General features: G+C 48.2%; 3 protein-coding genes across 4 annotated transcripts in view; all 3 read left to right on the top strand.

Annotated features, from left to right (window-relative positions):
* Positions 1–15,675: 15,675 nt before the first annotated feature.
* LOC123347916 (DLA class II histocompatibility antigen, DR-1 beta chain-like) lies at positions 15,676–20,564 on the top strand. Its single transcript, XM_044985109.1, has 6 exons — positions 15,676–16,292; positions 16,438–16,713; positions 17,167–17,436; positions 17,528–17,815; positions 18,267–18,371; positions 18,946–20,564. Exons 1-6 carry the CDS (start codon positions 16,223–16,225, stop codon positions 19,071–19,073), a joined length of 1,137 nt encoding a protein of 378 aa, XP_044841044.1. The 5' UTR covers positions 15,676–16,222; the 3' UTR covers positions 19,074–20,564.
* A 9,344-nt stretch (positions 20,565–29,908) lies between these two features.
* On the top strand, positions 29,909–33,325 carry LOC123348640 (H-2 class II histocompatibility antigen, A-U beta chain-like). Its single transcript, XM_044986215.1, has 6 exons — positions 29,909–30,396; positions 30,544–30,819; positions 31,131–31,400; positions 31,494–31,781; positions 32,290–32,394; positions 32,731–33,325. The coding sequence occupies exons 1-6, from the start codon at positions 30,324–30,326 to the stop codon at positions 32,856–32,858; spliced, it is 1,140 nt and encodes a 379-aa protein (XP_044842150.1). The 5' UTR covers positions 29,909–30,323; the 3' UTR covers positions 32,859–33,325.
* A 30,893-nt stretch (positions 33,326–64,218) lies between these two features.
* The window catches only part of LOC123348639 (DLA class II histocompatibility antigen, DR-1 beta chain-like), a 17,486-nt gene continuing 10,665 nt past the window's right edge, over positions 64,219–71,039 (top strand). For both annotated transcript variants that reach the window (XM_044986214.1, XM_044986213.1), the window contains exon 1: positions 64,219–64,355. The gene's annotated coding sequence lies outside the window, so the exon portion shown is untranslated. The remainder of the gene's footprint in view (positions 64,356–71,039) is intronic.

The raw sequence follows: 71,039 nt of genomic DNA, 5'->3' as shown, positions 1-71,039 counted from the left end.
TACAAGTACAACATGCAGACTGGATGTCAGTGCATCACAGATGACTGTACGTGTAATCAAAGTTCTTCGTTCCCTGACATGTTGTCCATGAGAGTGGAGTACAGCGGGAACTGGCACAAGGGGATGAGGTGTCTATGATCCCTGCCAACACCCCATATTTATCCATGCTTTGGAGTGGGTGAACTAATGCAGTGAGATTCTTAATCAATAATTGATCAACAATTCATTTGAGCAGCTGGATCATCATTAGCAGCAGCATTTCTTTTTGCATCTTTGTCCTCCCTCTACTCCTTCAGCAGCTGTTCACACCACTGCCTTATTGCCCTTGCATTTCACTTTTAGACCTGCAGAATCTCACAGAGCATGTCCTTCTCTGTGCGCGTCCTCTTGGCTCTGACAGTGACCAGACAGTTGTGCAGGTGTTAGGGAGAATCTTGAGGACAGCCCCACTCTCAAGGTTAGTGATAAACACAGAACTGTTAGGTGGAGAGGAAGGGAGGCAGCCTTCCCTGACATAACTGTTGCAACTACTCAGATTTTCCCCACCCTGTACAGCATAACTATGTGGATTGCCTCCAAATTACTAAACCATAATGAGTGCTAGACCTTACATAGAGAGTAGATCAGGGTATCTTAACCCAGTGCCTTGGGGAGGAGGTGGGGTTCTTTCCGATATAGAAAAAGGATAGTATTTCATAAAGACAGCTGCACTTGTTTCAGGAAGTCATGCTCCTTGATGGTCTGAAAGTGGCAAAGAAAGAGCTGTTTAAGAGGCCTTGGTCTGCCCATGGCAGTATGCAGCCATGCTGCTTTCTGCAAGAATCCCCCTCAGAGGTCCTGGCAAAGGGGCATGGGGATGTGCCATATCACGGTGGGCTGAGCAAAGCGTATCTTCAACATAATGTTTGGGCAAGTCTTACATACTACTCACTGAAAATAAGTTCTGTGAAATTGTGCCCACAAACCAGAAAGCTTTGTGTGTAAAAATTAACAGGCTGCTCTGTCTGTACCTCAAAATACTGCAAGATACTAATGGATGGAGCGCCAACTGACGTGTGTTTACTTGCTTCTGTTCTCGGCCTCCGCTATTGAGGCCGAGAACAGTAAAATCAGTAAAATCAGTAAAAATCATGTTTTCAAGAGACGTTTTTAGGACACTGATTATAATGTGGGCACTGGATCTGGATTTGGGTCCAGCGCCTGATAGAAACTAGGTGAGGGGCAGATCAATTTGGGAGGGTTGAGAATGTAAAAACCCAAACCGGAGTGTCTATTACGGACGACTGACAAGGTGGGGAATGTGGAGTAATGGCTGACTGTTTGCAGCCATAGTCGGAGGGTATGTGGTGGATATATGGGAAACACCACCTCACTGTCTGGCAAGAACTGACAGTGTAAGCGCACACATATGCATTTGCCAAAAGTTAGGGCGTATCAGCAGACAATAGTTTATTTAAAGGGATATAAATCACTTTCGCCTACCATAATCTCCCGTTACCCAAGGAGGAAACATATTGGTGCATGTCATGGGTAGGTATGAAACAGCTCCTGGCTGTCACCTGCCTTGCTGTATCCCTCCTTATTGTCCCCTTCCTGGTCAGGGCCAGATACCTCTTGCTCATGCATTGCTCCAGGGAGGGATTTCTTTCTCCTCACCAGGACACACAGAGTATCCACAGAGTTAAAGGGAGGAGGTAAGGTCCAGAATAGAGCACCCAGCTCACTATGAGAGAGGTCATGCAGGTGGCTCCAAACTTTTTCTTTTCTTCACCTTCTGCTACCACTGCCTCAGCTCCTTTCCCTTTGTGTGGCAGGGAAACTCCTCTCTGAAGAGGCTGAGTTTTGCCACAGCCTTCAGCAAATTGCTGTAAATAGTCTTGTTCATTCAGGAGTGCTGTGGCTGTGCCTGCACATGGTCCTTCCCCCACAGTACAAGGAAACGGAGCACCCCTCTCTTGGAATAGACAGCAGCATAAGACAGTGCTAGGAATCTACAGTCAGTGAAAATGTAGCAGGGAACAGGAACAGATGTTGCTGTGAAGAAACATGCTGGCATAGAAAAGTGAAGTAAGAACAGCTGCCAGGTCGCTGCACCCTGGACAGTGAAGTTCAAGAGTGCTACGAGCAGGGGCGGCTCTAGGTATTATGCCGCCCCAAGCACGGCAGGCAGGCTGTCTTAGGCGGCTTGCCTACGGGAGGTCCCTGGTCCCGTGGATTCGGCGGCACGCCTACGGGAGGTCTGCCAAAGCCGTGGGACCAGCGGACCCTCCACAGGCAAGCTGCCGAAGGCACCCTGCCTGCCGCCCTCGCGGCGACCGGCAGAGCGCCCCCCGTGGCTTGCCGCCCCAGGCACACACTTGGCGTGCTGGTGCCTGGAGCCGCCCCTGGCTACCAGACAGTCCCTCTGGAAGGGACAGCAGCAGCAGACAATAGAGAGAAGCAGAAAAATCAGGAAGATGGACGGTGTTAAAGCATTTCTTCCCCTTCTCAAGAAAAATCCTTACAGGACTAGTAAATTCTCGTGAACAGTGCGATGTATAGTTAGCATGAACGGCTGCAGTGGTGTACACAACAGGGCAGCCCAGTGTTCCCTTTGAATAGTGGTGCTTCAAAACGCAGCATAGGATGACGTTTGGTAAATGCGTTTAATTCAGTTGAGAGCTAGATATGTGCACTGTTGGGCATGAATGAACTGAGTTACTAGGTGGGCTGTAGCTGTCATGGCAAATGTTGAGAAATCATGATAAGCGGAGAAAGTGAATGAGGAAGAGTTATTTTTTCCTTCACATAACACAAGAACCAGGGGTCACCCAATGAAATGAATAGGCAGCTGGTTTAAAACAAATGTAAGGAAATGCTTCTTCACACAGTGAACAGTCAATTTATGGAACTCATTGGCAAGGGGTGTTGAAGTCCAAAACTATAAAAGGCGTTCAAAAAAGAATTAGATATGGTCACGGAGGATGGGTCCATCAATGGCTATTCTCCAAGATGGTCATGTTACCAGATGTGCCCGTTTATTAGGGTCACTCTTCTGGGTGGGGGAGGAGGGTGCTGTAATTCTATTAATATGCTGCTTATGTCACTTGTGTGTTCAGATGGAGCTCTACTTTTCCCTTCTGCAAGGCCCCTCCCAATGGAGCTACCCTGCAGGACCCAGGTTCCCCAGGGCTGGGTTCCTCCAGCCCTAGAAGTAGATGAACGCACATACACACACACACACACACACACACCACCCCCCAAGTCTGAGTGGACTGGGTCAATCAGCACCCTCCAGCTGATCCCCTCATGTGTCTCTGTACTCAATGGGCTGGGTTGAGCAGCACTTTCAGCTGCCCCTCCCCCTTATGTGCCCCAAGTAGAACATGTCCTTATCCCACTTTCACGTTACAATTGTACTGGTAGTAACCCACTTCATGAGCGAAGCCCACAGTATTTTTGGGCGCTACAGGGATCTTTACCTTAGGTAAAGGAAGTGTTGCTGCAGAATTAATGGGGGAAGCTGAAAACACAAAGGAGTAAAATTCAGAGAGAGAGAGAAGCAACCAGCTGAACCATAAAAGTTATTTATTGAATAATAGTGATAACTGCACAAGGAGGGCTAAACAAACATAACAGTTACATTTTAAAGGTTAATACCTGTGGTAGAAAAGAAAACAGAGAGAGAGAGAGAGAGAGAAATCTCACCCACTCCATGAGGCTTGAACTGGTCGGGGTTCCCAGGTGATGGTGGTAGCTCTGGGTCCTGAGTGCTGGAGACAGGCAGAGCCCCCAGCATGATCAGTCAGGAGATGGTGTCCCAGTGGAACTGATGCAGAGTTGGGGTCTATACATCAGAACACTGACTTGGGCACAGGTAGGGGTTTTTGTAGAGAAAATACAATAGTTCAAGGGAGAACACTAGATTTCTTTGTGGGTAAACTGATGACTCAAGGGTTGTTTTTTTTAAGCTAGACAATAGGAGCTGGTCACTCTTGGCTATGGATGGTGTTTTCTTCCAGGGAGCTCACAATGCAACTAGGCTCCTTCAGTATTTTGGGATATCAGTTGAAGATTTATTACTAGAATTGGTCTGATAATTGCTAAGCTGAGTGCGTGCAGGCGTAGGTTCATTAGCATCTGAAGCAGGGATTCCCATGATGCACTGTGTCCCTGTTTTTCTGGTCTCAAAGTTTAGTGAGGTTCTCTGTTCCTCATTCGTTATGCTAATCCCTGTCCCATCTTTCATGCAGATGAGGCTAGAGGAATTGTCTCTGTTCTTCATTCTGTATGCAAATAGAGATGTCTTAATCTTGTCATCCTTGTTAGGAGGGGTCTAGGTGTGTCTCCCAATGCCCTTCATTGTTCTCTGCAAGCCTTTTCTCTGATTGGTTTTGGTTCAAACAGAGACTGGAGGGGGGTGTCTTTCATGAGTCAGACAGGCTAGATACTGTGCCCTGGTTCCCCAAAACACAGAGCTGGCTGGTATCAAGTCCTCCCGTTGATGGGGTACTTGCACTGAGTGAGTATCCCCATCACATCCTTAACGCCGTGGTACCGGGTCTGATCTTCCATCCATTGCAGCCGCTGCATCAGTCGTTGTATCCAACAAACCAGCAGAATCAGACCAATTGCTAGTATAATTTGGAAACCAATGATCACCAAATGGGGTGAAGCATGAGATTTAAAAGACCTGTTGCACTGGGGCTCCACCCAAGCAAAGTCTCCCACTAAGAGTGATGGCCTGTGTTTTTACCTTAATGGCAATGAGACCCATTCCCAGTGAAATGGGAGAAACCTCCTTGTAGAGCTCAGGATAGGCATTTAACTGTTGTACAGTCCATATAGGCACAGTTTACGTAATATCACACCCAACAATGATGGTATTATTATAGGAACCGCGATTAGCATAAGGCCCCATGGGTTGGACCCAATGCCCATTAATCAACACAATATTACATCTTGTCCTTACACACATACCTGCTTTGCCAACATAGACAATAACAGACCCTTCTGCGAGGATAACATTGAAGGAACAGTGAAAATATTCCCAGGTTACCCATTCATCCCAATCCTTATGGCTAGTTTCAATCAGGAGAGCACATGCAGGTGCAATGTGAGAGCTATTCATGCCCTTTAAGTGGATTTGACCCTCCTTCAGAGAAGTCTGAGGTGGAAGAACCAAATGTTCTTGTTGATTCAATTATAACACCTGGGGTCCTGAAACTGGGGCTCTTAAATGTCGGAAGGGAGCAAGGTTTGTGATCAGGGGGTTTGAATTTAAAGCTGTTCTTTGTTGTTGGCCCAATTCCACTCTGTACAAACCGGGCTCATGAAATCTCTCTGAAATGGCAATGTGCCTATAGAATTTACACCAAATTGCTGGCATGAGCTTGTCACAATGTGTGTCCTTTAATGGAACTGTCCAGTCTGAGGGACCTTGCTGAATCAAGTCATGTGCAGCTAAAGTCCAGTTTAGCAGTTTACGAGGAACCATGTGATATTCTTGCCTGCTGGTGTGATCAGAGACAGCTGCAGTTCCTCTCTGGGTAACGGAGGTGTCTGAGTTCCAATGACAATGATGACACGTAGGGGCATGGTTGTTCCCCAAACAGCAGAGGATACCAGGGCTTCCCTGCACCTTTCACCACCCAGGAGGCTGTCGCTGAGTGTGTGTGTCTCCTTCGAACCGGTAGTGACGCTGCAGGGCCAGGGGGTTGCTCCCATTCCCATAGAATCCATGCATGTGGCACAGCAATTTTGCTTCCTGGGCTCCAGCTGGCAAGCACCTCCAGAGGCTCAGAGGGGTCACAGGTACAGCATAGAGCCTGGACAGCATCAGACTCCAGACACTTACGAACAGCAGGGTGCTAGCACACCAGTGGGATGTCATGGCTCATGGATGGGACCTGTGAGGGGGCAGAGAAGAGAGAAAAACTTCCCACGCTCCCCCCATATATACTGGGAGAATCTGGGATCAATAATACAGAGTGAACATGAAGCGGTGACCTACGTGAGGGTGGCCATAATAAGTCAAGGACTTTTCTGGCCTTTTCCTGTCTTAACATCGGGGTAGGCACTGACCAGCCCACTTGATGCGTATTTTCCAATGGCCCAAAGCCGTTCCTTCTTGCTGGCCAAGATGGGTGGCCAGCAGGAGGGAGAAGACAGGGTCAGGTGGTTTATCCTTCCATTCTCTGAGCTGTGAAGAACGAAACCATTTTCGCCGGGGTTTCCCATTTTTTTCATTCAGGATTTCTCCCTGACACACACTGGGGCTGGCCCGATTCACCAAAGAGCAGCGGCCATCCCAGGTGCATGTAAAGAACTGCTTAGCAGTGACAGAGGCGGTGTGGGTTTTAATAGGGATGGCTTCCACCCTGGATCTTTCTCAAACAAAGTCAGTGGATTTATACACAGTTGAGGAACTGTGACAGCTAGAAACAGGGCCACCCAGAGGATTCAGGGAGCCTGGGGCAGGGCCGGGTCTTCGGCGGCAATTCAGCGGCAGGTCTCTCTCGGAGGGAAGGACCTGCCGCCAAATGCGGACGAAGAATGAAGTGGTGGCAGTAGAGCAGCCTAAGTACAGCCGATCGCGGCTTTTTTCTTTTTCTTTTCTTTTTTGGCCCCCTGCCGCTGGTGGTGCTTGTACTCACTGGCTGGTGCTCCGAGGCTTTGGCAGCACTTCAGCAGCAGGTCCTTCACTCGCTCCGAGTCTCCCGCGTCACTGAAGGACCCGCTGCCGAAGACCCGGAGCGAGTAAAGGTCCCACTGCCGAAAACCCAGAGCAGCTCGCGGGGCCCCGGAGCAAATTGCCCCACTTGCCCCCTCCCGCCCCTTCCGGGTGGCCTGGCTAGAAACTGAACCAAATTTCTCAGCACCTACACTCTTGCTTGCTACAGGCAATGATTCATTCTGAGCTAACTCAGTCAACTCACTTCCACACCCTTCAGTTGCAGCAAATTGCTTGCAAAAGCTACATGAGGTTTTATTCCCTCAGGAGCACCTTTAGGCAACAATTCATTTCCCCCAGAAATGTTGTCCTTTCCCTTTTCAGCTAGGGGTTGCTCTAGAGAAACATCTTCCTGAGCATCTTTCTGGGTTTCAGCTGAATCCAGAACAACTTCTGAGACAACGGACATCAGTATAAGCTGAGAGCATGGGTGGCAAGTGTGTAGAAATTTTGGTGGTGCCCAGAACCCGCCGCCCAACTCTGCCCCCCCAAACTCTGCCTCCCACCTGCCTAAGGCTTTGGGAGGTGGTTTGGGGGGAGGTCTGGGGTGCAGATCCTGGGCTGGGGATTAGGGTGCAGAAGGGGTGCAGGGTACAGGCTTTGGGATGGAGTTTGGGTGCTGGGTGCAGGCTCTGGGCTGGGACAGGGGGTGGGTGTGCAGGAGAGGGTGAGGGGTGCAGGCTTTGGGATGGAGTTTGGGGATAGGAGGGAGTGCAGGGGTGAGGGCTGTGGGGCTGAGGATGAGGGATTCATGATGCAGGAGGGGGCTCAGGGCTGGGGCTGAGGATTAGGGTGCAGGGGGATGAGGTCTCAGGGCTGGGTCTGAGGATTAGGGTGCGGGGGCCTGAGGGCTGGGGCTGAGGATTAGGGTGCGGAGGGATGAGGGCTCTGGCTGGGGCTGAGGATTAGGGTGTGTGTGTGTGTATATATATATATATATATATAGTTTCTTGTCTGGTGAAAAACATTTCCCTGGAACCTAACCGCACCCATTTATATTAATTCTTCTGGGAAAATTGGATTTGCTTAACAACGTTTCACTTCAAGTCATATTTTTCAGGAACATAACTACAATGTTAAGCGAGGAATTACTGTACTGCAATGTTGCACGGTAGTGAAACATGGGTGCTGACAGAGGAGCAGGAACTGTCTGGAGAGGGTGATGGAAAGAAGAATTCTGGGAATTTCAATCCACAACAAAGTCCCCAATGAAGAGATCAGACAGCAGAGTGGAGTGCTGGGCATTGTTGTTGAGAGCAGGCATAGTAGAATGCGATAGGCCTGGCATATAGTGAAGCTCACTGACAATCGATGGACTGCAGCTGCACTCGGCCAAACTCCAAAGAGATGGGAAGATGTTATCATGAAAAGACATGGCCGCACATGGAGAAGGAAGGCCATGATACGAGAAGAATGGAAGACGTGTTGTGATCGGCACAGACGAGACGACGGCTGAAGGACTGATCAATCAAGGTGAATATCTAGCAATAAATAGTCTCAAAAATGTGTTTTGGAAATTTAATGAAACATTGATATACGAAGGAATACTGCTAATGTAATGTGTGGTTTGGTACTTAACTGAATTTCTATTAAATTTTATTTCAAACAAGTTTCTACACAATTATTTACAGAACATTGTACAACAATCACCTATATTAACAACATGTTGAGAAATAAAAATGGATCTGTCCATTCATTCAATACAGCGTTACTGACATAGTTATCAGTAAATGTTTAACAACAAGACATGTACAAATGATTTAGTGTTCAAAGTATTATACAAATTATTTTGACAAAAAATAGTGAGCATATAGTTTTCATACATAGTCATGAAAACTATTCATCTTCCAAAGGTTATTTTGATCTGAACTAAGGTGACCATTTTTTTCAAATTTAAAACCAGGACATTTAAAATAGCTCAGCCAGCATGAGTAATAGTCGCTGTCGTAGAATATAAGTTGAAAAAATATTGCGGAGTATGCTTATCTTTTTTTTTCTTTAAGTGAAAGAATACAATAAAATGTACTTCTTTTATTTATATTATATATTATGAAAGTAATTTTGCGGAAAAAAAAATTGATATGGGTAGATTAGTACATAATTGTATACTTAGGATTTTGGGATCCAAGTAATAAAGAAACAAGTGTAGCAGTAAAACAAAATGGTTTTAATAAAAAATGGTACAAAAGTACTTAATCTACATTCCTAATTTTGCTTCTTATATTTTTGTGAAGAGTGGATTGATTTTAATAATAATTTGTTTTCCTGGATGTTTTTATAAAATTCCATGCAAGTTTGGTTAAAATTATATTTAGTAATTAGCAAACATTTCAAAGTTTCAACATGTACTTGAGTTTTATCACTGGTCCAGATATTGTTCGGCAGGTGCATTGGTTCCTGGTAAACAGAGACAATATTCTACCAATTTGCCAATATTTTTGTAGGAAACATCATTTTCACTGAAGGCTTTGAATATTTCCACCATCTGTTCGATAGTGGTACAGAATTTTGTCTCCAGTGAGTAATTTTTTCATCTGTAATGTAGCGCAGGACAAAGCAGGTTTCATCAAACAGTTCATCTTCTACTAAATTGATTTCAGAAAAATACTGAAGAATGTAATCACTGCAAACTTGAATGTTGTCATGGGTGAGTTTAGTGTTTAACAAAACCCAATTGAATTTTTCGGTATGCTTAATAGGTCCTTCCCATTCCTCTAGATATTGAATACATGTGTCATAAAATTCTACCACTTTTTCTTTGAAAATAGCAGGTTTTAATATGCCTTCTTCCTCAAGCTGCTTCAAATTTTGCCGCACCTGTAACGGCAAGAAAACGTTGGCTTTTCTGTCAGCTAATTTTGTTTTTAAGTCACTGTAAATATTGCTAGTTTCTATAATAGAAATCTCCTGTCCTATTTTCAAAATAGCATTGTGGAACATTGATGACACGTTATGCAAAAAGTAAAGCCAAGACTCTGTCTCTGAATTATCAAAATAATTTGTGATAATTGTGGGGCTCTTCTCGTTTGAGGCAAAATATGATTTTAAGGCAGGATATATTTGTAGGACGCGCTCAATCGCGGGTCGTAACGCCAACCATCATGTGTCACTGTATCCCAAGACTTTCTTATATTCGATGTCCACGAATTCACAAAATTCTTTCAATTCATTAACGCGCACTGTATATATATAAAAGTATGAATAAATCTTGGTGATGAAAGTTTGCACATCAATTGGTACACAGTCGGCTGCAGTTTGTATAGCATTGTTCAAAATATGAGCGGCACAACCAATTCCCACAAGCTCTCTTCCACCCAAATTTGATTTCAGCTTGGTAAAAATGTTATTTTTCCCACTTCTTCGCATTCCTCCAAAGTTAGTATTGGTGTTGTCAGCACAAAATCCAAGTACCTTGGTATCTAAACGATACTTTTTTAACACTTCCAAACTATAATCAGTAACTATGTCAGATGTTTCGCCTGGCAAATCTCTTACTTCCAAAATTTTGACGTGTATTCCAGACTGGTATGAAAAATATCTTCTTATTATGGGAATCAACTTTACTTCCTTGTGGTTTGATGCATCCGAATAAATAGAAATAAAATGTGCAGCATCTATAAATCCTCTTCCAATAACTGTTTCGCATAAGGCACCAGCACATCAGTAACTATTGCCTCGCATTTTGTTCTAGAACATGTAAACCTGGCATCAAAACATGTTTTAATCAGTTTGCAGGTACAATCCATTGATCGGAATGAGTGATTATGCATTACTGTGTGGTACGCCCATAAACCTTCAGCTGCAGCTAGTTTTCTTTCAGCATCTTCAAATTGTTTTTTCTTAAAAGATGATGTCACACTCGTACTTGCAATTGCTGCAGACACGGCCCATTTATGTTTGACTGTATGTGGTTTTCAATGTCGGTTTTTCCACTGTTTGCAATAGAAAATATACTTCTGCATTTTACACATTCCACCTCACTATTGTCATTATTAGTACTTGCTTTGATGAATGTATATTTCGATTTTAACTCGTCATTGAAGACGCACTTTCGTCGTTTTGGCGCCATGGGTGTCCAAAAATAAGCAATTATTACAAACTTCGTCAGATGTCGATCTTGGTCCGAGGGGGCGAAGTCACCGGTCCAGGATCGAGGGGGACGAAGATGCCGGTCCTGGTCCAAAGGGGCGAAGGCGTCGATCCTGGTCCAAGGGGGCGAAGTCATCGGGTCCTGGCGAAGCAGCGAGGTGTGCTGTGAAAACGGCGGAGCGAAAAGCTCGAGTAACTGAGCGAGCGCGGAGCTCTGAGGGCCAGTGTCACGGTCCGAAGATGCCAGATCACTGGTGCCTGTCCTGTGCTGCGGAGGGCCTTTTATAGTCCGAAGCTAACACCGAATTGGTCGATTTTGGCGGGCTCTGTGTGATGACGACATCATCGAGTTTCCATGGTCGGGCTGTATGTAATGTGCGGGAGTATTATCGAAGAGTCACTGTGGCCACAATATAGTGAGAGTGCGTGTGCTGAATGCTGAGTATTGCCGAGATCCAACGACGAGAACCGTCGTGTAAAATAAAACTAAAACTAGGATAAATTAATAAAATTGATTTAGGCTGGTTTATCAAGGATTGATTTGATGTATTCAATCTTTTGATAAATTAATAATTTTTGATTTTGTAGTCCTAAAATGTACTGGTTACATCTCAAGACTAACCAGACCAATGTCCAAAAAACCAGTACTGTACTGGTAAAACCAGTATGTATGGTCACTTTAATTATAAGTCACAAGCATAGTGATCACAGTTGGTTACCTAAGAAACAAAAATAAAAGTGCAGTCTAATTTTCATTTAAAGAGACTAAGAGAGATTTGACCCAAGCACCATAACAGATGGTACAAGCAAGTTGTCAGATGTCACATGTGCCCTTCATAAACTTATATCTAGATACAGCAAAAGCATTTGATAGGGTTGTGTGGCCTTATCGAATGGCTGTCCTAAAAAATTCAGATTAAGACCAATATTCCTGAATTGGGTTACAGTATTATACAACTCTCCCTGCACATCACTATCAACACAATTATTTAAATAATAAATAATAATAATAATAATTTCTCCCACATTTCAACTAGCGAGAGGGACACGACAAGGCTGTCCCCTGTCACTCCTCCATTTTAATCTCACTCTTGAACCACTGGCATTGTACATACCTCAGCTCTCAGCCACTGAAGGTATGACTATAAAGAGGAAAGAATACAAAATCAGTTTATATGCCAATAACATTTTTGTACTATTGAAGAATCCATCCTCATCAATCCTATCATTATTGAATGTAGTTGATATTTTTGGAAAGATCTCTCATTTTTGTATTAACTAGAACAAATCAAAAGCTATGGATATATACAAAAGACCAGATCCTTCTTAGTTTCAGCATTTTCTATTGCAAGTATGCAAGGAAATAACTTGCTGATGTGTTAAAAGTTGTCCTATATATTAAAAGACATTTCCAAAGATGTAGAGAGGTGGTATCTCCTCCTTTTATACTTACCGGGGAGAACAGAAACAGTCAACATGAATATCTGTCCAAGAATAATTTATCTCAGCCTTTTGCCTTTGAAGGTCTGTCCTTTGCACAAAAAATGGGCCTCTGATGGAATTGATATAAGACAGCCTTGCTTATCAAAGAAGACTGTTTAAAAATACTGGGCAACTGGAGGTATGGGGTGGCCAGATTTGTGTCTCTATTATCTAGCATTCCTAGTGCACCTTTGTCATAAATATAAAGGGAAGGGTAACAACCTTTCTGTATACAGTACTATAAAGTCCCTCCTGGCCAGACGCACAAAATCCTCTTACCTATAAAAGGTTAAGCACCTGACCCAAAGGACCAATAAGGGGACAAGATATTTTCAAATCTGGGGGTGGGGGTTGTCTGTCTGTTCGGTGTGCTTGCTGGACACAGATGAAGAAAGGAAGCAATCCAACCCCAGTAGAATTAGTAAGTACTAGTAAAGGAATGTGTTAGCTTACTTTTATTTTGGCTTGTGATTTTCTCTGTGCTGAGAGGAAGGTGTATTCCTGGTTTTCTTTTTGTAACTTTAAAGTTTTGCCCAGAGGGAAGTCCTCTGTGTTTGGAATCTGATTGCCCTGTGAGATTATCTTCCATTCTAATTTTACAGAGGTGCTTCTTTTACCCTTTTTCTTTCTAATAAAGTTCTATTTCTTTAAGAATCTGATTGTTTTTTTCGCGTCCTAAAAACCCCAAGTTTGGTCTGTGCTCATCTTCTTTATTCTCAAGCCTCCCCAGGAAAGGGGGTGTAGGGCTTGGGGTGATATTAGCAGGGAGTAGGAACTCCAAATGGTCCTTTCCCTGAGTTTTGTCTAATCACTTGGTGGTGGCAGCGTTACCTAATCCAAGGAACAAGGGAGAGTTTGTGCCTTGGGGAGTTTTTAACCTAAGCTGGTAGAAATAAGCTTAGGGGGGTCTTTCATGTGGGTCCCCAAGTCTGTACCCTAGAGTTCAGAGTTGGGAGGGAAAACTGACAACCTTATTGTAATATGATTCCCCTCCAGTAGCTCCATACACACACTGGCCAGGTTTGAGGTTGAAAAAGGCTTAGTTATGGCATTTGGTTCCCTCTCTTCTTTTATATATAGATCATAACCTAACCACTAGATGCTGCAGGGTGCAGGCCGCCTCTCTCCACGCAGATCAGCCTGTCATCAGGAATCCCCTTCTCATGGCCCACTCCTTCCTTTCCTGTCAGCGCCAAACCTCCATGCTGCACATCTTTGAAAGCACCACATTCATCTGCCTCTACATCAGCTAGTAAAATACAGATTTTTCACAAACGACCAATGCAAGGCTTGCCAACCACCTGTCCTCATTTTCCACCCACACCTCTTCCACAGCCACAACCCCTCTCCCTATACCTGTGCCCCCCATCCCCACCCTCCACACCCAACTGTAGCAGGAAGAGAGAGCCTGGCGCATGGGTCCTGGTGCAGGACCTGAGGCCTGAACCAAAGGCTGTGAACCAGAGTAGGCCTGGCCTTGGCAAAATAATATACTACAGTGTTTCTCAAACTGGGGTCTGTGGACCCCTGGGGTCCCCATGGGGACTCCAGGGGGTCTAGAGGTCCAGCTGAGAAACTCATCCCCCTCCCTCCAAGGCATGCCTCCAGCATGCTGGGGAAGAGGCTTACCTGTCCTGGCTCCCCGCCGCTCCCAGAAGCGACGGGCATGTCCCTACAGCCACTGGGACGCGAAGGCCAGGGGGTCTCTGCGCGCAGTCCCCACCCTGAGTGCTGATTCCACAGATCCCATTGGCTGGGAACTGTGGCCAATGGGAGCTGCAGGGGCGGTGCCTGTGGGCAGGGACAGGGGCAGCGTGCAGAGACTCCCTGGCCTGACCGCCTAGGAGCTGCTGCCAGAGGGATGTTCTGGTTGCTTTCAGGAGCCATCTGAGGTTTGCGCCATCCTCATCACTCCCTCTCTCCCGCACCCCAACCCGCTGCCCCAGCCCAGAGCCTGCACCCCTCACCCCTTCCTGCACCCAAACTCCCTCCCAGAGCCTGAACCCTGCACCCCCTCCTGCACCCCAACCTCCAGCCCCAGCCTGGTGAAAGTGAGTTAGGGTGGGGGAGCGCGAGCAATGGAGTGAGGGGGGATGGAGTGAGTGGGGAGTAGAGCCTCGTAGAAGGGGTGGGGCAGGGGCATGGCCCCAGGGAAGGGGGTGGGGCAAGGGCTGAGCAGGGGGACTTGGGGGTCCCCAAATTTTTAAAAATCAAAATAGGGGTCCTTGGGTTGCTAAAGTTTGAGAACCACTGATTTACTAGCTATTTATGTAAATACACTTTAGAAGGCTCGTACAAATACACCCCAATCTAGTACAAGATAAAATAGTTTGATGGAACAAGGAATAGGAATGTTTTGTCAAAGATATCAGGAATATGGGGAGGTAACAAGCAGATGTCATGCAACACATATGGTGGAACGTAAGTTGCTTGTCTCACACTGTAAATGTTGGGGTACCTCAACTTACCCCTTTGTGTGGCCTAGGGGACAGCAGAGACTCCTGCCAGTGACTGAGCCCCTCCTTGCCACTGGGCACCCATGTGTTAATGTACCTGTCACCACAGAGCCAGGGCACTCAGACTGTGCCTTGAAGGCAATAGTGCCGTCTTTGTCACCGAACTGTGCCTGTGGTCTTTCTTTATGAGCAACATTGAGGTCTGCTGAATTAGCAGGCTGCCTTATCTGCTTGTGTTAGGCATGACAACATTGTATTTCAAAAATAAGGAACTGTTCTGTTAGCACCCCGATCCCACCCCTCCTCCCGATATCATTATCATTATTAATACTAAGCCGTACTCATCTACATTTGCCAGGAGTGTTTCTTGCTGGTTTTTGCAGCACTGATGCTGGTCTTGGCTGCCAGGACCAGGCTCCCTACCCGTCTCACTCCTCCAGTCTGAAGCTGCAGCAGCCACCAACCAGAAGTTACATTCCACTGCTGGGGAAACTCATCCCCTTCCCTCCCAGGCATGCCTCCAGCATGCTGGGGAACAGGCTTACCTGTCCTGGCTCCCCACCGCTCCTGGAAGTGGTGGGCATGTCCCTGCGGCTCCTAGGATGGCCCCTGGGGCACAGACTCTGCGAGTGGGGAGGCTACACCCTGGGAAGACTGACCCCCCTGTCAGACAGATCCCCTTCCTGACCCAGGCCCTTCATTGTAGCTCCAGGGTGCACAGCCCCATCCACTCGCCCTGCCATACAGAACCTGTGCACAGAAAGCAGATGGGGCTGCACTCAGGGGCTTGAGCATGGCCCCATCTGCTTTTCTGGCACAGCACCGAAGGGCCAGGGTCCGGAGGGGAGTGGAAAGATGCACCCATGTGTAGTGGCTCTCTGCTGTTGAAATAGGGGATAAAAGGCATCCCATACTGATCGAGTATGGGACAGGCAATTTTCTATTTGAATAAGGGACGTCCCTTGTAATACGGGACTGTGCAGTGTTGATACCACTGGAGCTTCCGGGATAGAAGAACTGAGCAGCTGGCACAGCTCCAGCAGCCTGAATAGTGTGACATTCCAGCCTTCTACACTTAACAGCACCGCCCACAAGTCTTGTCTCTGGATAGTCCCTATTGATTTCAACAGCTGTGGGTTGGGTCACCTGATGACTCTTCTGCTGTGCTCACAGAAAACCTCCCCATAAAGTAAACACACGTTATAACCGAGACAACTGGAACAAGCAACAGGAGTTATGTAATCTTCACAGTCCTGTTGGGGAGCGAGGCTTCCTGTAACACAGCGAACAATGCGGGGGAGGGACGGTTGATTTGTCTCTGTTGAATTTTGCTCAGCTTGTGGGTCTGAGTTTCCCCTCCTGTGTTTCCTGCCAGAGCAGCAGAGAGCTCAGCACAGTAAGGAGTGTCCGTGCCCTCTCCAGCTCTCTGGGTCCTGGCCCCAGGCCTCAACCTGCAGTTCTCCGTCCTGTCCCCGCCAGGGTGATGGCACCTCAGGCCAAACCTGTCACAGTGCCCTTCTGGCTCATGTGTCTCTGCTCCATTGCCTGGGCTGGTAAGTGACCCTCTTCTGCCTATGCCTGGGATCCATTCCCCATCCCAGTCTCTTTCCCCTGGGGCTGGGTGCTGCAGGGGTCCCTTGGGATTGTGCCCCACATGTCTGGATCCAATTCCCATCGCAGTTGCTCTCCTTACTACAGGGGTTCACCGCCTCTCCTATCTCCAGCTCATCTCCCCGGAGGGGGCCCCTGGGCTGCCCAGGCGGCTGAGTGTGGAGAGAATGAACGACCTGGTGCTCTCAGCCTATGACAGCACCACTGGCAGGATGGCTCCCCGCAATGGCTACACCCCAGGGGACAAGAACAGTCACCAGTTCTGGACTGTGCGCAGTGCTCGGTGCCCGGTCTGGGACTCCTGGGTGGGGACCGAGTACCAGGCCCTGGTGCGTGAAGTGAACACCAGCTCCCCAAAAACAGGTGAGTCCTTGAACCTCAGTATTCCACTTGACTCAGAAAGGGGATGGGTGGGCGGCTCAAAGGAGGTGGAAGGGAGCTGGGAGAGGACACCAGAGGGGAGTGATTTCCCTGATACGTAGTGGTTGAAGGGGTGCTGGGAGCCAGGACTCTGGGGTTCTATCCCAGCTCTCCCAGAGGAGTAGTTAGAGCAGGGCAAGGTGGGAGCCAGGACTCCTGGGTTCTGTCCCAGCCCTGGGAGGGGAGTGCTCTGGTGGTCAGTCCAGACACAGATTCTGGCTGATGTATCTCTACCAACGGCCCATTAGGCCTTTCCTTTCTGTTATTCAAAAAGGGTGCCTGGCAGGATATGATCAAATCATACACCACAACATTTAATACATGCTACATTATTATTCTTTATCCTTCATTCTAAATTATATTAATAAAATCCTACTACTACAATTCTGCCCCCAGAGCCCTACTACATGCAGGTCCTGAAGACCTGTGAAGTGGACGATGCCACCGGTGCTGTCCGAGCTGTCACCAGATATTCCCTCAATGGGGAGGACATGCTGCTGTACCAGGCTGACCAGAATCGCTGGTTCTCGGTGCACCCAGCGGCCTGGCGAGTGGCGGAGCGCTGGAACCGCGAAGGGGAGACTTTTGGTGTGATGAAACTGTTCACACCCCAGCGATGCAGGTTCTGGATTGAAAGCTCTGTGCCATTCACTGCTCAGAAGACAGGTGACATCTCTGCTGATGCCCCTCAATTCCTGACCTGCAGCCCCTGCTATCCCATTCCTTGTGATTAATAACACTTTTCCCCTGCCCCCAGCCCAGCCCACAGTGCACGTGGCCTTCGTCCCACAGACCCCGGACCGGCAGCAGCGCCTCATCTGCCATGTGACAGGGTTCTATCCCCGTGACATCGAGGTGACCTGGGAGCGGGGGGGCCAAGTTGTCCTTGGAGAGCAGCTGACCAGCGGGATCCGACCAAATGGGGACCCCACCTTCCAGATCCAGGTGTCCATTGAGCTGGGGCAGGAGGGGGTCGACCCCACTGAGCATGTGTGTGTGGTGAGACACAGCAGCCTGGGGGGTGACCCCCTGAGGGTGACTTGGGGTGAGTACTGGGGGGGAAGAGTGGGGGAACAGTGGGAAGAGGCTTGGAATGGGGTGCCTCCTATTGAGGGGAGGGCATGGTGGAGGCGTGCGGGTGATGAGGGAGGTCGGTAATGCAGAGCTGGAGTTTTGTGGGGCACCAGGGGATGGTTAGTCAGAGAGAGGTCTTATGGGAGGTGGAGACATGTTTTGGGGGACTCAGAGGGGAGGGAAAACCAGAGAGAGAGTAAGGGGGGGGCTCACAGAGAGGCAAGGGAGGCAGTGAATGGGGTTTCTAGCTGCAGGACAGCCACATGGGGGATGGGTGGCTGAGCTGGGCAGACTGGCTGGGGAAGGGAGGTTGCTAGTTTAGGATTCTTGGGCATGGAGTGGGTGGGCAGGCCCCAGGGGAGGGGAAGGGGGGAAGGGCTTTTGGGGGGCCCATGGCTCAGTGTGTCTTGGGGCATTTCCAGATTCCCAGGCCGTGGGCCAAGTTCATATCCCATTGATCATTGCTGGCTGCATCCTCACTGTGCTGGGCACCGGGGCCCTGAGCTGGTACCTGAGAAGGAGGAAAGGTGAGTGATGCCCCCAGTGCCCCTCCTGAGCCCCCCTCCCCACCTTCTGCAGCAGAGCGACCCCTAGGACTGAGCTCCTACCCTGCAGCACTTGGTCTCCCAGTCAAGTACCAAGCCAGCCTGGCCCTGCTTACCGTGTGATCCCAGGGCTCTGTGCTGAGGCCTGGCTGGATATAAGGGTCATGGCTGTGGGAAGCCCCCCACCAATGTAATCCCCATTGCCCCCTGTCCATGGATGGGCTGGGTGGTCTAGTGAATAGCATCCCCGCCTCCTGGGAGGCATTTCTGACTCCTGTGCAGGAGGCTGCAGGGTTGGTCTGCTCCTCGCAACCTCCCCCTTCTGAGCGGGGCTGCTCCCTTTTCAATGCTGTCTCCAATTGGAACATGCTTGCAGGGTTGGAGGGGTGAGGCTAGCTGGGCATAGTATAGTCTTCTAACCACTTCCAACCCAGCGTGGGGTTTGTATACCAGATCATACCCCTACCCGCATACACCCTCGCTCCAGGGGGTAGGAGCGAGCCCCAGGCAGCCAGGTCTCCAGATGAGTAAATTCCTGGTTGGGCTTCCCTTGCAGGGGGCAATAAGGGGCTGTATCACCCGGCGCAGACACAGCCATGGACCATCGACTCTGCTCCAGCCACGGCTAAGCCAGCAGGAGGTGCCTCTTCCACGACATTTTCTCTCCTGGATGCCACTGAGTGACCAGATGTGAAGCTGGCTGTGCCAGAGCTATCAGCTGGAGCCACATGGACCATCTCTGGCAAAGAGGAGGCGCTGGAGGGGTCACGGATAAGGCCAATATCCCCGAGATTACAGAGTGGGATGGGATGTACCTCTGCTGAACCTCCATCCTGTGCTGTTCCCCACTCTCCAATCACCCCTGTGCTCCATAGATCCAAGGCCTCCTAAAACCACCTCCAGTTTCCATTCTTTCTCCTCAGCCAAGCTGCCCCTCGGTCATTCTACGTTTGCAAATTTTCCACACATTTTGATACATGACTCATCAGTACAAGTTTCACCTTCAGAACATTTTTTTATCAGATTCATGTCATATATATAACCCCTCCCCCCCAAGGAATATACCTAGATCCCTGAGGCTCTGTGTGCATTTAACTTAGGGATAATCACACTGTCCCTGGGAGGAAGGGAAGCTGAGGCAAGACTGAGTCTGCTGGACAACCAAGAGGCAGAGGAGAGACACAGTTTAGGATGACGGGCTACTGTTGACTTGCAGGAGGGTAGCAGGCAGCCTTCTCAGAGGAAGGGGCAGAGTCAAATGGTTGAGAAGTGAAAGTGCGGGAAGAAGGACAAGCCTGACTAATAGGGAGTGAGATGCCTGCCCCAGGAGCTCGGGGAGGGGGTCAGGGAAGCCATTTTGGAGAGTCTGGGTGTGTGGGGAGTGGGTTAGTCCAAGGCCTGCACGTAGGGTTTCCTCTGAGAACTGGCTTCTGGAGACCTGGATCGAGATTCCTCAGCTTGGTGCTTTCACTCTTCAAGTTACTTCCAGTTAGTAGAGCTTTGTTGGTAAAACTTCCCCCAACCAGACTGAATTCGCTCCAGTTACCTAGGTGAGATCTGTCACCACATGGCAAGCTCTGCTCTGGCTGCTAGTCCAGGGCTCCCACCAGCTGTGAGTCTGTCTGAGCGCTAAGGTAGGACACTAAAGTTTGGCTTTTTAGTATAGTTTTGTAACCTGCACCTTGAGCTTTGCACCCCTTTGAGGCCAGGGGAAATCCTGGGATCAGACGCAGCCTGACTCCTGCACAAAGGGGACACCTGCCAGTAGTGATCATTAGCCCCCTGAGGATCATCATCATCTCTGAACCTGAGGATCATTTTCAGCGTCGTGAGTGCGCCATGTTTTAGTTAGCTGGTCAGGGAAGTTGTGTAGGAGACTCCCTTCTTCCTGAACTGTTGCCCTGAAGCCAGAGGGTCAGGGTTTGGGGATTTTATTACCTGCTGCCTATTAAAACAATGGAGGGACTTATCATCTTATACAGGTGTGAGTTTTTTGGGCTCTACTGAACCCAGTCAGCCAAGTTGCTAACTGCGGCACAGAAGATACCATGGTCACAGGTCATCAAGGGCCCCTACAAAGTATGTGTAGCAACGAGACACTAATTTTATATTTGCTGTATCAGGTCATATGACTGGGAAAATTCAAGGGTATTATCAGCGTGGGCACTGGTGGTCCCGAGACTAGTGTTTTATCCTGTTATATTATGTTATGTTCTATCTCCTGTTTAATATAATGACTATATTGGATATATTGTATGTGTCTGTGTTATTTCTGGAGAGTCTCCAATTATCTGGTAAGTAAATGGGGGTTATCCTGTGGTTAGAATTTTCCTCCCAAGCTGCCCTGGTGACCCTGCCAGGAAGGAGCGAGGGGGGTGGAGGCATGGCCATTTAAATTCATATGGGAAGAAAACAAGGAAGTTACACCCTGGTGAGTTGGAGGCGGGATCCAGAAGAATCTAGGCCTGTACATCAAAACCCATAAGGGGATTGTCACTAAAGGAGGTAACTGGGTGGATAGGGGATAGTATATATAGTTAAAAGCTCTTTATTCATAATTTTTGATTTGTTGCCTTTCATAATGTTAGAAGGTTTTCCCTTCAGCCCCTCCCCTGGTTCTTGTCACGCAGACAGAAAGCAGAAGACCAGAAGTCCAAAGTGCGGGCCATGGGATGTTTATTGGGGTTAGTTCCAAGCAAGCAGATCCACTGCTCTACACGCCAGGAGAGTCTGTTTCCCAGTGTTCTGTTCCCAGCTGTGATGCCGCAGAGCCTGGCCTGTGTCCCCATTCCCCCGTCCCCATTCCCATTTCCCATTCCCACCTCCTCCTCCTTAGCAGGCCCAAATATAGTCGCTGGGCATGCCCCTAGTCACACCCCTTGCAACTTATGGTCATGTTCCATTTCGGGAGGTCGTGGGTCTGGGGTCTTCATCCCACCTCTTTTGTATCACATGGGAGGGGTAAGGAGTGAGGTTGTGCTCTGGCCAAGGCCAGGCTTTGGCTTTTAGTGTTCTTATGCCTGACCCCCATCCCCCTTGCCCCTCCTAACTGGTTGCTTAACCTTGGCCAGGCAGCCTTCCAGTGTACGCTCACCTATCACACTCCCACCATACCCTGTAACACTTTAGTTCCATCTCTTCTCGCTTTTCACCCATCTCCTTGTGGGCAGGTGTAACACACAGTGTCTTTGTCTTTTGTTCTTCACACATGTTAGTATAAAATATAAAAGTATCAAAAAGTGAAACCCCAAATTCTAGCTCAGGCTAACAAACAAGCCTATTTACTATCACATAATATGGTACTTTTGATGTTAATTCTGGCTGAAAGCCTTGCTAATGTAATGGATCAAGTAGTTCTGCTGCTCGCTTCTGTTGAAATGCTTGGTCATGTTCCCACAGCATCTCTCTGTCAGTTTGCTTTCAGAGCGACACACCAGTCCCAGACATCTCGACTCCCCTTCCAATTCCACCAATTGCCTTCAGGTTCGCTGCTGCCCCACCTTGGCAGACTCATGCATTAAAAGTTTTCTATTTTGTTCATAACATCTTTCAGTGGTTTATAACCAGTTTTGACCAAACCCCACTGACTGCAGACTGGTGAAATGCAACACTTCGCCTATTAATAAACTAAATATTACTCAACGATCATTTCAATAGCTGTAACCCTAAGCTACTTGTTGGATTTGTTTTTAATCTAGGGCTTTACAATGTTTTATATAATTGCTTAATTTTAATGCAATTATTCTTTTTCCATTTACAAAACACTGCCATATGGGTTTGTACTGCCTAATAGTGATTACTTTACACCATGACTAAACAGAACTTTTGGATAAGAGTGTTAATGGTTAAGCTCTATTCTTATAGTCACTGATCTGTCTTGGTGCTGGGTAGGTTTTTGCATCTGAAGCACACAGCAGTCTGGAAAAGAAAACGAAACCTATCGTGGCTCCTTGTTGGAGCCTCTATGGGTTTTAAATTAAATAGCATGTCTTATTGAGAGTTGTTTTGTCCATTTGCGATAAACACTCCATGTTTCATGGGAATGCACATTTCCTCCATAGTGCAACCCTTACCCCTTATGTACCATAAAATCATGTTAGCCATATTCATTTTCACACAAAGTGTAACTGTTTATTATGTGCTTATAGTTTTTCCATGTAACCCCATCAAAGTGATTGCCTGATCACACCAAGCCATCTTAAGACTTCATGTTCTTAATATTTCTATTTTTGTGCCCCTCACTTTGCTGTTACTCCTTACTGGTAGAAAGGTTTTCACTGAAACTTTCCGAAAAGGAACCATGTCTCATGACATGAGAACTACTTTAATTACTTGAATATTAAAGAGGAACAAAGATGGTTTCAACTGTGGCAACTTCTGCCCCATATTGCAATTGAACACAGATTGACAGAACAAGGAGTAATGGTCTCAAGTTGCAGTGGGGGAAGTTTAGGTTGGATATTAGGATAAACCTTTTCACTAGGAGGGTGGTGAAGCACTGGAAGGAGTTATCTAGGGAGGTGGTGGAATCTCCATCCTTAGAAGTTTTTAAGTTCAGGCTTGACAAAGCCTGGCTGGGATGATTTAGTTGGGGATTGGTCCTGATTTGAGCAGGGGGTGGGACTAGATGACCTCCTGAGGTCCCTTCCAACCTTGATATTCCATGATTCTAAATATAATTGCAGAAAATTTAGCAACATGATTAAACATCACCATCCCATCAATCATACACACATGAGGTTGGTTTTATTAAAGGAAGATCGGCTGCTGATAATATGAGAAAAAATTGCTCACTTGATCCAGCAAGCTCAGATGTCGGATGCTCCCTCCAGAGCCTTGTCTCTAGATGCAGAAAAAGCCTCTCCCACCTCTATTCCCAACTCAACACCTGGAAGCACGTTTGTAAGACAAAGTCTTTGAACTGGGAAAGTTTGGTACAAGGCTGGAAAAGAGTCCCAGTCTATGTACTGAGGAACCTGCTTGTACTATCTGTCATCGTGAAACACGGCTTGATTCAAATCTTGCTTAGTCTCTTTAAATTACAATTAGACTGCAAATTTATTTTTGTTTCTTAGGTAACCAACTTTGATTGCTATGCTTGCTACTTATAATCACTTAAAGTCTATCTTTCTGTAGTTAATAAATCTGTTTTCTATTTTACCTTAAATATTGTGTTTTGGTAAAAGTGCCTGGCGAAATCCAAGCTCAGGTTACAAAGGCTGGTGCATGTCCACTTCCTTTGATGAAGTGGTGAACTACGTAATGAACTTACCCTGGCCAGTCGTCTGACCTGTGCAAGACGGGACAGTTCTGCGGTGCAAGACTGATGAGCTGGGGGAAACTGGCTGAAAGCTCTCTATTATTGTTTCATGAGTGGCTGGGAGGTCATTCATATAACTTAGTTGGGTGTGTCCCTGCCTGTGGTTGGCTGTGTAAGTGAAATACCTGCCAGAGGGTTGTAGCTTTATATCAGCATCACAGCGTGAGAGGCAGCCCAGGTTGTTGGATTTGGAGGTCTCAGCAGTTCCATAATCCAGGCTGCATCCAGGGGACTCCGTCACACCCTGACTAAGGACGAAATCTCAACTGAACTACATTTGCTAGGCAGGAGGCATGGGTGCCAAAGCCCAGTGGAGTTGAGTGAGGGTGGGGACAAGTACTTGTACCTGGTGGTGTGGGCCCTCCCTAAGGGTCCTAGACATCATTTGACCCTTCCTGTTTCCACTATGTAATAACAGAGCGGATTGAGACTCAATGGAGAGCCTTGTTGCAGACCAATAGGGCTGAAATCACTGATAACCAGGCCTAAGCATTAGACCTGCTTTGGGACAGTGTCTCTGATGTAAGAGACTGCCCAGCCTGCACTAGCCATGAGACTCCCCCAGTAACAGCTGAAGCAACTGAGAGCTCTGTTACATGGTGATACATCAACACATCCCAAAGGGTGCAGAGCAGAGTGTTGAGTAGCCGTCAGGGCAGCAGTCAGGGTCACAAGGGACCATCAGGGCAGCCGGGGAAGTGGTAGCGTGGCTGGCCGAGCAGAGTGCAGTGGTGATCGACCAGCAGGCTGGCTGGTGGAGCACAGAGGTGAGTGGATGGCAGGGGATCTGGTGGAGCAGAGCAGTGAGCAGCCAGCAGAATGGCTAATACTGGAGAGAGCCCTGGACAGCTGAGGAACCAAGGTGCCCCCCCAACCCCACCCCCACCGCCAGGGTAGGAAGAAGGCTCTGCAGATGCACCTCTGAAGTCTGGGTCTTCACTGATCAAGAACAACTGTGGGTGGGGTGCACTGGAGGAATAAGGGAGGGGCATGTTAAAGGAACTTTTGGTTGCTGGACTTAAGAACTTGAGGCAAAAGGACACTGCCCAGCGTACTCTAGGGTGGGTGTTTTGCTCATGGTTTTATGCTTACAACTCCTGCTTGCGACATTCCCCCAAGTTAATGCCAAGCTATCTTCCACCTTTTATTTAAAAGTTTATTTTCTACAATCAGACTCTGTTCTTGCAACAGGGAAAGTATTGCCTCTATAAGCACCCAATGGAGGGTGCATAACTGTCCTTGGGTACTCAGTGAGGGTTCAAGCCAGTTTTCTGTTGTATTGTTGAAAACGAACTCTTAGATATTGAACCTGGCTCTTGTTGCTGCTGACTCCAACTGGCAGAAAGATTACACCATATTCATTTTCACATGAAGTGTAACTGTTGGTTTTGGGCTTATAGTTTTTCCATATATCCATATCAAAGTGATTGTCTGATCACTTAGAGACACACCTTAAGGCATCATGCTATTAACATTTCTGTTTGTGTAATTCCACTTTCCTCTTACTCCTTACATGAGGACTGCTTTAATTGCTTTAATCTTAAAGATGAACAAAGATGGTTGCAACTGTGCCCCATATCCCTATTGAATACAGATAGTAAAATAATTGCAAAACATTTAGTGACATGACTGAATACCATCATACCATCCATTATTAACAGATCAGGTTGGTTTTATTAAAAGAAGTTTGGCGGCTGATGATACTAGAAAAAATGCTCATTTGATCCAGCAAATTCAGATCTCACATGTACCCTTCATAACCTTATCTCTCGATATGGAGAAAGCATTTGATAGGGTCGAGTGGCCTTATCCAATGGCTGTACTAAAAAATTCAGATTTGGACCAATATTCCTGACCTGGGTCACAATATTATAAAACTCTCCTTGCCCATCACTATCAACACAATTATTTCTCCCACATTTCACCTAAAGAGAGAGACATGACTGGGCTGTCCCCTCTCACTACTCTGTTTTAATCTCACTCTTGAACCACTGGCAATGTACAAACATCAGCACTCAGCCGTGCAACTGTAAACAGGAAAGAATAGCAAATCAGTGTATATTCCAGTAATGTTTTTGTACTGTTGAAGAATCCATCATCATCAATCCCACCATTATTGAACGTAGTTGATATTTTTGGAAAGATCTCTCCAAAACTAGAATAAATCAAAAGCTATGGATATATCCAAAAGACCAGATCCTTCTTAGCTTCAGCATTTTCCATTACAAGTATGCAAGGAAATATTTTGCTGATGTGTTAAAATTTGTCCTATATATTAAAAGAAATTTACAGAGATGTAGAGAGGTGGTATCTTCTCCCTTTATCCTTTTGGGGATAATAGAAACAGTTGTATGGGGGGATTTTGACAAACCAGTAAAGTGCCTGAAACCACTACTGCTTATTGCTAAAGCAGCCAAGTCAGCAGGGCGAAAAGTGGCCATGCAGCAGCCTCAGCTTGACCAAGGCAGGAGGGAAGGAGGGTTTGGGTGCCACAGAAAGGGCAGCTTGACCCCGCCTCCTTCCTGATAAGAATTGTGCTGAAGTTGCTGATACATGCATTTTAGAAGAGCAGGATGTGCCCCCAGGAATGTCTGTTAGGGCCTCAAGGCTGCAAACTCTGAAAAAACCCACACCTGGTTAATCAATAATCAGAAGGAACCTCTTGCTTGACTGTTGAAACTGCTTGTTTTACAAGGTTTCTTTAAGTGACATGTCATTATATTACTTAATGTATAAATAAGGTGGGAAAGTTTGAGGTGGTTGGACTGGTCTTTTCCTCTGGATGCATCTTGTGTTCTGCACCGGCAGACGGGCTGCCGCTGTGCCACTCTAGAGCCACACTCAGCTTCTGTAATTATTGAGGGTTGGGGGTGTTTTACTAACCTGTTACGGACGTGTGAAAGGGCTTGTGACTAAGTACAGTTTATCTTTAAGTGAAAGCACTGTTGAGTTGTCCTGTTTGTGCCAGCCATCTATCGGTCGGACGGCCGTGTCTCCCCTGATTTATTTCCTGACACCACCTCGCACAGAGTAAAAGTTACCAAGAGCTTTGGGTTGAAAGAACCCCGGATAACACAGTCAGCATGAATAGCTGTCCAGGAATGATGTATCTCATGCCTATTGCCTTTCAAGGTCTCTCCCTTACTCTTTGCTCAAACAAATAGGCTTCTCATGCAGTTACATGAGAGAAAAAGCAGCTTCGCTTGTCACACAAGACCTTTAAAAAACACTGGGCAACTGGAAGTATGGACTTGCCAGATTTGTATCTATATTATCTAGCATTCCTAATGCACCCAATTGTAATATGGCTTCCTTCCAGTAGCACCTTCTATACACTGGCCAGGTTTAAGGTTGAAAAAAGATTAGCTATTGCATTTGGTTCCCTCTCTTCTTTTATATATAGATCACAACCTAACGACTTAGATGGTGCAGGGTGGGTGAAATGTGACACCAGCACAGGCCACCTCTCTCCATGCAGATCAGCCTGTCGTCAGGAATCCCCTTCTCATAGCCCACTCCTTCCTCTCCTGCAAGCTTATGGTACCTTATGCGTGACGGGTTCAGTCACAGAGACCCCCCTTGGGAGTGTTACCCGATGTACTGAGACTATATCTGAGCCCGTTTTCTTTGCCAGTTTGGGCCTCCAGAACCCTGCCTTGTTGAGCCAGACATGCAAGCCTGCTGCAGCACAGTCCCAGGGTCTGAACCACGCCCCCAAAACTGCAGACTTCACTGAGAACAGCTTAAGAAGTGCTCCTGTCTCCAGCACCCAGACACCCAGCTCCCAATGGGATCCAAACCCCGAATAAATCCGTTTTACTCTGTATAAAGCTTATACAGGGTAAAGTCATAAATTGTCTGCCCTCTATAACACTGAGAGAGAGATACGCACAGCTGTTTGCTCCCCCAGGTATTAATCACTTACTCTGGGTTAATTAATAAACAAAAGTGATTTTATTAAGTATAAAAAGTAGGATTTAAGTGGTTCCAAGTAATAACACACAGAACAAAGTAAGTTACCAAGCAAAATAAAACAGAACACACAAGTCTAAGCCTAATACATTAAGAAACTGAATGCAGGTAAATCTCACCCTCAGAGATGTTCCAATAAGCTTCTTTCACAGACTAGACACCTTCCTAGTTTGGGCCCAATCCTTTCCCCTGATACAGACCTTGTCAGTTCCAGCAGGCATCTTAGGTGAAAAGCAGGAGATTCCACATGACTGGGACCTTCTTTGTTCTGTTCCAGCCCCTTTTATAGCTTTGGAAGAAGGTAGGAATCCTTTGTCTCTCTCTGGGTTCCCACCCCTCCTTCTCAATGGAAAAGCACCGGTTAAAGATGGATTCCAGTTCAGGTGACTTGATCACACGTCCTGGGAGACTTCATTACCCAGTGGCTGGCACACATGTATTCAAGAAGTCTTACAAGTAAACAGAGCCATTTACAACCAATTGTCCTGGTTGATGGGAACCATCACGATTCCAAACCACCATTAATAGCCCACACTTTGCATAATTACAATGGGACCTCAGAGTTATATTTCATATTCCTAGTTTCAGATACAAGAAAGATACATTCATACAATAGGATGATCACACTCAGTAGATTATAAGCTTTGTAATGATACCTTACAAGAAACCTTTTGCATAAAGCATATTCCAGTTATATCCACCCTTATAAACATATTTTTATAAAAATATGGAGTACAATGTCACATTGTGATACAGGAAATGGCCAGAATCCACCGGTTTCTTATCCCACAGTGGTCAGCTTCAAACCTCCATGCTGCACGTCTTTGAGAGCACCGCATTCATTTGCCTCGACATCAGCTGGTAAAACACAGATTTTTCACAAACAGCTAATGGAAGGCTTGCCACCCACCAGTTCTCATTTGCAACCCACACCTCATCCACAGCCACAACCTTTCTCCCTATAACTGTGCCCCTCATACACATCCTCCACATCCAAATATAGTAGAGAGAGAGAAAACTTGAAGAATGGGGCCTGGTGCAGGGCCTGAGGCCTGAACCAAAGGCTGTGAACCAGAGTAATATAATATAATGGTCAAAATAATAATATGCTAGATATTTATGTAAATACATTTCAGAAGGCTAGTACAGATACACCCCAATCTAGTAAAAGGTAAGATGGTTTGATGGAACAATGTATAGGGATGTTTTGTCAAAGATATCAGGAACAAGGGGAGGTAACAAGCAGATATCATGAAACACGTCAGGTGGTATGTAATTTGTTTGTCTCAGTCAATAAATATTGGGGCACTTTGCCTTATCCCTTTGTGGGGCCTAGGGGACAACAGAGACTCCCACTGCTGACTGAACCGCTCCTTGTCAATGGGCACCCATGTGTTAGTTTACCTGTCACCACGGAGCCAGGGTGTTAGGACTGTGCCTCGAAGGCAATGCACCTGGCCACGTGCCTTTGTCACCATACTATGCCTATGGTCTTCTTTTATGAGCTATTAGGGTTGCCAACATAGTTTTTCAAAAATAAGGGACGGTTTTCTTAGTACTCCCGCCCCACCCTCCTCCCGATATCATTATCATTATTAATAATAATACCAAGCAGGACTCACCTACATCCACCAGGGGTGTTTCTTGCTGGTTTTTGCAGCACTGATGCTGGTCTTGGCTGCCAGGACCAGGCTCCCTGCCCATCTCGCTCCCCCAGGCTGCAACTGCAGCAGCCACCAATCAGCAGTTATTCTCCTCTGCTGGGGACATGGGCAGAGACTCTGTGAGCAGGGAGACTACACTCTGCGACTACTGACGCCCTGGCCAGACAGAGCCCCTCCTCGACCCTGGTCTTTCAGCGCAGCCCCAGGGCACACAGTTCCATCCACTTGCATTGCCAGACAGAGCTTGCACAGGGAAAGCAGATGGGGCTGCACTCTGGGGCTTGAGCATGGTCCAGTCTGCTTTCCCTGCCCAGCACTGAAGGGCCAGGGTCTGGAGCAGTGTGGAAAGATGCACCCATGTGTTCTAATCCTCTGCTGTTGAAATATAGGAGAAACAGCACCCCCTACTGATTGAGTATGGGACAGGCAATTTTCTGTTTAAATGAGGGACGTACCTTGTAATATAGGACTATTGGCAGTGTTGATAACACGGGAGCTTCCGGGTTAGAAGAACTGAGCAGCTGGCACAGCTCCAGCAGCCTGAATAGCGTGACGTTCCAGCCTTTTACACTTAGCCACACCACCCAGAAGTCTTTTATCTCTGGATATTCCCTACGCATTTCAACTGCTGTGGGTTAGCTCACCTGACCACTCTGCTGCTGTGCTCACAGAAAACTTCCCCATAAAGTAAACAGGTTATAACAGAGACAACTAGGAACAAACAGTAGGAGTTATTCAAGCTTCACGGTCTTGTTGGAGAGTGAGGCTTCCTGTGACGCAGCGAGAAGTGCGGGGAAGGGACGGCTGATTTGTCTTTCTTGAAGTTTGCTCATCTTGTGGGTCTGGATTTCCTCTCTTGTGTTTCGTGTCAGAGCAGCAGAGAGCTCAGCATAGGGAGGGGTGGCCATGCCTGCTCCAGCTCTCTGGGTCCTGGCCCCAGACACCACCCTGTAGAGCTGCAGTCCTACCCCCTCCAGGATGATGGCTCCTTGGCCCAAACCTGCCTTGGTCTCCTTCTGGCTCCTGTCTCTCTGCTCCATCACCTTGGCTGGTAAGTGACCCCTGTTCTGCTGGATGCCTCAGTCCCATTTCCCATCCCAGTCATTTTCCCCCAGGGATGGGTGCTGCAGGGCCCCCTTCGGTTGGTGTCCTACATGCCTAGGTCCCATTCCCATCCCGGTCTCTCTCCTTCCTACAGGGGTTCACCATATCTCCTATCTCCAGCTCATCTCCCCGCAGGCGGCCTCTGGTCTGCCCAAGCGACTGAAAGTGATGAGGGTGAATGACCTGGTGCTCTCAGTCTACGACAGCAACACACGCAGGCGAGTTCCCCGCAATGGGTACAGCCCAGGGAACCAGGAAAGCCAGCAGTTCTGGAATGCACGCAGGGCTGGGTGCCTGGCCTGGGACTTCTGGGTGGAGACCGAGTACCAGGGCCTGGTGCGGGAGATGAACGCCAGCTCCCCAAAGGCGGGTGAGTTCCCATCCCTCAGAACTGGGAATAGTTGGGCAACTCAAAGGAGGTGGGAGGGAGCTGAGGGAGGGGACACAAGAGGGAGTGACTTTCTTGATACATAGTGGTTAGAGTCAGGGAGGGAGGCTGGGATCCAGGATTTCTCAGTTCTTTTCCCAGCTCTGGGAGAGGAGTGGGGCCTGGTGGATTGCAGGGTGGGGAGTGCTGGGAGTCAGAAATCCTGAGTTCTGTGCATGGGAACATTTCTCCCCAATGCTGTCCCCTGGTGGCAGCTCCATGCTCAGTTGCTCACAAAGCCATTCTTCCCCCAGAGCCCTACTACATGCAAGTCCTAAAGACCTGTGAGCTGGACGATGCCACTGGTGCTGTCCGAGCTGTCACCAGATATTCCCTCAATGGGGAGGACATGCTGCAGCATCAGACCGACCAGAACCGCTGGTTCTCAGTGCACCCGGCAGCCTGGCGAGTGGCTGAGCGCTGGAACCGCGAAGGGGAGACTTCTGCTGTGCTGAACCACCTCCCACTGCAGCAATGCAGATTCTGGATGGAGAGGTCTGTGCCATTCACCACTCAGAAGACAGGTGACAGCTCTGCCAATGCCCCTCAGTCTTGACCTGCAGTCCCCTGCTATCCCATTCCCTGTGACTAACATCCCTTCCTCGGCCTCCCCCCAGCCCAGCCCTCAGTGCACGTGGCTTTCGTCCCAGAGACCCAGGACCGGCAGCGGCGCCTCATCTGCCATGTGACGGGGTTCTATCCCCGTGACATCGAGGTGACCTGGGAGCGGGGGGGCCAGGTTGCCCTCGGGGAGCAGCTGACCAGCGGGATCCGACCAAATGGGGACCCCACCTTCCAGATCCAGGTGTCCATCGAGCTGGGGCAGGAGGGGGTCAGCCCTGCAGAGCACGTGTGTGTGGTGAGACACAGCAGCCTGGGGGCTGCCCCTCTGAGGGTGACCTGGGGTGAGTACTGGGGGGGGCAGAACAGGGGGAGCAGTGGGGAGAAGCTAGAAATGGGGCCACTCCTACTGAGGGAGGAGATGGAAACAAGGGGTGGGGGAAGAGGGAGTTGGGAAATGCAGAGGGACCATTTTGTGGGGTACCAGGATATGGGTAGGCAGAGAGAGGTACTAGGGGTAGGTAGAGAAGTGTTTTGGGGGGTTGAAAGGGGAGGGGCAGGCAGAGGAGCACAATGGGGGGTTCAGAGGTGAGGGGAAAGCACAGGGGGTTTTAGGGCAGTTGGCAAATAATGAGGTGATGCAGAGAAGGGTTCTAGTGGGGCATGGAGGGGAGGGGCAATGAGGGGGGCTCACAGGCTGGGAGGGGAGGCAGAGAAGGGGCTGTTTAGATGCAGGGCCGACACATGGGGGATGGGTGGCTGGGAGGGCCAGTTCAACCGGGGGATGGAGGCACTAGAGAGGCAAAAGGGCTTTGGGGCACCATGGCTCAGTTTGTCTCGGGACATTTCCAGATTCCCAGGCCACAGGCCAACCTGGTACCTTGGTGATTGTTGCTGTCTGCATCCTTGCGCTGCTGGGAATTGGGGCCCTGGGCTGGTACCTGAGGAGGAGGCCAGGTGAGTGATGCCCCCACACAGCGCTCCCTGTAGCACAGAGTTCCCTAGGGCCACATTGGGGTACTGGGGTCAGCACTGACTGGTGGAGGAGAGCGCCCCCTGCTGAACCCCTACTCTGCAGCACTTGGTTTCCCAGCCAAGTACCAAGCCAGCCTGGCCCTGCTTAGCATCAGATCCCAGGGGCTCCGTGCTGAACCCTGGCTGGATAAAGGGGGAGTGGCTGTGGGAAGCTGCCTCCCAGCTGTGGTCCCCATTGTCCACACACACACACACACCCTGGTTCCCGGGAAGCAGGGTCTCCAGATGAGTCAATTATTGCTTGGGCTTCCCCTGCAGGGGCCCAGAAGGGGCCGTATCACCCGGCACATACACAGCCAGAGACTGTCGACTCTGCTCCAGCCACTGCTAAGCCAGCAGGAAACTCCTCGTCCACAGCACTTTCTCTCCCAGATGTCACTGAGTGACCAGACACAGAGCCGGCTGTGCAATGGCCGTCACCACAGACTGGAGCCACATGGCCCATCCCTGGCAAAGGGGAGGTGCAGGGGGTGGGGGGCAACGAATAAGGCCAAAATCCCTGAAGTACAGGGTGGGGAGTGTGACGTTGCACTACATATGTTTTATAGAAATATGCTTATGAATGTGAATGTGATGTAAATGGAATATGCTTTATGCAAATGGTACCTTGTATCGTGTCCTTAGGAAGCTTGTAATCTACTAAATGTGTTCATCCTATCTGTTTGCTTGTATTATTTCTATATGGGGAGTTAGGAAAATAAGATATACACTTGTATCACTGCTATGTAATGGTCTTCTCTTACTGTGACAGTCTGAGGCCTGGTTCTTCAGCTAAGCAGCCATAAACTGTGAAATGTATGGTCACATCCTCACATTCCAAACTAGTCATATTAAAATAAGGCAATCTGGGGCTATTAGGAAGGTGATTCGATCTATCACCTCCAGAGAAAGGGAAGAGCCTAAAACATGTCAAAGAAAACTTAGTTTGATAGTTTTCTGTCTGGCAAGAACTCACTTATCAATAGACACATCTGGAGAACCCTTATGTCTGTATAGATGTAATTGTGAAATCCTCACTTCTGTATTGTTTTGTATGTTTATTTGCATGGTCTCTGTCTGGTTCTGTGATTGTTTCTGTCTGCTGCATAATTAATTTTGCTTGGTGTAAACTAATTAAGGTGGTGAGATATAATTGGTTAGCTAATCATGTTACAATACATTAGGATTGGTTAGGTAAATTTTAGTAGAATGATTGGTTAAGGTATAACTGAGAACTATATAAATTAGGGGCAAACAGGAAGTAAGTTGGGATTTGAAAATAAGGAAAAGGAACTGGGATTTAAGTTTCCTGGAAGTTCACCCCAATAAACAATTGTTTGCACCTTTTGACTTCAGGTATTGTTGCTCTCTGTTCATGTGAGAAGGGCCAGGGAGAGTGAAGGAATAAGATCTCTAACAACCCAGGAAGAATGGGGTCTTAGAATATCAGGGTTGGAAGGGACCTCAGGAGATGTCTAATCCAGCCCCCTGCTCAAAGCAGGGCCAATCCCCAGACAGATTTTTGCCTCAGACCCCTAAATGACCCCCTGAAGGATTGAACTCACAACACTGGGTTTAGAAGGCCAATACTCAAGCCACTGAGCTATCCCTCTCCCCCATGTTTTACAGTGACATGTAACCATGTCACATGATACTGGAATTCAGCTTAGTCCTTGTACTTTTCCATTGATGAGGCGGTGGTGGGGACCAAGCACAGACAAAAGATTTCCCCCCTTGTGCCAAAGTTATAAAAGGGGGTGAAACAGGAGAAAGGGGGCTGCCAGTCAATAGAAAACCCCTGCTTACCACCTGAGATGTCTGCTAGTACTAACAAGGACTGTACGAGGGGAAAGGATTGCACCCAGACTAGGAAGGAGTCTAGTCTGTGAAAGAAGCTTATTGGAACATCTCTGAGGGTGAGATATTACCTGCAATCAGTTTCTTAATGTATTGGGCTTAGACTTGCGTGTTTTTCCTTTATTTTGCTTGGTGACTCACTTTGTTCTGCTATTACTTGAAACTTAAATCTGTTATTACTTGAAACTTAAATTCTACTTTTTATACTTAATAAAATCACTTTAGTTTATTAATAAACCCAGAGTAAGTGATTGATACCTGAGGGAGCAAACAGCTGTACATATCTCTCTATCAGTGATATAGAGGGTAAACAACTGAAGCTTTATACAGAGTAAAATGGATTTAGTTGGGGTTTGGATCCCATAGGGAACTATGTGTCTGGGTGCTGGAGAGAAGTAACTTGCTGAGCTGTTTTTAGTTAAGTCTTCAGCTTTGGGGGCATGGCCCAGACCCTGGGTCTCTGTTGCAGCAGGTCCCCCCCATTACCTTATTGCTGGGCCATGCCCTGAATTGCAGGCTTTCCCCCTGGCCCCACACCCCAGCATGAGGCTCTTCTTTTTTTGTGTCTGCCAGTTTGCTACTTACCAGTAGAAAGGTCTTCACTGAAACATTCCAAAAAGGAACCATGTCTCATGACACGAGAACTGCCTTAATTAATTACTTGAATATTAAAGAGGAACAAAGATGATTTCAACTGTGGTGACTTCTACTCCATATTTCTATTGAACACATATTGTCAAATAATTGCAAAAATGCTAGCGACACAACTGAACACCATTATCCCATGAACTATACACACAGATGAGCTTGGTTTCATTAAAGGAAGATAGGCTGCTGATAATATGAGAAAAATCACTCACTTGATCCAACAAACTCAGATGTCAGATGTACCCTCCATAGACTTATCTCTAGATGCAGAGAAAGCATTTGATAGGGTTGAGTGGCCTTATCTAATGGCAGTCCTTAAAAAATACAGACTTTCAGCATTTTCCATATTCCTGAATTGGGTCAATGTCTTACACAACTCTCCCTGCACTTCACTTCAACTAACAGGAATTATTTCTCCCACTTTTTCTGCTAAAAAGAGCACCAAGACAAGGCTATCCCCTCTCACTCCTTTTTAATCTCACTCTTGAACCCACCGGCAAGCTACATACATCAGCACTCAGCCACTGAAAGTGTTTGTATGAACAGGAAAGAATACAACATCAATTTTATATGCTAATGACTTTTTTGTACTATTGAAGAATGCCTCCTCATAAATCTGATCACTATGGAATGTAGCTGATGATCTCTTTTGGAAAGATTTCTGATTTTTGCCTTGACTGGAATAAAGTAAAAGTTATAAATATATCCAAAAGATCTATCCTTCTCAGTTTCAGCATTTTCCATTGCAAATATGCAAGGAAATGTTACTGAGGCCTTAACATTTCTCCTAATCTTCCCAAAATTGTTTCTATAAGTATGGACTATATATTCAAAGACATTTCCAAGTCTGTACAGAGGTGGCATCTCCCCCCCGCTATCCTTACTGGAGAGTACAAAAACAGTCATAATGAATATCTGGGCAAGAGTGTCTTATATCATCAGACCTTTCAAGGTCTCCCCCTTGCTTTTGCTCAAATAAAGAGGCTTACCATCCCATTTATATAGGATAAAAAAGAACCTTGCTTGTCACAGAAGACGTTTAAAACATCCTGGGCAACTGGAGGTATGGGGCTGTCAGAACTGTGTCTATATTATCTAGCATGCCAAATGGATCCTCCTGTAAGTTCACCCTCCTCCAGGAGCTCTGTGTACACACCAACTTGGTTTGAGAGTGAAAAAAGCTTAGCTATGCCATTTTGTTCCCTCTCTTATTTCATATATGTTAAAATGCCACCCTCACCCTTAAGGAAAAAAATCCAAACTTGCATCTACAAGGGGCATCCTGACGTGTGTTAATATGATTAGAGCAACATATTTTACTAATTCTCTCCTTCCACCACTATGGGATAATCCATACCTTAATATCGAGGCCAACACCACAGTTAAAATAATTTGGAAAGAAAAAATTAACAAAAATTAAAGATATAAGAAAAGGTGATACATCAGTGTCTGTCACTCACCTGGGTGTCAAATATCAGCTACCTGTGCCGCAGTTCCTTCTTTCAGCAGCTATGCCCCAGGATTCCTGCTCTTTCAGAGGTGATGAAGGGCCTTAGCACAGATGAGAGAGCCAAGATCTATGAGTTGCCTCTCAGGTGCCATGTGGGGACCAGTATGTGAAGTGTGATGGGACACTGAGCATCCTCTTCGAAGGCTGGACCGTACTCTGCTGCATCATGGCTTTGAGAACAGATGAAGTCAGCTGTGACTCCCCCCTGTCCAAGACTCTTAATGCTGCAAGGGATTCTACTTCTTGAGGATCCAGCTATTCCTAACCCTGATCGAAGTAGACAAGAAGAGGGGGTTCAATTCCACTGTAACCAGGATAAGAGATACCCCAAACTGATCTCCTTCTATTCCATCCACTGGAGGTGCTCAACTTCTTCCCTGGGGGCCTGACCTTCACCAAGGGCACCTGTCCAGAGGCTACAAGTGTATCAAGACCCTGCACAGTGACTCTGACTGTTACCAGATTTGCCTGTTATTTTGGGGTATGCTCATTTTTAGGGTTACTCTTCAGGAGGGTGGGGGAGGGTGTCTGTAATTCTATCAATGTTCTGCTGCTCTCACTGGTATTCTCATGCAGAGCTTGACTTCTCCCTGCTGCAAATTCCCCCCTCAATGGAGCTATCCTGCAGGACCTCGGTTCCCCAGGGCTGGGTTCTTCCAGCCCCAGAATCAGACGAACACACACACACACACACACACACACACACACACACCATGTCTGAGAGGACTGGCTTAATCAGTGCTCTCAAGCTGACCCCTTATATGTCCCTGGACTTAGTAGGCTGGGTTGAGCAGCATTTCCAAGCTGTCAGCCTCATATGCCCCAGGTTCAGCACGTCCTTATCCCCACTTTCACGTTACAATCGTTCTAGTAATAGCCCACCTGATGAGCAAACCCCACAGGATTTTTGGGTGCTGCAGGGTGTCATAAACAGATAGTTAAGGGTTAAGGTCTCTTTTACCTGTAAAGGGTTAACATGCAGTACCTGATGACCACCTGACCAGAGGACCAATCAGAGATGAGATAATTTCAAATCTCTGTGGAGGGAAGCCTTTGTCTGTGTTCTTTGTGAGAGCTCTCTTTGGATCTAAGAGAGGTCAGTCATGTCTCCAAGTTCTCCTGGAGTAGTTTCTACTATTTAATAGTAAGTATTAATTAGAAAGGCGAATTAGTCTTATAATTTGATTTCTACATTTGCAATTGTGTGTTTTGCTAAAGGAAATTCTTTATTCCTGTTTGCTGTTACTTTGCTTTTACTAAGAAAGAAAGGAGGGGGGATTCTCTCCAGAGATTGATAAGCTTAGACCCTGTATTGTTCTATCTTGAATTACAGAGACAAGTTACTTTCTTTTTATTCTTTAATAAATTCTTTTCTATTAAGGACTTGTTTGGTCTTTCCTTGGGTGGATTCTCAGGGAAAGAGAAGGGGGAGGTATCCCTCTGTAGTTAGATCCCGGTATCTCTCCTAGGAAAAGGGAGGGGGGAGGAAGCAGGGGGAATGGTTTATTTCTCCTGGGTGTAAGAATTCCATGGATTTGGGGCTCTTGGAATCCCCTAGGATTTTGGGGAAGGACTGTGTGTCAATCCACATTTCCTGATTGAGTGGTGGCAGCTTACTAGATCTAAACTAGGATTTTAGTTTAGAGGGAAACCAAGTCAGGTCCCCACATTGGAAACCAACAGCTCCAAGTGGGGGTGAGACCTATGACACAGGGATCTTTAGCTTAGGTACAAAGAGCGTTGCTGCAGAGCAAATGGGGAAGCCAAAAACACCCATGGCGGGGGAGGGAAGGGGAGAGGAGGGCGGAAGGAACCAATTTAACCATGAATGTTATTTATTGCCAGGTAATGGGGCAGCCAAACAAACAAAACAGCTATAATATTAAATCTTATTTAAATTGGATGACAAAAGTCAGGTTTAGAAAACTATAACTGATCACACAAGCCAGGGCCAGAAGGCTTTACCAAGAGAGAAAGAGGGGTGAAATTCCCCTCTGGTGTTATCCGGACCAGTGATCTGCTAGGTCACTCCAATCCTTGACTCTGGGAGCCAGCCTTACCCTGCTCTTCTGTGAGAACCCCCACCCCTGGACTATTCACGCACAGCCTCTGGCATGTAAGCTGCTCCTTGGATTGTGCAACCGAATGACTCTAGCCAATATCTCCGGTCCCAGACACAACCCTAGGAACCTCCAATCTGCAGTTTCCAGTTATACCCACTGGATGCTGCAAGTTTATATAAGTTCATCAATTTAACAAAGAAATTGATATGTACCAGGCTTGTTATCCTAAGGGGAGTCTCTCATAGAATATCAGGGTTAGAAGTGACCTAAGGAGATAATCTAGTCCAACCCCCTACTCAAAGCAGGCCCACTCCCCAATTTTTGCCCCAGATCCCTAAATGGCCCCCTCGAGAATTGAACTCATAATGTTGGGTTCAGTAGACTAGTGCTCAAACCAAGCTACCCCTCTGACACACTTCAAAGCCCATTCACTGCTTCAGGTAAAATAAACAGATTTATTAAGTATAAAAGGTAGATTTTAAGTGATTATAAGTCAAAGCACAAGAAGTCAGATTTAGTCAAATGAAATAAAAGCAAAATGCATTCTAAGCTGGTCTTAACACTTTCAACGTCCTTACAGACTTAGATGCTTCTCACCACAGGCTGGCTGGTTGCCCTTCAGCCAGGCTCTCCCCTTTGATCGGCACTTCAGTCCCTTGGTGGTGGTGGTGATTGTTAGGGGGCTTATTTCTTCACCCTCTCACTTCCCTGGTCCCTCTCGCATGAACAGAGAGCAACAATACCTGAAGTCCAAAGGCGCAAACAATTTGATGTTTATTGGGGTGAACTTCCAGCAAGCATGATTCCAGTTTCCTTCCTCAGTGTCCCCCTTCCCAGCTCTGACACCACAGAGCCTTGCCTGTGTCCCTGTTTCTGTTCCCATCCCCTGTTCCCATTGCCCCCTTTAGCAAAACATGATCCCAATTCCCCCATCCCCAGTCCCTGTTCCCATCCCCACCCCCATTTACTTCCTGATTGACTGTAGACTCTATAGTAAAACCTGAGTTTTGCTTAGCAATACCTTAACCAATCATTTTACTGAAATTTAACTAACCAATCCTAACATATTGTAACATGGTTATTTAACCAATCGTATTCCACCACCTTCATTGGTTTACACCCAACAAAATTAATTATACAGCAGACAGAAACAATCACAGAACCAGACAGAGACCATGCAAATAAACATACAAAACAATACAGAGGTGAGGATTTCACAACTACATCTATACAGACATAAGGTTTTCCAGCTGTGTCTATTGATAAGTGAGTTCTTGCCAGGCAGGATGCTATCAAACTAAGGGTACGTCCATACTACCCGCTGGATCGACGGGTAGCAATCGACTTCTCGGAGTTCAATATATCGCGTCTCATCTAGACGGGATATATCGAACTCCGAACGCGCTCCCGTCGACTCCGGAACTCCACCACCGCGAATGGCGGTGGCAGAGTCAACGGGGGAGCCGCGGACTTCGATCCCACGGCGTGAGGATGGGTAAGTAGTTCGAACTAAGGTACTTCGAGTTCAGCTACGCTATTCGCGTAGCTGAACTTGCGTACCTTTGTTCGACCCCCCCCCCCCAGTGTAGACCAGGCCTAAGTTTCCTTTTACATCTTCTAGGCTCTTCCCTTTCTCTGGAGGTGATGGAATATCAGGACAGGATTGTATTCCTAACAGCCCAATAGCACCTTATTTCAATGTGACTAGTTTGGAATGTGAGGATGTGACCGTACACTTCCCAGTTTATGACTGGCCTCTGCTGCTTAGCTGAAGAACCAGGCCTCAGACTATCACAGTAAGAGAAGGCCATTACACAGACAGACAGTGATTTTGATTCTTTCTTTTATACCTCTATAACTAGCTAAGTGATAAGAATACACCTAAATTCTTAACGTATAGGCCTTTGCAGACAGGCCTGAATATCTATATCCTAACGGTAGTGTCTGTAGATATAGGGCAGGGTTTCTCAAACTGGGGTCGCTACTTGTGTACGGAAAGTCCTTGGTGGGCCGAGCCGGTGTGTTTACCTGCCCCATCTGCAGGTCCGGCCGATCGCGGCTCCCACTGGCCGCGGATCGCTGCTCCAGGCCAATGGGAGCTGCTGGAAGCGGCACAGCTGAGGGACTTACTGGCTGCCACTTCCAGCAGCTCCCATTGGCCCGGAGCAGTGATCAGTGGCCAGTGGGAGCCGTGATTGGCCGGACCTGCGTACGGGGCAGGTAAACACACCAGCTCGGCCCGCCAGGGGCTTTCCCTACACAAGCGGCGACCCCTGTTTGAGAAACCGTGATGTAGGTGGAAGAGAGAGAGATCATGGCAAATGTCTCTTCCTTTTATCATTTCCTTTCTTCCCTACTGGCTTTGCCCCCACCCCCACACCTTTCAGAGTCAGGTGAGCATTACTGAGGCTCTCCAAGGTTGAGCAAATCCCCTGGCGTGGCCTCATGTAGGTGAATCATTGCATTGTAGCTCCCTGGCTGTACAATGGCTGTTGATGGGTTGATTGACACCCAGCCGGGTGTTGGTTACTTTCCTTGCTGTTGCCTCTGGGGAGCTAATATCTGGCTGATTTTCTGAATGCACAGCATGTTTTAGTGACAACCATATTACACAATTCTCATAACTTCATATGCATTAATGATTTACATGTATGGATAGCAAAATGACTTTCAGCAGATCATGACCTTTCTCCTGATACCTTACACGTCATGCTTTATATATAGGGATCACAATTATATGAAAATGAGGAATATGGGGCTTACAGTATGCTCCCCCAAGGTATAGAATGTCACAGGGCGGGGGTGGTAGCTGAGAGTCTGGAGTGCTAGAGACAGGCAGAGCCCCAGCACAATCCGTCAGGGGAAGATGAAGTCCCAATGGAACTGATGCAGATTTTGGATCCAGGCATCAGAACATATATGTGAGCATGGGTAAGCTCTTTTGTAGGGAAAGAACAATGGTTCAAGGGGGAAAACTAGATTTGTTTATGGGTAAACTGATGGCTCAAGTAGTGTACCAAAGTGGTTTTCTTCTAGCTGGATAATAGGTATGATCATTCCTGGCTATGGGTGCTGTTCCTTCAAAGAAGCTCACAATGCAATTAGGCAGTTTCAGTATTTTGGATACCAATAGAGGATTTATTACAAGAATTGGTCTAACTACTGAGCTGGGTGTGTGCAGGTGTGGGTTCATTAACATCTGGAGCAGAGATCCCCCAGGATGCCCTGCTTCCCTGTTTTGCTGGTCCCAGAGCTCCGTGCTGTTCTTGCCTTGGAATCTCTGGTCTCCATTCTGTAGCTAATGGAGATGCCTCCCTGTCCCATCTTTGATACAAATGAGGCCAGGGGAGTTTCCTTAATCCTGTCATCCTTATCCGGAGGGGCTTAGGTTTTTCTCTCAGGGCTGGTCCACACTAAGAAGTGGGGTCGAACTAGGGTACGCAAATTCAGCTACGTGAATAGCGTAGCTGAATTCAAAGTACCCTAGTTCGAACTACTCACCCGTCCAGACGCCGCGGAATCGAAGTCCGCGGCTCCCAGGTCGACTCCACCACCGCCGTTTGCAGTGGTGGAGTACCGGAGTCGACCGCGGCGCTTCCGGAGTTCGAACTATCACATCCAGATTAGACGCGATAGTTCGAACTCCGAGAAGTCGAACTCACCGCGTCGACCTGGCTGGTAAGTGTAGACTAGCCCTCACTGCAATTTCAGTGCTTTTCGTAAGTCTTTTGAGCAGTTTTGGTTCAAGCAAAGGCTGGTGTGCATGTATGTGTCCTTCATGAGTCAGACAGGCTGGATATTGCACCTTGGTTCCCCAAGAATGCAGAGATGATAGCTAACACCAATTCTGTCGACCCCCAAGCCCTGCTCTCTGATGAGGGCCATGATTGTTTCACCAGATAGCGGTGTCCCTGCCTGACTCTTATCTGCATGGTCCGTATTGTGGTCACACCCTCTGTCAGCCCATCCCGTGCCTGCAGCAGTTTGAACATTTCCAGCGAGGAGAACAGGGCATAATCGATTGGGGCTGAAGATTACCCTGTTTTTGAGAGGGTCAGTGATTGTGTCAAGGGGCCTTTCCCCTCTAGGGGGTGCTGGATCCAATCTAGTCCCAGGGCTGCGGGATTGTTCACTCAGGGAGGGAGGGGGGAATGGGACACTGGGTTTTTCCCCTCTAGATGAACTAAGGGGCAGGGAATGGAAGATAAGGAACCTAACCAAAGCAGCTCAACCTGGTGCTAACATTTGCAGCCCTGTATGAAGACAATTACTATCATCCAATCTCATGCTTCCGGACGTCCCCTGCAGGGGTCAGGCAGGAAGAGTTACCCTGATGCCCCCTTGGCTCCCTGTATTCTGGGATGTTTTCTCACCTTCCTCTGAAGCATCAGGGATCATCCACAGCCAGAGACAGGGTTCTGAGATGCCTGGCTGGTGGGTCGGGCTGAAACGCTCTGGGTCCATGTGCTCACAAGAATTGACAGGGGGCAGGAATTTTTCACCACCCGGGGCACAGAGTGGGCTGAGGCTGAGACTGGCCAGGCCCCAGAAGGGGAGGTTGGGGGAGGATTTGGGGGAGGGTCACACCAAGAGGAGCTAGGCCCTGGGTCTGTGGGGGAAGAGAGGCCTGGTCCCAGTTGGGGCTGTGTGGAATTTGGTTCTGCACTAGGCACCATAGGTAACCAGCAGCCCAGCAGAGCCTCTGCTCCCCCCACCACTGAAGGAGAGTCCCCACTTGCAGAACCCCCCAGGACGGGGCAATGGGGCAACCTGGAAGGGGGGAAATATGGCACCTGGATCTCACTGGCACTGGGAGCGGAGATGCGACTGTGTGCCCCTCTCCAAGGCCTGCGCTCTTGGTGTCCTGTGCCCCTCTCCAAGGCACTGGCTAGAGATCCGTGCGGACCAGCCCAACGGGAAGTCGTAGCTAAAAGGGAGGGGAAGCAGCCGGCCAGCTCCTTCCAGCTGCATATCCATGAAAGAGCTGGGGAGGGGGGGAAAGGATGGGTAAAACAGAACGCCTGGGTTCTGTCCCCAGCTCAGAGAGGTCAGTGGTGTCTAGTGGTTGGTTGGGTGTGTGTGTGTGGGATCAGTACTCCTGGGTTCTATCCTCTGCTCAGAGAGGAGGCGGGGAGGTGTAGTGATTGTAGTAGGAGGAGTTGAGGGCCAGGATGCCTGCATTCTTTCCCATGCTCTGAGATAGGAGGGGTGGTTGAGTGGTTAGAGTGGGGGAAGGCAGGATGTGTGGGTTCTCTCCCTGTCTCTGTGAGGGGAATGGGGTCTAGTGGTTAGAGCACTAGTGTAAGGGGCTGGGCGGTACAACTTTTGGGGTTTCATTCCCAGCTCTCCCCATCTGTATGTGAATCAATCCCCCTCAGTGAATCATCTGGAGCTGGAATGTAGCTGGGAGGTAACTGGCCCAGAATTGCCATGGCATGCTCTAAATCTGCCTGTTGTTGAAGAATCCCTAGGCTCCATGAGCCCAGGGAGCCCATCTAGCCTGGCCTTTGAGAGTGGCACCCCTGGCAGACAATTGTAGAACAACCTTCCCAGGGGAGCCACTTCCTCCTACCCCCTTATTGCTGGGCCATGCCCTGAATTGAAGGCTTCCCCGCCATCCCAGAGTGTGGCTCCTCTGCCTTGCTGCCAGTAACACCCATGAACTTTTGATTGGCCCTTGAGCATCTCTTAAATTCATGCGGCGGTGAGTTCCACAGACTGTTCCTGTCCCCATGGCTCTCATGGTCCCATTCCTTCTGCCCGCTCCCCCACACCAGCCCTGTCCAGTGGTGTAACCTTTATAGCTATGTGCTGGGTGCTCAGGAAGAAGGGGGTAGGGAGTGGAGGGGATATAGAAGGCTCATGGGAGATGAGATAGGTTCCCTGCCTGTGTACCTCCACCTTGCCTGCATCTTGCATGTCCCCTGCCCGACGTGCCATTATAGGGTGTGCTGGGCATTTTTCTACCACTTACTGGGGGCTCTGTCATGTGGGGGCACTGTGTCTGAAGAAGCTCTCCTGTCTGGAAGAAAAGACCAGCAAGTTCAAAACCTCTAGAGTACCCCCTGTCACCTGATTTAGGAGGTTAATAATATTAATTTGGATAGTATGGGTTATAGGCTGAGCAATTTGTTTCATTAGAAGATAATAAGGTTCTTGTCCTGAATCAGGCTCCACAGAATTTACAAAGGACCCTCGGGGGTATGACAGGAAGCTCACACTGAGACAGACAGAGCATTAAAGACTTTTTATTAAGCTAAATGAAGTAGTAATTAAAGGGTAAAATAATCAGAGTTACAATTGTATTACTGCTATTCAAAAGGTACATATGGTATTATATGCTACAAAGCTTTGGTTAACATACTCACACCCTTCCATGATGGGTGGTGGTGAGAGACATAGGACCAGCCTCACCTCTGGTGGTTCAGGTTCCTCAATTCTTGAGTGAGAGGTGCAAAGCTTAGAAGAAGCTAAAGCGAAGAGCTATCGAAGCTAAGTTAGTTCAGTAAACTCTAACTTAAAATTAAAACCTAATAAACAAAACTAAGACCAAAAGCTTAGGGATACCAAGCTTAGCCTAGTTTCCTTGGAACTTAGAAAGTTCTAAGAAAAACAACTGCAGCTGACTAGTCTACTCTAGCAAGGTGGGTCACCTCTTTTATGGGGCACAGGTGCCTGAAATCCTTCCTCCTATACCCAAACTTCATTCCTCACCATCAGAAACGTTAGGATACATTTACTCCATAGGCTAGTATTTTTGTACCTATTGATGACATGTACATATATATTGATGACATTAGATCATACACACACGTTATTTTTGTTGTCCCGGTTATTTTGGTTCTTTTCTTATGGTGTATCTGTTAAGTCTGTGGGTACAGACTTGGAAACCCCATATGCCATTCTCCATCTGGGTGAAAGGTCTCGGACATAGATATGCTAACTTTACCTTAGCTTAACATACAGAATATGGCCTGTAGGTCGCTTGCATTACAGCCGAACTTATATATTAAAGTAAGTCTAGAAACCTATTACAATAAACCAAATACTTAAACTATAAGATTATATATATATAATTATGATCATCGCAGCTCCCTCCTGCTTTTTACACTTCTACAGAGCCCAAACCAAGGAGAAAATCAAGGAAATTCAACCCCAGTAACCTGATGAATGCTGGAAAAAATCAATTCTTTATTCTGGCTTGACTAATTCTTTGCGTTTCGGCATCAGATTCGAGCCCAGAATTATCCCAAAGCAGAATTCAGACTGCAGGTTATAACGAGAGAAGACAGAGAGAACATGTCATGAAATCACCTGCCTTGGTAACAAGATTTGGAGAGAAGCTGAGGAAGGGGAAGTGGATGAGCCAGGTTTGCAATCTGGGAGGAGGGCGCTGGGAAGTGGTAAGCACGGATTTGAAAGGACTGATTTGATCCCATTGATTTACCGGAGGCCAATGCAAGCCTCAACCCAAGAAGTTCTCGCTCCTGCAGGCACCCATGGTGTTCATAAAAAACCCAATCTGGCATCTTCAGGCACCTAAATACCTTTTAAAATCTGTCCTGGTGTCCACTACATTTAGAGGAACTAGATAAGACTGTGTCTGTTTTCTTTTAAACAATTTGTTGCCCCTGGAAGTGATAGGAATTTTCTGGGACAAGAAGGAAACTGAATTACTGAAAGGCAGAAACACCGAGCATGTGTGTGACTTCAAAACTTTAAAAGAAATTGCTTTAAAAGGTGGGAAACCCAATTAATAGGTTGGTTAATACAAAAATACAATGTTTAAATCAATGCCTAACACACACAATGCCTCCTATAAGCAAAGAATGAAAGAAAATGTTGATACACCAGTGCCATCTACTGGATAGTGATGGGAGCAGCAGAGAAGGAAAATCTCAGAGCTGGTAGTAAAGGTCGAATACAAAATAAGAGAATTGCCCTCTTCCAGCGAACCCCAAAACAGGATGTATACAATGGGGCCAGCATGGTGGATTCCACAGTTAATTGAAGCCAACAGTGAAGCTGTAGAATGGACAAGCCAGGTGTCCTGCTCTTCTCAACTGCTGGGTTAGGTGAGATGAAGCAGTGAGAGCATTTTGGGGGACTGTTCTGAGGAAAAATTGGATTTTTTTGCAAAAGGAAAATATTCACAGAAATTGTTGGTTTCCCTCAAAAGCTGTTCCTGTTTCATCAGAAAACCTGAAAACTTTTTGCTAAAAATAAAACAATATTCCCTTTTCAGCAAATATATTTTGATTTATTTTGGGCAGCTTTTTGCCAAGATTTTTCAGTTTTTTCTTCATTTTTTTGCCAAACTTTTTTCATCCCAATTTTGAGAGGTTAGGCTAGTTGAAGCCATATTTTTTTGGTGTTTCAATAGAAAGTGTAATTTTTTTGTGGGAAAAATCAAACACCATTTTCTGACTGGCTGTAATAATAATAATAATAGCAAGGACAGATGATTTAATTAACTGTTTCTATGTTGCAAATGAGGTTTGGGTAAAGCTGGGGACACGAAGCAGAAAAGCAGGCGAAACAGCTGGGATGAGGTGGGAGAGATTTTGGGCAGCCCAGGGGAAGACCTAAAAGGGCCAAACTGGATCAGAGAAGCTCTTTCAAACACATGTCAACAATAGCATCATGGTGCTGCATTCTCCTGGATGCTTAGGGGACTGGAGGCAGCGGGATGCGGTCGGGTGGGTTGTGTTCTTTGGTGAACTGGATGTCTCTGCAGAACAAGACGGGCTCCTGGCCCATGCAGAGGCGGTACTGCCAGATGTAGAGGTTCTTTTTGGGCTCCAGGGTCACCTGGATTGACTCCTCTTCTTCTCGGGCTTCGTTCCAATCCTCCTGCTTCGTGTGGATGATTTTCCCGCCGTACTCGGCCTTGAGAGAGAACTCGCATTTGGTGATGAGCTTGGTGAGGGCTCCAGCCTTAAGCGACATCTCAGCGGAGATGCTCCAGTTGTGCTCAATGCTGGACATCTGCTGATTGGCGTAGCCCACCTTGCAGGTGACTTTGTCGGACCAGGTGATGGGGGAGTCAGAGTCATTGTGCAGGGTCTTGATGCACTCCCAGCTGCCGGTTAAGGTGCCATGGGTGAAGGTCAGCCCCCCGGGGAAGAAGATCAGCACATTGGGGTGGATGGAGAATATGTCTCGGGGGGCCGAGTTTATGTCACCGTACAGGTAGCACTGAACCCCCCATTTCTTATCCACCTGGATCAAGGCTATGCAGGGAACGTAGCCGAAGTAGTAGAGCCCTTTTGGAGTTCTGGCTTCAGGGGCACATCCTTCCCTTTTTCATCTGTGGTCAGGTCATAGACCTGGTGCATAACCCCCCGCTCTAGGAAGATGACGCAGAAAAAGATATCATAGACACTGGGCAACTCATAGACATTGACGAAGATCTGTAAAAGACGACCACGGTACATGTAATGGTCCCCACCACGGCAGCTGGGATGCAGCTCACGGACTGTGGCCCCGGCATCTGTGCTCAAGTCCTTCACCACCCGGTAGGAGTCGCCCTTGATGATGTAGATGTTGGGGGGGTTGTTCATGTCACTCAGGTAGTGATCCCCTCCCTGGCAGGCGGGGTGCAGTCTCCGGATCTCAATGCCAGTCCCCGTCTTTAGTTCCTTTGTCTGCAGGTAGCAGCCCAGGTCGGAGCGGACAATGAAGACTCCCCCTCGATTACAGAAGACGTCGGTGCCCGGGGCGTCTTTGTGAGGCACCAATGATCCATTGACAGAACTCCAGTCCTGAGGTGGGGATAGAAGAGGGGAACAGGGAAGGGACTACCTTAGCTTACCTGATCTTTTGTGAATCTTTGATGCTTCAAGAACCCACAATTTCAGTATCAACCAGGCACCTGGGACAGGAATTGGAGCAGCCCTGGGAGGTGCCTGCAGTGAATTCTCCTAGATGTGCCCTACAGCTCTGTCTCCAGGGGGTGTCACTGTCCTTAGAGAGGAAGGGAGGGGAAAACCCAGCGTTTGCCCCGGCAGGATCCCACCTCACACGGGATCCCACTTACCACTGATGATCTCTCTGACCGGGCCATGTCTCCTCTGTCTCACCCCGTAAGTAGGAAGGGCTGCCCTGCATTGAGATAAAGAGGGGAGGAAATAACAGTTATCCTGATGTATAACTCTGCGCACAGCTACAAGTCTATGAATAGAGCTCACAGAAAAACAAGGTGCCAAAGTTCCCTCAGTCCCAACCCGCAGTCCCCTGCTAGCCCAGCTCTGGGCTCAGTCCTCGCCACCAGTTCTGCCAGTGCCCCTCAATCCCAACCCGCAGTCCCCTGCTAGCCCAGCCCTGGGGTCCCCCCCTGAATTCCAATTAGATGTTCTCAGCTGATGACAGCCCTGCTTGGGGTGGGAGTGAGCTCCTGGGCCGTACCAAGATGGACAGAACCTTAGAGGAAAGTAAAACCAGCCCTGCAATTCTCTGGGTGTAAACACTCATGAGGGTGGTTTGCTTCTTCTCCACTGGCTCCGCCCCCTTTCCATTGACTCCGCCTTCTCAACAGGCTCCTCTTTCCTCCCCCATACAATGCCTCCCTTTTCTCCCAAAGTGTCCTTTTCCCATCCCACCTCCCCTCTCCCACTCTCCATTCCACCCCCAACTCCCACTCCAACTCCTCCCCCAATTCCTTTGGGTCAATCTAGCTCCGTGTTAAAGGGTCCTGTAGGCTGGGGCCCATCCCCATCCAGGGCAGCAGGGAGCCAGACCGCCTCACTGCACTGGTCAGGTATGTTGGGGAATTAGTGTGACCCCACAGCAAACAGCCCATATTAGCCGGTCCCAGCCCCTGGGTCAGGGCGGGGCAAGAAAGTCACTAGCACAGGCCCTCCGGCCGGGACTGCGCAAAACAGTTTAATAGTAGCAGGCCCAGGCCTCCAAAGGTCTGGGGGAGGGGAGATGCCACCAGGGCCGGCTCCAGACCCCAGCGCGCCAAGCAGGCGCGTGGGGCGGCATTGTCGGGGCAAGGCGGCATTTGGCTCCGGCGGACCTTCCGCAGTCATGCCTGCGGGAGGTCCACCGGAGCCCCGAGAGGAGCGGACCTGCCGCAGGCATGACTGCGGAGGGTCCCCTCTTCCCGCGGCTCCGCTTGAGCTCCCGCAGGCATGATTGCAGCGGGCGCGCTGGTCCCGCGGCTCGGACGGAGCTCCCGCAGGCATGCCTGCGGATGCTCCACCGGAGCCGCGGGACCACCGCACCCGCCGCAGACACTTCTGCCCCGGCCGCGGGACCGGGGAAGGGCGGCGCACTGCGCCGCCCTGCTTGGGGCGGCGTAATTTCTAGAGCCACCCCTGGATGCCACCCATGAGTTAGGTGGGAGTGGGGGACGCAGGCCCACCCACTCCACTGCATCTCAGCTCGGGGCCCTAGCAGCGGCAGAAGACCCGCTGCTGTGTCAGTGGGGATCCCAGCCACCACACACTGACATGGGCTCTGGGTGTGCTGCAGCCAGACTAGAGTCGGCTGCCCCCGGGCTACTTCCAGACTCCCCCTCTAGCAGTACCTGAGTCACGGTGGTGCCGTCCAGGGGGTCCAGCACCATGGGTTCCTCAGGATAGCTGGCGAGAGGTAAGCTTGGCAGCTCCCCTGGGGAACTGGCGCACGGTAGACCTGGCAATTCCTCAGGGTAACAGGCGAGGAGTAGGCTTGGCAGCGTCTCTGGGCTCAGGCCAACTTCAGGTGGTGTCTGGTCTGGCCAGTCCCCAGGTCGGCCACCGATCGCCGGGGTGTCCCCACTGGTTGCTACGCCACAAGCATCTAGTCGCTCCGGTGGCTGAGAGTCAAGCAAGCTCTGGGGGCGGGCTTTTATAATTCCTGTCCTGTGCCCTGACCTCTGAGGGGCGGGCGCAGGGTTTTCTGGCTCCGCCCACTTTGGTGTCCAGGGAGGCTCATCCCCCTTCTGGGCAGCGGGGAACCGGACCGCCTCGCTACACCCCCACCCTTAAGTCTGGCTCCTGTTCATCGGGGCCAAACCCTTCCATACCCCCCAGATGTGACAGGAAGTCGGCATTAGCATGGTCCTTGTCGGCCCTATGGCGAATCGTAAAGGCATGGGGCTGGAGCACTAGGTACCAACGCTGTATCCTCATATTATTCTTTCATTTTGTTCATTCCACCGAAGCAGGATGTGGTTGGTGACTAAGGTGAACGGGGCTCCAAGAAGGTAATAACGTAGGGCGTCACAGGCCCATTTCACTGCCAGGGCCTCCTTCTCCACCACCACGTAGTTCTTCTCGCGCGAAAACAATTTCCGGCTGCTATACAAGACCGGATGGTCTTTGCCACCTATTTCTTGAGATAGGATGGTGCCTAGTCCTACCTCTGAGGCATCAGTTTGGAAGATGAATTCTTGGTGGAAATTTGGGCTGTAGAGAACTGATTCACGGCAGAGACACTTTTTGAGTTCCTGAAAGGCGTCTTTGCATTCCTGGGTCCAAACCGCACATTGAGGGCTGTCCTTGCTTAAAAGGCTGGTCAAAGGGGTGGCTATCGATGCAAAATGGGGGATGAAATGCCAATAATAGCCAGCAAGGCCCAAGAACTGTAACACCTGATGCTTTGTGGTGGGAGGTGGACAGGCCGCCAGGGCCTGGACTTTTTCAACGAGGGGCTTCACTTGTCCATTCCCTGTTGTGTAGCCCAGATAAATAGTCTCTTGCCATCCAATGCGGCATTTTTTTGGGTGGGCGGTCAATCCAGCAGCCTACAGGGATGTCAGCACTGCCGCTACTTGTACCAAATTATATTCCCATTGGCGGCTCTAGATGACCACATCATCCAGGCAGGTGGCCGCATAATCTCGATGGGGTTGGAGGACATGGTCCATCAGCCGCTGAAACATGTCTGGGGCACCATGGAGACCGAAGGGCATCCAGGTAAATTGGTACAGATCTGTTGGGGTGGCAAATGCGGTCTTCTCCCTCGAAGCGAGGTCAAGGGGGGGGATTTGCCAGTAGCCCTTGCTGAGGTCGAGCGTGGTGATGAAGTGAGCCTCCCTTAACCGACCAAGCAGCTTGTCTACGCGTGGCATAGGATAGACACCAAACCTGGAGATGGCGCTGACCCGTCGGAAGTCAATGCAGAAGCACCGTGTCCCTTGGGGCTTGGATACAAGCACTATCGGACTACGCCATTCGCTCTGTGACGGTTCAATTACGCCTAGTTCTAGCATGGGGATCTGCCACATGCGGTGCTGCAAGGGCCTAGCTGTTTCTAGGATCACTACCCCAGGTTCTGTCTGAATGGTATGGTAGACAAGGGTTGCATAACCCGACTGGCCGGTGAAGGTTCGTGGGAACGCCTGCAGGAGGCACTGGACTTGCTTACGTTGTTCGTCCATGAGGGTCTCCGCGAGCTGGGGTCCCTCGGCGTCTTGGGTTAGGGCAGCATGGGGACCCAGTTCTGGCTCCGGCGGGTAAGGGTTAATTAATAGGCCCTCGCATTCCCACCAGGGCTTCAGGAGGTTGACATGGTACCTCTAGATTTTCTTACGTCGATCTGGCTAGTTGACTTCATAGGTGATGGGCCCCACCTTCCGGACTACCTCGTAGGGGCCCTGCCAGTGGGCCAGTAGCTTGGACTCACTCGAAGGCAGGAGAAGCAGGACCCGGTCCCCAGGTTTAAAGTCGCGGCTCCACCTGTCTTGGTTATAGGTTCAGGCTTGAGCCTTCTGGGCGGCCTTTAAGTTTTCCCGGGCAAGAGCCCCGGCCTGTGTGAGGCGTTCCTGAAGCTGGAGGACATACTTCAGGAGGCCCTGGGTGGGTGATGGAGCTTGTTCCCAATTTTCGCGCATCAAGTCAAGCAACCCCCGTGGGCAGTGGTCATACAGCAACTCAAAAGGGAAAAACTTTGTGGAGGCCTGGGGCACCTCCTGGATCGCCAGAAGCAAAGGCGGAAGTCAGTGGCGGAGTCAGTGATGAGCTGCCAAAATCTTAACAACTGGTTCCCTATAAAAAGTTCTGATTTAAGGTACTTTTTGTACCTTTCTCTATAAGAAAGGCCAATGCATTGAGTCATTGGGAGTCATACTTAACAATAAAAAACAACATTTTTACAGGTTTATTACAATAGAAACAAAGTATTGCTTTATTACATGAATTTAAAATACATTTGAAAAGAAAATATAAAGAGATGTATGAGTAAGCAAACGATAATATGTAAGAATGAAATGCCTATTCTTGTATTTTTAAAATATTACATGTGAACTACTTAAGTTATTTTAAAAAGTGTAATATTTATGTTGAAGTATACAATGCAATAACAAACAACATTTTAAAGAACATTTAAGTACATTATTTTTTACTAATTAGGTAGTAATTTCCAAATGGCTTCTTGATCTTCTCCATAATCTTTGGTGTTGGATACACGAACTCTGGTATCTAATGCGGATCGATGACTTCTCATCCATGATTTAACATATGGTATTGGGTTCCAGGAACTTCGTGGTTTTCCCAACAAATTGAATGTCATAAAGCTTGAGATACGTTTAATTGTTAAATTCATCCTTTTATCACTACAAATAATATTCATCAACGAAAAAGCTCTTTCTGCTTCTGCAGAACTAATTGCAATTGTGTTCATAATTTGCTTTGCTTTACTTATTGTTTCCAGATCAGGAAGATTTTTTGATTGAATGTTATTCTCTACATAGTCACGAAAATCATTTAAATCGACTACAAATTTTATGAATTTACTTAGTTCATGCACTTTTTCTTCTCCTGATTTCCAAGGTAACCTGACTTCTTCAATATTCCATGAAGTGGGATCCATAACATTGAATAATTAAACTATTTTAGGTGTATTATGAGAATAACCTAAATTATCTTAATTTAAATGTGCTTTTCATTTAATAATCTTGCCTTCATTTTTTCAATAATGCACTCTATTACTTTGTCCCGTGGCAGTGATTTAAACCTTACATTATCTCCAAACTCTATGCATTTAAAAGCATCACTTTCTATCATTTCATTAATTTTATTTTCATGTATACCAAAAGTATTTTTAATTGTATGAAAAAAAACAATCGTTCGTTTGATTAGTTTATCTGCCTTTGTTAAACTCAACTGTCTCGGTTGCAGTGCATTTGATAATAATGAAAGTTCATCCAAAATGTCAATCATTAATGCCAAGTCTTTTAAAAATTCTTTTTTTTCCCAACCTTTTTGCCATGTCAGAAAATTTCTGATTTTTGGAAAAGTAAATATAAAGAGCTGGATAAGCTCCCCAGACTGCTTTGACAGCTCTAAGGCTACAAGAAGCCCATCTTGAACCAAAAACATGGCCTATTTTGATGATTTCAATATACTCTTCTTCAGAAACTTGTTTAAGTTCAAACGGACTTTTACTTGACTGATGAAAAATTGCATAAATCTTGTCCAAAAAAATCTTGAAATGGCTTATTTGATTGATATCATTTATAGCATCATCTAAAGCCGGTTGTAGCCGATGATTCAAACAATGCCAAATTATAATGTTTGGAAATCTTGAATCAGTCTTGTAGGAACTCCAGATTTATGTCTAAGCATGGTGCTCGTGCCATCAGAACAAAATCCAATTAATTTTTTCTTTAAATATTCTGTGTCAAATCCTGTATCAGTTAATGTATTTCTCAAAGCATTATAAATATTTTCTCCTTTTGTTGATTCTATTTCCACTAAATTGAGAAAAATTGTTGGTGAAAAATCTTGTAATTCACATTTTAGAAGAATTACAAGCACAGTTTTACTTGAAATTGTAAACGCTTCATCAATAATACAAATCTGAATCGTTTTTGATGATTTTACTAAAAATTTGTTTTCTTATTAATTCAGCAATATGTCCTAGGATTCTGATGGCCAAAAATCAAGAATGTAGGCAGTTTCAGTCTTAATTTGTAGCTCTACTTCATCCTCCATATCTGATATTGGTCAGTTTCTTTTTACTAAGCTGTAAACCATGTTGAAAATTTTGCTGGTTATTGCAATATTTTTTTCAGTAAGTCTATTCATCACTGTAGTGAGAGGTTCTTTTTTAGATTCATTTAAAATATTTATAACTCTCAAATGAGAGCTTTAATTCAAAATGTTCCTTCATTTTTTTCTTAATGAAGCTTGCTTGAATTTTTTTTTTTAAAATCAGTTCCAGATGCTTTAATAGTACACTTTTGCCATTCTGAAGAAATGTGTGAAGATTTTCCTCCAAGGACCCCCAAATGTGATGTCTTTGCACAGTGGGAACAGCCAAGATTTTTGCCTTCAATTATCAAGCCATTATATTTCTTTAAAAAAAATATTGTGCCTGCTCAGAAGTCCAACAATCAGGTACTACATTTTTCACAATCATGTATATCCTCTTCCATTGCGGACACATTTTCAGATGATTCAAAATTTAAGATATTATCACCAAAATTATTGTCATCGGCGTTTTCAGTAATTAAATCATTATTTTCACTACTAGAACTACTGACTAATGATTTTGTCATTTTACTGGAAAACCAGTCACTAATGCATTTCTCGTGTTTCAAATGAAGGGTAAATAATACTGAATAGAAAACTTTAATCTTCGAATAACAGTTCAGTTAGTATTACACACCGAAATATCACACGCAATTTAATAGAAAAAAAACAGACTGACTATGACTGGTCATGTTAATTGTATAGAAAACAGCTGTGCAAGTGCACGAAGAAAGCAAGTGGAACTTCGATTAATTAACACAAGAAACAAGATGTCTCTCTCTCGGCAGGATGAACTTTGGCAGCAATGACATTTGACTCACATGAGCATATCAACATAAACAAAGCAAGTGCGCGACTGTTAATAAAATAATAAACTAGACCAGGGATGGGCAAACTTTTTGGCCCGAGGGCCACATTGGCAGGGCCGGCTTTAGGCCAATTCCCCCGAATCAGGCCCCACACCCAGTGAGAATCCCTTCCCTGGCTAGAGGCACCTTTTTAATTCTTACTCACCCGGAGGTGCTCCGGCTCTTTGGTGGGTTCTTTGGGGTCCGCTTGGGGCTCTGAGAACTGCAACAGGCAGCTTGTTTGCAGAAAGGGACTTAGGGTTTGGCTACACTGGACAGTTGCAGCGCTGGTGGAGGCTTTACAGCGCTGCAACTTAGTAACTGTCCACACCTGCAAGGCACATCCAGCGCTGCAACTCCCTGGCTGGATGGGCCTTGCAGGTGTGGACAGTTACTGTATAACCGGTCTACTTGAGGTATAATGATTGCAGCGCTGGTGATGCAGAGCTGCTCGTCAAGTGTAGCCACACACCAGCGCTGTTATTGGCCTCCAGGGTATTAGGAGATATCCCAGAATGCTTTTAACTAAATTACTCTCTTTGTTTTGTTATGATGCCTCTCTTTGTTTTGTTGTGAACTCGGGGCTCCGGGAGCTGCTTATCTAAAAAAACAAACAGCTCTTGTTTGCTGTGATCAATCTGTAACTGACTGTGAACAATCAATTGAGATAACCCACTACCTTGCTGTGAATTAGGCAAGCAGGGAGATGAGTGTTTGCTTGAGGAGAGAAACAGCGGGGGGGTGGGGGGGGGAGAAAGGGATTCCGTTGGAGCAGCTGCTTAACTGCAAACAGCCTGCAGACCAGATAAGAGTAAATGAGGGGTCAGGGAAATTTTCAGATGTTGCAAGGCAGGGAGCTGACACACAGTGTCAGCTCCAAAAATCCACACTCTCTCTCTCTCTCTCCCCCCCACTCCCTGTCACACTCCCCCCCCCCTTTTGAAAAGCACGTTGCTGCCACTTGAATGCTGGGATAGCTGCCCATAATGCACCACTCCCAACAGCGCTGCAAATGCTGCAAACGTGGCCACACTGCAGCGCTGTTAGCTGTCAGTGTGGCCACACACCAGCGCTCTCCCTACACAGCTGTACGAAGACAGCTGTAACTCCCAGCGCTGCACACCTGCAAGTGTAGCCATACCCTTAGACAGAATGTGCAGATACTTGGACGGCTGCAACTGTCTGCAAACTCCACAGCGAGCTGCTGCCAGCCAGCCCCAGATGGCCACCGGGCACAGCACTGCCAAGTGCTACCGGGGCACACAGGCTGCTCCATGTGGCTTACCCGGGGTAGGGTGACCAGACGGCAAATGTGAAAAATCGGGACGGGGTGGGGGGTAATAGGAGCCTATATAAGAAAAAAAAATTGGGACTGTCCCTATAAAATTGGGACATCTGGTCACCCTAACCCGGGGCCACGGACCTTGCCCCGCTGCCTAGCCACCGCTCGCCTTACCAAATGCGGCTGTAGGAGAGGTCTGTACCCACCCAGAGGCAGAACTGGGGGCTGAATCTCCCCTGGAGGATAAAAGGAGCCCCCCCCTACACACACCTTGTCCTGGGTCCACCCTTCCCCTCCTGCCTTCATCGCACAGGCTCCTCCAGGAGCTGCATTCGGAGGCTTATAAATTACAGCTCAGCAAACAAGCTGCTGGCTTCCAGGAGCCCTAGGCAGCCAACCCAAGGCACAACAACAGCTACACAACCCTTTACTGCACAACAGCCCCCCATCTACACCACTCTTAAACAATCCGCTGTGCTGCAAGAACCCTGTGCAGGCCCAGCAGAGCATACAGCACCCCCACCAACACAACCGCAACACACTGTACACAGCCCTCCTTCTTCCATACACACTGTAAGTGACCTGAGCTGCACAACCCCAAGCATTATACATCCCTCCCCAGCGCACAATCCCCAGCCCCATCCCCACCACTGTGCAGACCCTCTCCCAGCTGCACAACTCCCCTGCTACACAGCCGCCCCCCAACACACAACTCTGTTCGCACACACTATACACACCTCCCCACTACACAGCACTCCCCGAACTACACAATGCAAAATACTCTAAGCAGGGGGATGAGGAAGGGGAAGGCAGGGCAGGGGGGAGACATCCTCATGGGGCTGGGGGCCCCTGCAGGGCCTGGGGCAAATTGCCCCACTTGCTCCCCCATGGCCTTGGAGCTCACAGCCCCCCCCCCCGCCTTGCCAGCAGCCCAGAGCCCAGCTGAGCTAGACATGCTGCGGCTCTGCGGGGTGGGGCAAGTGGGGGAGGGGCCAAAGGCCCAGGGGCAGACACACATCCTCATGGGGCCAGGGGCCTGGGCAAATTGCCTCACTTGCCCCTGCCAGCGGCCCTGGAGTTCGCAGCCCATCCCCCCACCCCCCGCTTACCTTGCCATCAGCCTAGAGCCCAGCTGAGCTGGCCATGCTGTGGCTCTGCAAGGTGGGGGAAACAGGGGAAGGGCCGGCAACATGGGGGGAGACACACATCCATGTGGGGCTGGGGGCCCAGGGAAATTGCCCCACATGCCCCCCCTTACCTTGCTGGCAGCCCAGAGCTCAGCTAAACTGCTGCGGCTCTGTGGGGAGAAGACATCCTCATGGGGCCAGAGGCACCTGCAGAGCCAGAGGCAAATTGCCCCACTTGCCCCCCGAGCTTGCAGCCCTCCCCCGCCCCGCTTACCTTGACAGCAGCCCAGAGGCCAGCTGAGCTGGCCATGCTACCTCTACAGGGTGGGGGTAGTGGGGGAGGGGCCAGGGGACCAGGGGGAGATGCACATCCATATGGGGCTGGGGGCCCAGGGAAATTGCCCCACTTGCCCCCCCCCAGTGGCCCTGGAGCTCACACCCACCCCCCTTACCTTGCTGGCAGCCCAGAGCCCAGCTGAGCTGGCCATGCTACCTCTACAGGGTGGGGCAAGCGGGGGAGGGCCCGGGGCTAGACAGACATTCTCATGGGGCTGGGGCCCAGGCAAATTGCCCCACTTGCCCCCCTGCCCCCAGCGGCCCTGGATCTTGCAGCCCCCCCACCCCCTTACCTTACCAGCAGCCCAGAGCCCAGCTGAGCTGGGGATGCTGCGGCTCTGCTGGGTGGGGCAAGTGAGGGAGGGGCCTGGGCAAATTGCCCCACTTGCCCCCCCCCGGCAGCCCTGGAGCTCACAGCCCCCCTCCCTTGCCTTGCCTGCAGCCCAGAGCCCAGCTGAGCTGCTGCGTCTCTGCGGGGGGCCGGGTGTCCCCTCCTTAACTTGCCTGCAGCCCAGCTGAGCCAGCCACGCTGCGGGGCTCTGCGGGGGAAGGGTATGGGGGGGAGACACGCATCCACCTGGGGCTGGGCTCTTAAAGGCACAGGCAGCCCAATTCCTAGACTGTGGAAGCTTAGACACTGCAGCTCCTCTCTATCCTATACAAGTGCTGCAGGGCTACGTTAGTGCTACAGCCGGGAGACTGAATGCGGTGAAATATTGTACAGACGCCCCCTCCCTCCCTCCAACTCTGTATTTCACATTTGGAATATGTAAAAGAGCCTTCTCTCAGTTTCTATGTCTCTATTAAATCAGTGCAGCTCCTTTCGCTCATATCACATGCTGCTGAGTTGCCAACTCCCTCCCAGAGCCCACATGTCTGCACCCCCTCAGGTACCATCTCCTGCCCCAGGTCAGAGCCTGCATCCCTCACTCAAACTCCCCATAGCCTGCAACCCTCCTGCACCCCAACTCCATCCCAGAGCCTGCACCCCAAACAGGGCTGGATTAACCTTTTGTGGGCCCGGTGCTAAATATATTTGTGGGCCCCATGGGGGAAATGGGGACATGGGGGGGGGGAAGAGTCCTCAGAGCGAGGGGCTGGCTGGGGGCAATGGGAGATGGGTCATGGTACGGAAGGGACAGCCCCACTCCACCCAGCCCAGTTCAAGGGCCCCCCACACTTCCCAGTGCTCCGACACACACAGATCTCCCCCACTGCACAGCCCCCCAACACAGACAGATCTCCCCACCCCTCCACTGCCCAGCACCGCCCCAGACCCACTAGAGACCTAGTCTCCCACACCCTAAACCCCAGCCACAATAGCCGGCCCCCTGATGGGAGGTGACTGTGTCTGCCAGGCTGAGCCGGCAGTGCAGGCAGAGCTGGTCCAGGGGCAGGATAACTCCGGCCCGTTGGGAGTGATGCAATCAGCCAGGCTGGAGCAGAGCAGAGCCTACCTGGGCCAGGCTCAGTGGCATAGCCAGGTTCGAACATCAGGGGGAGTGAACACATAAAAAAAAGGCACCACCCAACATATCAAATTACTAATTACATACTTTTAAATTCGTTATACATATTTATTTTGTACGTAAAATAAAAACACACGAATGATCCAGCCACGGAAGAGTTTGCACAGCCGGCATTTTGCAGGAGAACTTTAGATTATACTTAGATATACTTTAGATTCTAGAAAGTAAATGACAGAATACAGTAGTTTATAACTGTCACAGGTTTAAAAAAATACTGGCCATTTTTTCCAGTTACTAATTTCATTTTAAAATCAATGAAATGCACTTTATTTATAATAGATTGTGATACTAAAGCCACCAAAAAGGCATGACAAATACAAGTTTTTTGAGAATTGGTGAGCAAAGATCTCATAGCTCTTCGGGGTTGGACAAAGCAGTAATTTCCCTTAAAGTAGCTTTATTCATGGGTGTTTTTTTAAAAACAGAAGACATCTCTACGACACAGATTGGCTGTCTAACATTTTTGAAACACTGAGTACTGAAAGTTAGGGGTTTTTAACCAATTTAAGCTGTGTACACACACACACACACATACACACACACACAAAACAAACGTCTTCCTGTTTTCCTATCACCAGTTCTGTTACTACAGGAATGAAACATCCTGTACTACTGGACATCCCGTAAAATAGCTAGTTCCACATTGTTCTTCAAATCTCAGATCATTGAAATGCAGCTTTTCATTTGAGAGTTTGGCTACACTTGCAGGTGTGCCGCGCTGGGAGTTAAAGCTGTCTTCGTATAGCTTTGTAGGGAAAGCGCTGCAGTGTGGCCACACTGACAGCTACCAGCGCTGCAGTGTGGCCACATTTGCAGCAGTGTTGCGAGTGCATTATGGGCAACTATCCCACAGAGCACCTCTTCCCATTCTGGCGCCGTGGGTTGTGGGAAGGGGGCAGAGGGTGCGGGTCATTCTGGTTCCTGTCCCAACGCCCCGTGATGCATCGCTTCACATCCCAGCAATCCCTGTTTTTCCGTCCACGTTTGGTGCCATCTTGCATCTTTCAACGTTTTCTGTGCAGTGCGATTCTGTGTTCCAATTCTGTTTATGGGAAATGGAGCCCGAACTGCTGAGGAATATGCTGATGAGTCTCACCAGCACATCATGTTTGGCAGTTGAGCTATTCCTTAAGATCCAAAGTGACAGTGAGGAGTCTGACGATGATAGCGAGTCGCATAATGCGTACGACACAAAATTGCTTGTGGCATTCACAGACATGCTCAGCACCGTGGAACGCCGCTTTTGGGCTCGGGAAACAAGCACTGAGTGGTGGGATCACATCGTCATGGAAGTCTGGGATGACGAGCAGTGGCTGCAGAACTTTCGGATGAGAAAAGCCGCTTTCATGGGACTATGTGCTGAGCTCGCCCCCTCCCTGCGGCGCAAGGACACGAGATTGAGAGCTGCCCTGCCAGTGGAGAAGCGGGTGGCTATTGCAATCTGGAAGCTGGCAACTCCAGACAGCTACTGATTGGTCGTGAACCAGTTTGGAGTGGGAAAGTCGACCGTTGGAAACGTGTTGATGCAAGTTTGCAGGGCCATTAATCGCATCCTGCTAAGAAGAACCGTGACTCTGGGGAACGTGCAGGACATTGTGGATGGCTTTGCACAAATAGGTTTCCCTAACTGTGAGGGGCGATAGATGGGACGCATATTCCCATTCTGGCGCCACCCCACCTAGCATCCGAGTACGTTAATTGGAAGGGATATTTCTCTATGGTTCTCCAGGTGCTTGTGGATCACCGTGTGCATTTCATTGACATTAACACAGGCTGGCCCGGAAAGGTGCATGACACACACATCTTTCGGAACACTGGCCTGTTCAGGAAGCTGCAGGCCAGGACTTTTTTCCCAGACCGGAAGATCACAGTAGGGGACGTCGAAATGCCCATTGTGATCCTTGGAGACCCCACTCACCCGTTAATGCCGTGGTTCATGAAACCGTACACAGGGAGCCTTGACAGCAGCAAGGACCGGTTCAACTACAGGCTGAGCCGGTGCCGAATGACTGTGGAGTGTGCTTTTGGCCGTTTACAGGGGCATTGGCGATCTCTGTATGGGAAGCTGGATTTGGGGGAAAGCAGCATCCCCGTGGTTATATCCGTGTGCTGTACCCTCCATAATATTTGTGAAGGGAAGGGTGAAAGATTCAGTCAGGCATGGACCTCCGAGGTTCAATGCCTGGAGGCTGAATTTGCACAGCCATAGAGCAGGGCTACTAGAGAGGCCCAGCACAGGGCTGCAAGGATTAGGGATGCCTTGAGGGAGGAATTTTAGGCTGAAAACTAACAGTAATGTTTGGTGCCTTGCACAGGAGTGAAGTGCAGTGGTTACAATGTTAGTAGGAATCTGTGTTTCCTAAGCTGATTTGCAATGCCTGTTTCTTTCCTGGGCTAAGGTATCTTTAACTTTCTGCAATAATAAAGACTGTTTCAAAGTCAAAAAATCATTTATTGAAAAGAAAATCAATTTATTGAAAGACACACAACTTTTTTGGAATCTGAAAGGGCAAGGGGGTGGGGTGGGGAACTGTACAATCACAGATTTGCATATATCCTGTCTGGAGTGCTCTGCAATGACTGCTACACTTCAGGATGGCTATACTGCATAGTGATGGGGGTTGAGTGCAGGGGTTAAGGGTCGTAGTTCTCAGGGCTGGTTGGTGAACGTACAGGTGTTGGAGGCAGCTGGTGGTGGTAAGAACCCAGCTGCTGGGGAAGGGGATTTGGAGCTGACATGGGGGCACAAGGGAAAGAGCTTTGGGACAAGGGCAGCGGGGGCAGTAGTGCTCCGCCTGCATGGCTATGAGTGCCTGGATAGAGTCCGCTTGGCGCTCCAGGATGTTTATCACCCAATCCGTGCATTTTCCTTTGTGCCTCATTTTCCTTGCGGATCCTACTTTCCCTCTCTCTCCACTCCTGCGCTTTTTGATTCTCTGTGAGAGATTGGTGCATCACTTCTTGCAGCATGTCTTCTTTGCTTTTGCTCTTCCGGAGGTTTTGTAGTCTCTCAGCCAGTGATAACACGGACAGCCGAGATCTCACGGTTGCATCTGTAAAGGCAAAATGCAACACTTAACAGAGGCAGCATTGTTTATACCAGACAGGGTCGTTCCCCCGCATTGAAGCAGGTCACATTAACAGTCTTCACAATAGCATAATTATCCCATTCCAAAGAGAGTGCACATAACCCATGGGAGCCCCGAAATGGTGAGTAAGGGGGACTGATTGGTTCAGGGCTGTACTGTCCTCTGGGTTTCTGTGAATTGGGGAAAGCAAACAGCTGCAGATGCTCTGGCCAGGTAGACAGGAAAAGCCCCGCGAACTTTTGAATTTCATTTCCTGTTTGCCCAGCATGGAGCGCTGATCAGCATGGGTGGCCATGCAGTCCCAAAATCCAAAAACAGGTCCAGCATGGACCGTATGGGAGATACTGGATCTGATCGCTGTATGGGGAGACAAATCTGTTCTATCAGAGCTCCATTCCAGAAGACGAAATGACAAAGCATTTGAAAAAATCTCCAGACTATGATAGACAGAGGCCACAGCAGGGACTCAGCACACTGCTGCGTGAGAAGCATAACGGAAAGCCAAAGAATCAAATGGACGCTCATGGAGGGAGGGAGGGGGTACTGAGGACTCCAGCTATCCCACAGTCCCCGCAATCTCTGAAAAGCATTTGCATTCTTGGCTGAGCTCCCAATGCCTGAAGGGTCAAAAACATTGTCCCGGGTGGTTCAGGGTATATGTCATCAATTTATCCCGTTCCCCCCCCCCTTCCCGTGAAAGAAAAGGGAAAAAAATCGTTTCTCGCCTTTTTTCAATGTCACCGTATGTCTACTGGATGCTGCTGGTAGACGCGGTGCTGCGGCGCTGAACAGCAGCATCCCCTCCCCTTCCTTTCCTGTTGGCAGACGGTACAAAAGGCTTGAAAACCGTCCTCATCAGCCCGTGAGTGCTCCTGGCTGGCCTTGGTGAGGTCAGCCGGGGGTGCCTGGGCAAAAATGGGAATGACTCCTGGTCATTCTCGGCAGACGGTGCAATAGGCTTGGTAAACGTCCTCATCATAGCAGCTGGAGGCTGAGCTCCTCTCCCCCTCCCCTTTCATGTCTAATGAAGATTCTGTACTGCCTGGACTATCATAGCAGCGGGAGGCTGCCTCCCCCTCATTTTATCTCACTAAAAAGTCAGTGTTTCTTATTCCTGCATTCTTTATTACTTCATCACACAAATGGGGGGACACTGCCACGGTAGCCCAGGAGGGGTGTGGGAGGAGGGAAGCAATGAGTGGGGTTGTTGCAGGGGCACCCCCTAGAATGGCATGCAGCTCATCATTTCTGCGGGATATCTGGGGCTCTGACCCGGAGAGGGTGTGCTCTCTGGTTCTCTAGTAGACTTGCCCCATATTCTAGGCAGGACTGACTCTATTTTTAGACAAAACATAAAGAAGGGAATGACCTGGGGAGTCATTCCCATTTTTGTCCATGCGCCCCCGGCCGACCTCAGCGAGGCCAGCCAGGAGCACCCATGACAGCAGCAGACGGTACAAAACTACACAAGCGGCGACCCCAGTTTGAGAAACCCTGCACTATGGGGATCTGCAGTCCGCTAATGTACTCTCTAAAAATTTCAGAAACTTCATCAAACGATTAACTAGCAAATCCTCATCTGATTGGAATAGTAAAATTGTTCAGCATCCCAGACAAAGTGATGGCCACAACTGCGGACTACTCATCTTAAAGGTATTGAATACCAAATTGCCATTATTATTTGTTATGTATGTGTAATTATCCAGGGTGAAAGTAAATGCCAGAGATTACCAGTGGGCACTGCACCGGCATCCTTGCCAAGGTGTGTGGGGTGGGCTTGTGGCCCCCAGAAGGGATGGAGTGTCCGGCAGAAGGTGCGGGGCTGGGGGTCCAGATTCCACCAGCCAGACCTTCCTGACAGCTGCTGCTGAATTGGCCAGGAGCACCCGGCCCTTGTAAATTGCTGGAACACAGGGCCTCTTTTGCTCCCCCACTGTTAGTGGCCCTGCCAGTAGCATGCAACAGCGTTGCTGGACCCTATGGCAGGGCCATTGATGTGGGGGCGGGGAATGGGATAAAGGAGGCAGCGACGTTAATGCATAAAGCACTGCCACAGCGGAAGTGTAATGTCAGACGTGTACGGGTCGGTACCGGTGGCCGATTCTTACTGGTATGCTGGACTGGCCCACTTTCACGTCTGGTAATTACGATTCATATTCTAAATATCAGTGTTGTTAGTTTGCAGAAACATATTTACAGCACAAAGACATCAGTCCGGTAGAAACAACACAAGAGGCTAATACTGCATTTAGAAGACATATAGCAATTCTTCTAATGAAGGAGTCAAGTAATTACTTTCTACCATGTACTGTGGACTCATTAGGCACATGTGAAGATAACAGGAAGAGTGGAATTATGTCATGTAGCAGACAGTTATCTTAATACCCCTAAAGTGGGATATCTCACAGGTTTGGTTCTGTAATGGTGACTATGAATCAATAATATCTTTAACTACACAAAAATTTGAATGGGGTGAATGATTGCTATTGATCGACTAGTTAAATGAAATTGGTATTTTTATATAGAGCTGATGCAGTAAAATAAACATTTGAGAAAATGTGACTCACAAAAAAGAAAAAGATATGTTTAAACCAGTGACTGGATTAAAGTATTGACATTAATTAATAAATCAAGATTTGCATTTTCAGTGTTGGTCGTAACCAGGGCCAGCTCTAACTTTTTTGCTGCCCCAAGCAAAAGGAAAAAAAAAGAGTGCCACCCCACCATAACAAACAACCCCCTCGAGCGCCGCCCCACTGAAACAAAACCAACCCCCCTGAGCTCTGCCCCGTCAAAACAAAAACACCCCCCCGAGCACCGCCCCACCGAAACAAAACCAACCCCCGCTGAGCTCCACCCCACCGAAACAAAACCAACCCCCCTGAGCTCCGCCCTGTCAAAACAAAAACAAAAACACCCCCCCGAGCGCCACCCCACCAAAACAAAACCAACCCCCTGAGCGCCGCCCCGTCAAAACAAAAACAAAAACACTCCCCCGAGCGCCGCCCCACCGAAACAAAACCAACTCCTCTGAGCTCCGCTCCATTAAAACAAAAACAACTCCCCCCCGAGTGCCGCCCTGCTGAACCAAAAGAAAAACAACCCCCGTGTGCCACCCTGCCACCCCAAGATTGGCTGCCCCTTACAAAGTGCCGCCCCAAGCACGTGCTTGGTCGGCTGGTTGTAACCTATTCATCATTTCATAAAGCTATATTTATTTTTAAGAAAGCATGGAGGACTACTGCATATATTGCAACCTTGTCAACTGTGAAAAGGAAAGTGAGGATTGCACAATGGTAAGAAACATGGAATTGTATGAGAAATAAATGCCATAAACTGCCTAAGGATCATGATTCTTGTAAAAATTCCACATCCATAAACATTTTCATCATGCTGATAGACATATAGATTCATAGATTCTAGGACTGGAAGGGACCTCGAGAGGTCATGGCAGGACCAAATACTGTCTAGACCATCCTGGATAGACATTTATCTAACCTATTCTTAAATATCTCCGGAGATGGAGATTCCACAACCTCCCTAAGCAATTTATTCCAGTGTTTAACCACCCTGACAGTTAGGAACTTTTTCCTAATGTCCAACCTAAACCTCCCTTGCTGCAGTTTAAGCCCATTGCTTCTTGTTCTATCCTTAGAGGCTAAGGTGAACAAGTTTTCTCCCTCCTCCTTATGACACCCTTTTAGATACCTGAAAACGGCTATCATATCCCCTCTCAGACTTCTCTTTTCCAAACTAAACAAACCCAATTCTTTCAGCCTTCCTTCATAGGTCATGTTCTCAAGACCTTTAATCATTCTTGTTGCTCTTCTCTGGACCCTCTCCAATTTCTCCACATCTTTCTTGAAATGCGGTGCCCAGAACTGGACACAATACTCCAGTTGAGACCTAACCAGTGCAGAGTAGAGCAGAGGAATGACTTCTCGGGTCTTGCTCACAACACACCTGTTAATGCATCTCAGAATCACTTTTGCTTTTTTTGCAACAGCATCACACTGTTGACTCATATTTAGCTTGTGATCCACTAAAACCTCTAGATCTCTTTCTGCCGTACTCCTTCCTAGACAGTCTCTTCCCATTTTGTATGTGTGAAACTGATTTTTCTTTTCTAACTGGAGCACTTTGCATTTGTCTTGATTAAACTTCACCCTGTTTACCTCAGACCATTTCTCCAATTTGTCCAGATCATTTTGAATTATGACCCTGCCCGCCAGAGCAGTTGCAATCCCTCCCAGTTTGGTATCATCTGCAAACGTAATAAGCGTACTTTCTATGCCAATATCTAAGTCGTTGATGAAGATATTGAACAGAACCAATCCCAAAACAGACCCCTGCGGAACCCCACTTATTATATCTTTCCAGCAGGATTGGGAACCATTAATAACTATTCTCTGAGTACGGTTATCCAGCCAGTTATGCACCCACCTTATAGTAGCCACATCTAAATTGTATTTGCCTTGTTTATCGATAAGAATATCATGCGAGACTGTATCAAATGCCTTACAAAAGTCTAGGTATACCACATCCACCACTTCTCCCTTATCCACAAGGCTCATTATCCTATCAAAGAAAGCTATCAGATTGGTTTGACATGATTTGTTCTTTACAAATCCATGCTGGCTATTCCCTATCACCTTACCACCTTCCAAATGTTTGCAGATGCTTTCCTTAATTACTTGCTCCATTATCTTTCCTGGCACAGAAGTTAAACTAACTGGTTTGTAGTTTCCTGGGTTGTTTTTATTTCCCTTTTTATAGATGGGCACTATATTTGCCCTTTTCCAGTCTTCTGGAATCTTTCCCGTCTCCCATGATTTTCCAAAGATAATAGCTAGAGGCTCAGATACCTCCTCTGTTAGCTCCTTGAGTATTCTAGGATGCATTTCATCAGGCCCTGGTGACTTGCAGGCATCTAACTTTTCTAAGTGATTTTTAACTTGTTCTTTTTTTATTTTATCATCTAAACCTACCCCCTTCCCATTAGCATTCACTATGTTAGACATTCCTTCAGACTTCTCGGTGCAGACCGAAACAAAGAAGTCATTAAGCATCTCTGCCATTTCCAAGTTTCCTGTTACTGTTTCTCCCTCCTCACTGAGCAGTGGGCCTGCCCTGTCCTTAGTCTTCCTCTTGCTTCTAATGTATTGTTAAAAAGTCTTCTTTTTTCCCTTTATTCTCATAGCTAGTTTGAGCTTATTTTGTGCCTTTGCCTTTTTAATCTTGCCCCTGCATTCCTGTGTTGTTTGCCTATATTCATCCTTTGTAATCTGACCTAGTTTCCATTTTTTATATGACTCCTTTTTATTTTTCAGATCATGCAAGTTCTCGTGGTTAAGCCAAGCTGGTCTTTTGCCGCATTTTCTATCTTTCCTACCCAGCGGAATAGCTTGCTTTTGGGCCCTTAATAGTGTCCCTTTGAAAAACTGCCAACTCTCCTCAGTTGTTTTTCCCCTCAGTCTTGATTCCCATGGGACCTTACCTAGCAGCTCTATGAGCTTACCAAAATCCACCTTCCTGAAATCCATTGTCTCTATTTTGCTGTACTCCCTTCTACCCTTCCTTAGAAATGTGAACGCTATGATTTCATGATCACTTTCACCCAAGCTGCCTTCTACTTGCAAATTCTCAATGAGTTCCTCCCTATTTGTTAAAATCAAATCTAGAACAGCTTCCCCCCTAGTAGCTTTTTCAACCTTTTGAAATAAAAAGTTGTCTGCAATGCAGTCCAATAACTTATTGGATAGTCTGTGCCCCGCGGTGTTATTTTACCAACATATATCTGGATAGTTGAAGTCCCTCATCACCACCAAATCTTGGGCTTTGGATGATTTTGTTAGTTGTTTAAAAAAAGCCTCATCCACCTCTTCCACCTGGTTAGGTGGCCTGTAGTAGATTCCTAGCATGACATCACCCTTGTTTTTTACCCCTTTTAGCCTAACCCAGAGACTCACAACACTTCCGCCTCCTATGCCCATCTCCACCTCAGTCCAAGTAGGTACATTTTTAATATATAAGGCAACACCTCCTCCCTTTTCCCCTGTCTATCCTTCCTGAGCAAGCTGTACCCATCCACACAAACATTCCAATCATGTGTATTATCCCACCAAGTTTCAGTGATGCCAGCAATGTCATAGTTGTATTTATTTATTAGCACTTCCAGTTCTTCCTGCTTATTACCCATACTTCTCGCATTTGTATATAGGCATCTAAGATACTGGTTTGATCTTGCCTCCCAGTTTTGCCCTGACCCTCCTTTCTCTCTGCCATTATAGCCCATGCTCCCTCCTATTTCCGACCTATCTCCCAGGTCTCCATGCTCCCCACTTACCTGTGGGCTTTGCTCACCTGGCCCCGTCAAACCTAGTTTAAAGCTCTCCTCACTAGGTTAGCCAGTCTGTGTCCGAATAGGGTCTTTCGAAAGGTGAACGCCATCTCTGCCTAGCAGTCCTTCCTGGAATAGCATCCTGTGGCCGAGGAAGCCATCTTTGCAGCCAGGCATTCACCTCCATGATGCATCTGTCTCTGCCCGGGTCCCTATCTTTGACAAGAAGAATCGACGAGAATACCACCTGTGCTCCAAACTCCTTCACCCGTACTCTCAGAGCCCTGTAGTCACTCTTGATACACTCAGTGTCACACCTCGCAGTATTATTTGTGCCCACATGGATGAGTAGTATGGGGTAGTAGTCAGAGGGCTGGATAATCCTCGATAATGCCTCTGTAACATCTCGGATACGGGCCTCCGGCAGGCAGCATACCTCCCGAGATGAAATGTCAGGGCAACAGATGGGCGCCTCCGTCCCCCTCAGCAGAGACTCTCCGAGCACCACTACCCTACGTTTCCTATTCGCAGTGGTGGCAGCAGACCTCCCAGCCTTAGGGGTACGAGGCTTCTCCTCCTTTACTGTAGGGGGTGATTCCTTCTCTCCTGTATCAAGAAGAGCATAACGGTTACCTATTACCACGGCGAGAGGGTTCAGAGCAGGGGTGAAGCACTGCCTGCTGCCAGAAGTAACCAGCTGCCAATGTCCACCGTGAGCCATCTCCTCCTCCACCAGTGGTGTGTCAGCAGTCCTGTGTACTGGGACAGCTACCTCAGCTGTCTCCACATGGACACTGTCCAGGAATTGCTCGTGGATTCGGATGCTCCTCAACCTAGCCACCTCCTCCTGTAGCTCTCCCACCTGCTGCCTGAGAGATTCTACAAGCAGGCACCTTTCACATTGGATGCCCCCTGCCCCAGCCTGGATATCAGTAAGTGGAAATTGCAAGTTACAGTCCCTGAAAAAACACACCAGGATGTGGGTAGAAGCATCCATGCTCAGGTGCTCTGTCTGGCTACAGGCACAGGTGGAGGAGACAGAAGCAGTGCTGGCACAGGTGTTGCGGGTCTTCCTAACCCTTGTAAGCCTCCCTCTGTCAAACTCCCTCTCAAACTCCCCTGTCTGCAGCCCCCTGTCCACTCTGTGAGGTAATGCTGACATGTGGAAGGAATAGCATGAGTGAATGCAAAGTATGTGTAACATTATAACTTCTGTGATTTCATTTTCTCAATTGTTACTTATCAGAGGTCCAGTATGATTCTTGCAAGAGGTGGGCACATATGCCCTGCATTACAGAAGGAACCAATCAAGACTACCTGACTGATGAGAAGAAAGAGTACAACTGCAAAAAATGTGCATAGTTCACTTCTTTTATATATATATTTATATATATATATATTTATATATATATATATATATATATATATATATATACCGTATTTATCGGCGTATAACACGCACTTTTTCCCCCTGAAAATAGGGGGCAAATGATGTGTGCGTGTTATACGCCGATATAACCTTAACAGGGCCGGCTCTAGGATTTCTGCCGCCCCAGGCAGAAAAGAAAAGCGCCGCCCCCCCCAGCGGCGCGGAGCGGCGCCCTAGCCCCTGCCCCCCTCCCGAGCAGCGCGGCCCTAGCCCCCCCCCCGCGGCCCGAGCCCCCGCCCTCTCCCCCCCCCCCCGCGGCGGGGCCTGAGCCCCGAGCCCCGGCCTGCGCGAGCCCCCACCTCCCGAGCGGCGCGGCCCGGCTCTAGCCCCCTCCCGAGCGGCCCGGCCCGAGCTGCCTTAGCCCCCGCGCCCCTCCAGAGCGGCCCGAGACCCCGTCCCCGTCCCCCCCCCCCGAGCGGCCCTAACCCGCGGAGCACCGCCCTAGCCCCCGCCCCCCTCCCGAGCGGCGCGGCCCGGCCCGGCCCGAGCCCCCGAGCGGCCTTAGTCCCCGACCCCCTCCCGAGCGGCCCGAGATCCCGTCCCCCCTCCCCCCCGAGCGGCCCTAGCC

Source organism: Mauremys mutica, chromosome 13 (assembly GCF_020497125.1).
Source record: "Mauremys mutica isolate MM-2020 ecotype Southern chromosome 13, ASM2049712v1, whole genome shotgun sequence".
NCBI classification, from domain to species: Eukaryota; Metazoa; Chordata; order Testudines; family Geoemydidae; genus Mauremys; species Mauremys mutica.
Note: the sequence above shows the minus strand (reverse complement) of the source record. Positions and strands in the feature narration are given on the sequence as shown.

Coding starts and splice junctions, on each gene's coding strand:
- LOC123348640 (XM_044986215.1), top strand. CDS start 30,324: ATGATGGCTCCTTGGCCCAAACCTGCCTTGGTCTCCTTCTGGCTCCTG. Junction 30,820..31,130: donor CGCCAGCTCCCCAAAGGCGG/GTGAGTTCCCAT, acceptor TTCTTCCCCCAG/AGCCCTACTACATGCAAGTC. Junction 32,395..32,730: donor GTACCTGAGGAGGAGGCCAG/GTGAGTGATGCC, acceptor CTTCCCCTGCAG/GGGCCCAGAAGGGGCCGTAT.
- LOC123347916 (XM_044985109.1), top strand. CDS start 16,223: ATGGCACCTCAGGCCAAACCTGTCACAGTGCCCTTCTGGCTCATGTGT. Junction 16,714..17,166: donor CACCAGCTCCCCAAAAACAG/GTGAGTCCTTGA, acceptor TTCTGCCCCCAG/AGCCCTACTACATGCAGGTC. Junction 17,437..17,527: donor ATTCACTGCTCAGAAGACAG/GTGACATCTCTG, acceptor CCCTGCCCCCAG/CCCAGCCCACAGTGCACGTG.